Below are 72,089 nucleotides of genomic sequence, written 5' to 3'. Positions count from 1 at the left end.
ATTTTTTCGTCGGGGCATATAATTACCCACACCGTTCCAACCTCCCTCGAGATCGTAAAAATTTTTACTAGTAAATCAATAGTAATTTCTTTACTATGCAGGGTTTTTAATTTTTATTTTGTTATTTATTTTTATTTTTTTCTCTAAATTTTGACTAAATCTAACATCAATTGTAAAAAAATTTAACAGTGAAATTTAAATTTTTTTCTATGCAGAGTTTTGAGTGAGTCACCATACCTTTCAAATTATGATCTTTCTGCGGTTCCAAAATATTTTTCTGCTCCATAATACTCCTAGTATGTATCTCTTCCAAATGATATCTCTTTTAATTAAGCCCTAACAGAAATTGTAAGATTTTTTATTAGTAAAATCAACAATAAAATTTAAGTTATTTACTATGCAGGGTTTTGAGTGAATCACCACACCTTTCAGCGTCTGATATTTTGAATAGTTCTCTACTGCACATTGCTCCTAGTATGTCTCTTTTACAAATCACTCCCTTGAAATTTCGGGAAAAATAATCAAATAGTGAATAACAGTTTACTATTTAGAATATTTTATGAAATTAGATTTTGAAAAATCAATTGCTGTTCATTTCTCAATTTAAAAAAGAAAACAAAAATCTTTTTTTTCTCACTTAATCCTAACATCAGTGCGTTCGATAGTAAAGAGCATTGATGCATTTAAAAGTAAAACACACCGAAATTGCCGAGGCGCCAAAATTTATCAACACATTGACATGATAGCATTTATTATTATTATTATTATTATTATTTCTAGAATATTGAAATGGTGTAGTTAATATTTTAACGCAATAGTGAAGTTTATATTTAAATGCGTCAGTGTTGTAATTGTTTTTTTTTTCTCAGTAAAACTATGCTATTAAATTATATTATATACAAAGAAACATTACAGACAGAGAAACATGTTGCCCAAGGCCGACTGTGGCACTGTGGGCTTCCTTCCAGGGGCGACCTTTCCTTCCGATTTGCAGCCAATACATCAAAACACATGATAGTTTTCATTCCAGACCTTGAACACCCACGCAGGGGCTATGAAGCCAAAAATTACCCTCGCAGGGGTGACCAACTGACTGAAACAAAGCGTGCAGAAACCTGGACCCGGACCTAAAAAACTCAGACATAAACATGTGACTAATCCCATACTCAGACACAGATATCAGACGAGACAGAGGACTTAAACATAACCTGAACAAAAAGATGGTTGACGCAGCCTGCTGCTGAGTGCTACTCCTCAGGCTTCTCCTCAACGATTGGAACCCATCCATACTCCTCAGAGACGCCTTCCCCTTCTTCCTCTGCGGCTTTCCTGGAGGACGACGCTTCCGGCTTCTGAGATTGGGCGGGAGCCTGCTCTGGAGCTCCTCCCGGTCCCTCCTCATCAATTGCCTGATGCTCTGAGAGTGGCGGTGCCCCGCTGCCCTCCCCATCTTCATAGTCCTTGTTTTCCTTAACGAAGAGGACGGAGAGGTGAGCACTAATGCTTCCCAGAGTAAAGACAGCGGTGCCAAATGCTGGAAGGGAGGGTGGTTCTGAATTGGGGCTGCCCGCATCCATGAATTGGGAAGCCTGCATGTGGGGTGCCCCGGCTCTTCTATGACAGTAGCAGCAGCAGCAATGGTGGTGGGTGTCTGCTGCTGGATGGCGTGAGGAGCTCCCTCGACCCGAGCCTCGTCTACATGGCATCCTCTCCCTTGGCTTGACCATTTTGGTTGAAGAGCTGACGGCGAAAAACAGAGATTCTGTTGCTGGAAGCTCTTGCTTGAGTCTCCTCCCAACGCAACACAGTAATCCTTCCTCGTCTCTTGGCAATAATACCATACAACCCGCACCTCGGAGGACAGGCGCGAAGAATTCCTTGGCTGCCACAACGCCTGTAGCATCCACAGCGTCGTCCAGAAGAAAGAAATTGCCCAAACCAGCCTGCGCAGCGAGCCTCTCACTCTGAGAATGGTTCGCCCCCCTGCCCATCTCAGATATAACCCATTCGACATTCTCTTGAGCCTTGAGCGCCATAAATGCGCTCTGCAACCGCACCAGTTCACCTTAGGATTCATTGATAACGCGGAGCAGATGCCTCGGTATTTAATACCTCGGCGGTGTTCTGAATGTCCTTCCTGATATTCTCACAAGGTGGCACATGTTTGCCATGTGGCCTCCTTACCTCTGCCGCGTGAACACCCGCATCCGGGGAGTCTGCTTCTTTTTGGATGAGGCTTTTACAGTCCTGGGCTTGGGGATGATTTTGTATGATGTCCGCGGTTCCTGAAAGAAGGACCTGGTCATTTCCTACCCCAATATTGGCCAGTAGATCAGCTATCTTATTGCCCTCTCTTCTTATGTGATTAAAGGAGACGGCTCTGTTATTGCGCAGGTACTGTTCCATGATGTTTAGCCTTGCTTCTAATCTCCAACTTGTGGAAACTTTCCTGGCTTGGGAGCCCATCTGTATGTGGGTTTCCATATTAATGAGAAGCTGCGAGTCTCCTTCCACAATCAGGGGTTGAAGTCTGAGATTTTCCGCTAGTAGGAGACCTTGCCAGAGGCCTTCTAGTTCAGCGGAGTTGTTGGTATCCCACCCCATGTTTCCATAGTAGATCTGTATAGGAGTGCCAGCATGGTTCCTCAGAATTCCTCTGAATCCAGCAGCTCCCGGATTGCCTTTGGAGGCCCCATCAAAGTTGAGTTTGAAGGAGTTAAAAGGGGGGGCCTTCCAGCAGCTGTTGTCCTTGATGTTGCTTTTAGGAGGGCAAGGCTTGAAATCTTCTTGTGGCAGTTGCAGAAGCCAATTGTCAAGGATGTTTTTCTCATTGTCCACTGAAGGAAGATCCTCCTTCATCCAAGTGCGGAGCGACATGGTCTCTGTGAGATTCCCATGTATCCTGTTCCAGATTTCTTCAATGGGAGAGCTCTTGTTTTTGAAGATGCGTTTATTTCTTTCCTTCCAGATATTCCATAGGACTATACCCAGGATGATTTTCCACAGGTGGTTGAGGATCTCACAGTTGTAGGGGTTTTTTGGCCATTGCCTTATGGTATTGATGATGTCATCGTCCCCTCTGCATCGTTTTTGGCATCTGAAGCTCACCTTTTCCCATAGCTGATTGGTTAAGGGACAGGTATCTAAGAGGTGCTGAAGGGTTTCTTCGTTTTGAAAGCAGTTATAGCATACAGAGGGGCCTTGGAAGCTTCTTCTCCTTAGTTTATCCCATGTGAGGATTCGTTTATGTCCTACCAGCCAAAGGAAGTAGGAAATTTTTGGCCATGATCCGAGATCCCAAAGTCTGCTCCATAGAGGATCCGCAGGAGAGGGCAAGTTGCAAACCAACTTGTATGCCTCAGAAGTGGTAAAGGATCCTTTGGGTTGATAACCCCATCTGAGAATGTCGTGATCTTCATAATACCTTATGCTTCGTTTTCTTAGCTCCTTCTCTAATTCTTCTATCTCCTGTGCATTTGTGCTTCTAAGAATTTGATTACTCTGTCTCCATTTTCTGTACCCGTGCTCCGTCTCCTGCGTCCAAAAATGCTGGATTTTATCCTGTTGCTGCTCCTGTCTATCCGGAATCATGGATGGAGGAAGAACATTAGTAAGTCTAGGCATTTGGTTCCAGGCGTCTGTCCAAAATCTTGCCGTGCTACCATTCCTGATCTCCCAGAAGCTATGCTGTTGAATTAAATGATAGTGTTGTTTGGCTGCATTCCAGATTAACGACCCTTTTTCAGTGGGGATGAACCTTATGAGCTCTTCTTGAGGTCGGTTGTTAGCGTATTTGGCTGTCCAAATTTTTACCCATGGCTTTTCTGGGTTAGTGATCCAGTTCCACCAAATCTTAGCATTCATTATGGAGTTACTGAGCTCTGGGTCCCTTAGCCCAATGCCACCCTTGTCCTTGGGCATGCAAACAGAAGTCCATTTGACCAGAGCCCATTTGCGGTTTGTAGCCGAGCTGCCCCATAGAAAGTCCCGCTGTATACTTCTTATTCTTTTTAGGACCCACTTAGGGGCAGCTAGGATGGAGAAGAGGTAAAGAGGCATGGCTTGAAGAACAGATTTAATGAGCACCACCCAACTGGCGAGGTTTAGAGATCTGTAAGTCCAAAGGTTGAGGCGGGTTTCAAGCTTCTCTAAGAGAGAGCTCCAGGCAGGCTGTTTGATTGCGGACGCAGTGAGGGGAGCACCCAGATATTTGGAAGGGAGGGTAGCAAAAGGGAATCCAAGAATGCGGGTGACAGCAGCTTTAACCGACGGAGGAGTATGAAAGAAGAATATCTGAGACTTGGAGGTGTTGACATAGGTGCCGGAAGCCTCTGAGAATTCGTTGAGGAGAGATTTGAAACGAGAGGCTTCCTGGACTAAAGGATAGCCAAATAGCATGGTATCATCAACAAATTGCTGATGAGAGGTGGCAGGGGTATTGTGGACCGTAATGCCTTTGAGCTAATTAGAATGGAGGGCGTGTTTGATGTGTCTGCCAAGACCTTCAGCCATCAGGACAAAAAGGAAGGGGGATAGGGGGTCGCCTTGCCTGATACCCCGGGATGGCTTGAAAGGACGAGAGGGGATACCGTTCACCAGGACAGAGAAGTGAGTGGAAGTGATAAGGCTCATGATCCAGCGAATCTAAGTGGAGCCAAATCCAAAAGCTTTTAACATATGATGAATGTAAGTCCAACTGAGCTTGTCAAAAGCTTTAGAAAGATCCAGTTTGAGAATCATACCTGCTTGTTTAGCGTGCTTGAGGGAGTGGATTATCTCGTGCGTGAGGAGGATGCCATCCATTATCTGTCGACCTTCCACGTACCCCAACTGTTCCGAAGAGATGAGTAGGGGTAGTAGGGGTTTTAGCCTGTTTGCTATGACTTTTGATATGACTTTGTAAATGACGTTACAGAGAGCGATGGGCCTGAACTTGTCTGGGGTGATGGAATTCTCCTCTTTGAGAATGAGAGTGATAAAAGTGGAGTTGAGGGAGGGGAGGAGCCAGCGCATAGCTCTGGATTCCTCAACAATCTGCCAAACTTGCATCTTTATCATGTCCCAAAAGGCATGGAAGAACGTGGTGGTAAATCCATCTGGGCCTGGGGCCTTGCCATCTTTAAGCTGGGCCATTGCGTCGTCTACTTCCTGCAAAAGAATAGGTCGCATTAGAAGCTCATTGTGATCCGCCGTAATGATTTTAGGCACATTCCTGATGATTTTCTCAATAGCCTGTTGCCTGTCATCTATTGGTTCCCGATGGACATGTTGGAAGTGATTTAGGAGAGCCTCTTCGATTTCCTCATGCTTCTCGACTTTTTCCCCTGCCTGATTCTGGATGAAGGGGATAGTATTGTGCATTCTTCTCTGCACAGTGGTTCTGTGAAAAAATTTGTGTTGCGCTCCCCCTCCTTCAGCCACCTGACTCTTGATTTTTGCCTCCAATAGATTTCCTCCTGCTTTCTCCTTTCTTCCAGCTGACTGTGAATGAGCAGCTCCTGGTTCAGAGTAGTTTCCGTGAGCCCTTCTGTGATTATCTTCTATTGGAGGTTCGCCAGTTCTTGATTCAATTCTTGTTGCGCCTTGAAAATATTGCCAAAGGTCTCCCTGTTCCATATTTTTAGTTGATTTTTTAGAAATCTTAGCTTCTGTTGGAATTGATACATTTTTGCGCCTTCTGGGGGGACGAAAGATGCTCAAGTGGTCTTGACAAAATCCTTGAATGCAGGGTGCGAAAGCTAGAATCCCTCGAAGCAGAAGGGTCTTTTAGTCAAATCCCCTGGTCTCCTCCATTGTAAAGCAATCGGCCAGTGATCCGACCCGGTGCGTGCCAAGATTTTGTTATGAAACCAGCTCACAAAAAGATAGAAAAGAGAGATCCACGACTTAGAATTCAGCCTCTTCGAGGGGGCAACCTCCTTTACATTACATAAATGAACAATTCTTGGATGATACAAATGAAAATACCTCCTTTCTATATATAGGAGTCTAAGTGGTCCCAATACAATCAAAGCCTACATAACAATAATATTGTAGGGCACAACAATAACAATAGTGGGCTTCTATGTGGCACAATAGTAACAATATGGGCACTACATGGGTACATCAATATAAATAAGGGGTATAACTACAATAGTAATGGGGTAATCACTAGTATTATAGGGACCCAACATGCCCCTCTCCTTCAAAAAAGTGTTGTCCTCAACGCTTGAGTAGTTCAGGATACTTCTGCATAAAATTCTCGTCCTCCCATGTGGAATCTTCAGCGGATAAGTTCTTCCACTTGATAAGGTACTCTGAAATTGATCGATTTCGTAGCTGTCGAGTTCTTGTTTCTATAACTGCTTTCGGTTCCAATATAATTTTTCCTTCTTCGTCAAGTTCTGGCAATATTGTTTGAACTGGGAGCTTGTCGCCTATAACCTTCTTTAAGCATGAAACATGGAAAACTGGGTGCAATCGAGAAGCTGCAGGAAGCTCCAATTTGTATGCCATAGTACCAATCTTTTGCAACACCTTGTACGGACCATAATACTTTGGTGATAATTTATTATCCTTCTTAGCTTGCTTGAGGGACATTTGCTTATATGGTTGTAGCCGTAGGAATACCCAATCACCTACATCAAAACTTCTTTCACTGCGATGTTGATCTGCCTGTTGTTTCATTCTATTCTGTGCCAACACAAGGTTATCCTTTAAGAGTTGGAGGACTTGTTGTTGATGTTCGATGTGATGTTCCACTGCCTGAACCTTAGAATTTTCTCTTAAATATGATGTGATGGATGGTGGTTGATACCCATAAAGTGCCATAAATGGGGTCATTTTTGTTGCTGTATGAAAGGAAGTGTTATACCACCATTCAGCCAGAGGCAACCATTTGACCCATTGTGTCTGTTTATCAGATACAAAGCAACGAAGGTATCCTTCCAAACATTTGTTTACTATCTCAGTTTGCCCATCAGATTGAGGATGATAAGATGAGCTATGAGCTAACTGAGTACCAAGACAAGAAAATAATTCTGTCCAAAAATTTCCAGTGAAAATGGGATCTCTGTCACTTACAATAATCTTTGGGTTTCCATGTAGCTTTTGAATTGTTTCCATAAATGCAGTAGAAACTGTACTGGCTTTAAATGGATGTGATAATGCACAAAAGTGTGCATACTTGGTAAGTCTGTCAACTACCACCATGATGACACTCTTTCCCTCAGACTTGGGTAAACCTGTGATAAAATCCATTGATACCTCCTCCCAACGTTGGCTTGGAATGGATAAAGGTTGTAATAGACCCGGTGTCTTAATTGTTTCAACTTTATTTTGTTGGCAAACCAAACATTCTGCCACAAACTTTTGAATATCTGATTTAAGGCCATCCCAAAAAAATTCCTTCTTAACCCTGTGGTAAGTTTTTAAAAATCCTGAGTGCCCTCCTAAGGGAGAAGTGTGCAATTCCATAAGAATCTTTTGTTTTAGCTGGGAATTCTTACAGAGGTATAAGCGATCTTTGTACCATAACGAATCATTTTTCCAGCTAAATGTATCAGACGTACTGGAATCTTGTTGTAGCTTTCGAATAAGTGCCCATACTTCTTCGTCATTCTTCCATTCCTCCCTTGCTTCATTTATCCAATCTGGTTGGATAATAGAAATAGCGCACAACAATGCTTCCACATCCTCATCCTTCCTTGAGAGTGCATCTGCCACCACATTTTGCTTCCCCTTTTTGTAGATGATTTCAAAGTCATAACCCAACATCTTTGTGACCCACTTTTGTTGCTCTTCAGAGGATAATCTTTGTTCTAAAAAGTATTTAAGGCTATCATGATCTGTTTTTACCTTGAAGTGTCTTCCCATTAGGTAGGGTCGCCATTTCTTAAGTGCATGGAGTATTGCCAACATTTCCTTCTCATAAATAGCTTTTCTTAGAAACTTTCCCTTGATTGGACGACTTTCAAAAGCAATGGGTCTTTCATCTTGCATTAGAACAGCACCAATTCCATTTCCTGAAGCATCACATTCCACAATAAAGGTTTTTGTGAAGTCCGGTGTAGCTAAGACCGGTGCTTGGCACATTGCCTCTTTAAGATGTTCAAAGGCCTTTGTTGCTTCCGGAGTCCATGAAAATGCATCTTTCTTCAATAATGTTGTTAGAGGTGCTGCTATTCTCCCATAATTCTTAACAAACTTGCGATAATACCCTGTCAACCCAAGAAATCCGCGCAAATGCTTTATGGATGTGGGGATTTTCCATTCCTTAATGGCTTTAATTTTGGTAGGGTCTACCTTAACTCCTTCATGAGATACAATATGACCCAAATATTCCACCTCCTGGACTCCAAAGAAACATTTGGATCTTTTGGCATATAATTGTTTCTCTTCCAATAGTTGTAGCACCCTGTCAACATGTTCAACATGATCCTTCCAAGACTTGCTGTAGATAAGTATATCATCAAAAAATACTAACACAAATTTTCTAAGGAATGGTTTGAAAATTGAATTCATCAAACCTTGAAATGTTGAAGGTGCATTGGTAAGGCCAAAAGGCATGACCAAAAATTCATAATGACCCTCATGAGTTCTAAATGCCGTTTTCGGAATGTCTTCAATCTTCATTCTGATTTGATGATATCCTGAACGAAGATCCAACTTGGTGAAGTAAATTGATCCATGCAATTCATCCAGTAATTCATCAATGACAGGAATGGGGAACTTATCTTTAATAGTGAGCTTGTTGAGCTCCCTATAATCCGGACACATGCGCCATGATCCATCCTTCTTGTGCACCAATACTACTGGAGCAGAGAAAGAACTTTGACTCGGTTGAATTATACCAGCCTCTAGCATTTCTGCAACCATACGTTCAATTTCACTTTTTTGGACATAGGGATATCTGTACGGCCTGATGTTTGGAGGAACACTTCCTGGAATCAGATGAATAGCATGATCATGATCACGCATAGGTGGGAGACCTTTGGGAGTCTCAAATACCTTGGAATGATTGTCCAGGACTTTTTGGAGATCTGGAGAAATAGATGATTCTAATGTGGAAACATCTAGCGAACATAATTGTGCAATTACACCCCTTTGCTCCTTTTTTAGAAGCTTTGTCATACCATTAGAGCTGATTATCTTTCCTGGTTTCCCTGCAATACCCCTTAATTCAACTTCCTTTCCTTCCACAGAAAATTTCATGAAAAGTTCTTGAAAATTAAAAGCTATTGTACCCAAGGATTGTAGCCATTGGACTCCTAGTACAACATCAGCACCTCCCATTGGAATGGAAAGCATTGGGCTAGTCAATACATATTCTCCCATGGATAGCTTGATATTATGGCACTTTCCAGAGCAATTTATTGTTCCTCCATTTGCAATCATCACTTGACACTCTGGTGCTGGATATAGGAAGCAATTCAATTCTTTTGCTACCCTACAATGAATAAAATTGTGGGTGCTTCCTGAATCAATCAACACTATCACCTTTTTCTTCTTGATTTGTCCTTCTATCTTGATGGTTTGAGGAGTGGTAATTCCCGCCAATGCATTACAAGATATGGTCGGATTTATTTGTTCTTCATATAGGCTTTGTTCCTGGAATATATCCTCTTCTTTTGACCTTTCTTGCTCCTTTTCTTCTTCCTCTTCACAATCTATGTAGAATAATTTCTTCTCAGCACACTTATGACCTTTTGTGTATTTGCTATCACAATTGTAACAAAGCCCTTTTGCTCTTTTTTCTTCCAATTGTTGCGGTGTCAACCTTGTAGGTTGTGGAAGACTATGGGCAACAACACTTCCATCTTTATAGTTGTGAATGGTATGCTTCCTAGTTGCCATAATTTTGCTTTCCATTTTTCTTGCTAACCTGAATGCCTTCTCTAATGAATCAGGTTCCCAAAGGCGCACATCATGTTGGATATTATCCTTTAAAGACCCTATGAACACATCAATCCTATGCTCCTCTGGAATATCTTTTATCCTTATGTTCAATTTTTGGAACTCCTCAATGTGCTCCATTATTGAACCCTTTTGTTTGAGATTATCAATTGGCTAAAAAAAAGTGTTGCTTTTTGTATCCTCATAATGTGCTATCAATTCTTCCGTAAAAATTGCCCAAGTGATAAATTGTTTACGAGAACAAAGCCATTGATACCATACAAACTGATTTGGTTCCAAATATAAAGTTGCCATACGTACCTTTTGTGTGTTTTGCACATTATTGAGATCGAAGAATTGCTCCATCTGTAATATCCATGTGGCGGGATCCTTGCCATCAAACTTCCTCACATCGATTTTTGGAACATGGTGAGTCTTCGATCCAACATTAGAGTCTATGGAATCATGATTAACATTTCTTTTATTCTCATCATGAGTTTCTTTTACTACCTTTTCACCATTAGTGACCCTTTCTTGTAGCAACTTCTTCAATTCATCCATCTTATCATCCATGCCATCAAATTTAGCGTCAATCTTAGCTTCCATGCCATCCATCTTAGCTTCCATGCCCTTTATCTTAGATTCCACGCCATTTACCTTAGATTCCACGCCATTTATCTTAGATTCCACGCCACTTATCTTAGCTTTTGTGAGCGTGACATTTGTTGCACTTGTTCTTGTAATTTTGATATATCATGTAGCATTTCTTCCTCTTCTTCATGAGTCATGCTAGAGCTTTCAGGTTCCTTACTAGGTGTTTGCATTTTCTTTCCTCGGGGCATCAGTTACCGATAATAATGCTTTACTATGCCCTTTGAATTCCGTTAAACCAAGCTTACACAAAAATTTAAAAAAAAACTACACACCTTTTTTCACTTTATAGAAGCCTGATATTGAATCTGATGTATCTCTGTGATTTCGGATCATCCAGTTCTGAAATTGCTATTTGTAGTAGCCTTCTGCGTCCTCTTTCCAATGCCACAAGTCTGAGCCAAATTGGATTCTCCAAGGAAGAGTTATGTGAAATCTCCCACAGTGACTTGCTTTTAGACTGGTTCAGTAGAGCAAACTTGTACGACGTGCCACGAGTCACTATTTCAACCTTTGAATCTGAAACTCACCCACAAGAAACTACAGTCCGTCCTCTTTATGTACCTTTTTACGAAATTTCAATCCGATCCTCAGAGAGAGAGTTATGACGATTTTCCCCAGGTCACCTGTTTTGAATGTAATTCAGGAGTCTGCAAAAAGACCAACTTCCTCAGATCATATCTCCGAAAATAGCGCGAGAAAAGTTCTGAAATTTGGACCCAAGGTTCAGTGCAAATTCTTCTCAAATGGGTTTTTTTTGCGACTTCTGAAACGTCACAGAAAAAAAGTTATAGCGAAAATGCCACGATGACCTGTTTGGAGCAGCGAAACCCTAGAATCCAAAGCTCTGATACCAAATGTTATGAAACCAGCTCACAAAAAGATAGAAAAGAGAGATCCACGACTTAGAATTCAGCCTCTTCGAGAGGGCAACCTCCTTTACATTACATAAATGAACAATTCTTGGATGATACAAATGAAAATACCTCCTTTCTATATATAGGAGTCTAAGTGGTCCCAATACAATCAAAGCCTACATAACAATAATATTGTAGGGCACAACAATAACAATAGTGGGCTTCTATGTGGCACAATAGTAACAATATGGGCACTACATGGGTACATCAATATAAATAAGGGGTATAACTACAATAGTAATGGGGTAATCACTAGTATTATAGGGACCCAACAGATTTCTGCTGAGATATCTCCTCCTAGGTGCACCGAGTTGTCAGAGATGAGAAAGCGGTCTAATTTGGAGGCGATTTGGGATTTGCCAGCTCTGCGGTTGCTCCAGGTGAAGGTGCCATTGCAAAACGGCATATCGATTAAGGACGCATTTTGGATGATGTCCTTAAAGCGAGCAACTTCCGGCTCCATTCTGATCCTCCCGCCTATCTTTTCCTCGCTGTTGGTGATCATATTGAAGTCCCCTGCCACGATCCATAGTGGGTGTCTTCTATTAATGCTTAAAGCTTCTATAGTGTCAAGGAGCATGATCTTGCTGCCTGTATCTTGTGGAAAATATACATTTGATAAATTGCCATGAATATTGGTGCCTAGTATGTGGAAGGCTGCCTGTATGAGGTGGTGCGAGGCATGAAAATCTGTTAATGTTACTGCTTGAGTATTCCAAGCGATGGCTAGTCCTCCTGAGGCTCCCAAGGCGTCTACTGCAACCGATCGACAGCCTGGCCATGCTTTTGAGAGTATGTTTCCTAGGGTAGAACTATTGCATTTGGTTTTCTGGAGAAAGCACATCTGCGGCTTTTCCATTTTGATCATGTTTTTTAACATCCTTAGTTTTCCTGGGCTGTTAAGCCCTCTTAAGTTCCAGGATACAAGCTTCATGGATCAACTATTGTTGGAGGGCCTGTAGTACTTTGTTAACTTTGCATATCTGCCTGAATCTACCAGGATTTTCCCCACTTCGATAGTTCGCTGGAGGTCTGTTTTCCTTCCCCTCTTTTTGGAATCCTTTGGACGCAGGCTGCCATCCCAATGACTATCTGGTTGTATCCCAAGCTGGTGTTGATGGAAGGCTCTTGAGATGACCACTTCGAGCTTGTCAAGTTGAAGCTCAGAAATGGAGTCGTATGCTCGTTTTTTACATGCTTGTTCCAGTTCCAGAATGTCCAGACCATTTAGATCTATACTCTCTGGCTCTTCTTCCATTTGCTTCACATTGTTGCTATCTTCTATATTGTTCTCCGAGTCCTGGGGTTCTTCTTCCTTTCCGTCCACTTCCATGTTCTTGTGAGTCTCCACTGGTTCTTTCTGGCTTCTGCTTAGGATAGAAGGGGAGATGATGGGGGAGTGAGATTTGGGGGGGGGATCAGAGGGAGGAGGGTGGGAGGAGGAAGAAGGGCGCGAGGGGATGGGTTCAGAGGTCAGGGGTTGATCCTCAGGGGTGTGAGCAAGTACATCAAAGATGTTCTTGGAAGCTGGATCTTGGGGTCTGTTAGGCTGGGGTTTAGTACCATTCTGAGGCTTCTTATGCAAACGCTTCCGGCTTGTGACTTTGGTAAAGCCGTCTTGGGATGGGTTATCAGAAGGGGCAGGGGTATTGACTTTGGCATTTAGGGGACAGTCCCTGAAGAGATGCCCCAGTGCATGGCATTTTCTGCACCTGAAGGGGACGTGTTCGTAGTCAAGCGGCTGGATCCATTCTTCGTCTCTGTGGGCAAGAGTTATCGACTCTGGTAGAGCTTCATTCAGGCGTATGAAAACACAGATACGAGCATAGGAGACATACTTACGCGATTTAGTTTCTTCTGCCGCTCTGATGTATGTTCCAACTCCATTTCCAATGCCCTTGAGGATGTCTTCTTCCCAGTATTCATCTGGTAGAGAGTATAATCTGATCCATACCGGGGCCCAGGTTAGGTCTTCTTTATCTGGGTTGAATCTTGGAATCCATTCCCTCAGATATAGACCTGCTGCATTAAAAAAGTATGGCCCTCCTTCCAGGACCCTATATTTATCCTCTAGACAGAAAAAAATTGCGGTGAAGAAGCCTTTCGGCCCCAGCTGAAGAGTAACATCTCCTTTGGGTTTCCATTTCGCCGCAATCCAACCATATAAAGCTCTCTCAGTCGACCAAAACCCTATGAACTTCCCAATGAGGGCATGATCTGTCATGTACTATATTCTCCTTTCTATTATGTCACCGGGCAGCTCTATTCGTGGCTGTTCTTTGGCCACTGGTCGACATGTAGATGAGGAGACTTTCGGGCTTTGATCTGGAGTTTCTTGTCTTTCCTGCGAATTGTTGTCCTTGTTTTTCCGATGTCCTGTCTCCTTTTCATTATTTTGCTGTTGTTTCCCTTTGTTCAGGACTTCCGGATCTACTGATCCAAAAATGACCGTGTGCTCAGGCGTGTGCTGTGAAGGGGAGGGCTCTGACGCCCCCCCCTGCGGCTGGTCCATTGCCTCCTGCTAGTACCCTGCAGCCCTGTCACGCTGCAGTGAGGAAATTTGCAGAGATTGTGCGTCTTCTCTCAGAGCCGTCGGCGCCGATGGGGGTTTCGCGGAACCCTAGTTCCGCTCTCGCTCAGCTCCCGTTTTCGTTCCCTCGTCAGTGTTGTAATTGTTATAAGAACAGGTAGAATTCGTTTTTATTTTCAAAATCTTGGAAATAGGTGTAGATCGGTGCTTTTTTATTTAAATGCATCAGTGTTGTTTTTTTATAAGAGCACCAATATGATAAAATATTTTTTATTTTCAAAATATCGTAAATAGATGTGGGTATTATTTGAATGCCCCGATGTAGTTATGATTTAAACACATTAGTGTGATTCATCCTGATAAAAGCATTGGTAGGGTTTAAAAGCTATCTAAAATTTTATTTTCACATAAAATGACATATTCATCTCAAATTATCCTTTAGGACACATCCACATGAATTACAGTGGTTCATAATATACATTTTCCGCTTAAAGTCACCTTATTCTTGAAAAATGGTTTGAAAACTATATTGAAATTTAGATTGTGGTTATATGGTTTTAGAAATTATTTTTAGATGACACATTTTTTTTTAATATTTATAGAATATTGAAATGGTGCGATTAATATTTTAATGCAACACTGAATTTTATACTTAAATGCATTAGTGTTGTAATTGTTATAAGAACACCGACATGGTAGAATTCATTTTTATTTTCAAAATCCTGGAAATAGGTGCAGACTAGTGCTTTTTTTTATTTAAATGCATCACTATTGCTTTTTACAAGAGCACCAATATGATTAAACAAAACAAAAACAAAAAACAAAAATTAAAATGCCAGAAAGAGGTGCGGGTATTATTTGAATGCCCCGGTGTGGTTACGATTTAAACACAATAGTGTGGTTCATCCTGATAAGAGCATTGGTAGGGTTTAAAAACTATCTGAAATTTTATTTTCACATAAAATGACATATTCATATCACATGATCCTTTAGGACACATCCACATAAATTACAGTAGTTCATAATATACATTTTCCGCTTAAAGTCGCCTTATTCTTGAAAAATGGTTTGAAAACTATATTGAAATTCAGATTGTGGTTATATGGTTCTCGGAATTATTTTTAGATATGTAAACATTTTTTCCCCTAACTTTGCTCAAATGCAGGGAGAAAATCTCATAATAACAAATGGTTATTTCTTCAAATTCCAGCTTGTTCCATATTGCTAGTCAAAATCCTTCGTGGAGTTCTCCCTTTCCATCTCCAGTATGTTCATATTTTATTCATATTTTGATTATCTAATTGATTTTTCTTAATCCATATCAATTTGAATAAAAATGTATCCAAATTTGCAAGATCCTGATTCAGAAACAAGTTCAGATTTATAAAATATTCCTCCATTTCAAAAATGCCAGAAGCTCTTATCAGGAGCAACATATCACAAGCAATTGGTAGATCAAAATGGACATTCACTTCACCCTGCTAATTTGAACGTGGCATCTTCTAGCCGCAATCTTGGATCAATGATGGTAATAATTGTTTGGATAATGTAATTTCAACAAACCAATTGCATTGAAATGCTTACTAATATCATTGATATTGTATTAATGTTCAATATTTTTTGAAATTAGGATTTTAGTGATGATGAGCGGCCCACCTACCATCTTCTAGTGCATCGCACTACAATGTCAAATTGAGAGAAGGTTGCATTAAGAGCAAGAATTTGAGAGGAAACATAAAAAGAATGGTTGAATCAACCACCTATTCAATTCCCACTACGTCCAGATTCACCAATTAGGAATGACTATAACAATAGTAGTTCTTCATTACAAGTTGGAAATGGAGGCAATAAAATAGAGGTTGGTATGGATGATTACTTACGGGATATGACTTCCATGGAGGCAATGTTGGTTGATGCATTCTAAAATGATTAGCTAGGGAACGATTCTCATATCACTAATACCTTATTTGAAAGCCTGAAATATGCTTCCACCACCCCTCTCTGTGGATATGGCAACAAATCAAAGTATACTCAGTTGGGGACAATGATGTTGTTGTACAACTTGAAAGCAAATTTTGGCATGTTGAATGTATGTTTATCGGAAATATTGAGTTAATTCACCTGCATGATCGATCAACTAGTCCAATATATTTTGAGAAATATTGTCACACAAGCAACTTTAAAAATGGTTGATTTTACGAATGTTAAATAATGACATTATACAATTATATTTCCCACCAACTGCAACTTATTCAAAAATAAGGCTCTTCTGAGTGATAATGTCGTGTTGGGTAGTCGTGAAGAGGCAAAGTAGTTGAAAATGTTGGGTGTTGAGTACATATCATATCATGCATGTTTGAATGATTGTATTCTATAGAGGAAAATATGAAAACAAAGATATATGTATGAAATGTGGGCATGATAGGTATGGTAAATAAAAAAATGGGTAAATTACATTCTCCTCCTCATAAGATATTGAGGAACATGCCTATAATCCCAAGGATTCAAAGGCACTTTTGTTGCAAATAATTGCCTATGTTATAGGGATGGCATTCCTCACACAGAAGTGAGTCAGGAGTTATGTGAATCCCAATAGATTCAATAACCATGAAGCATATAGAGGATACATTTCCTGAAAAATTCAAGGATGAAGTACGAAGTCTACGACTCAACATAGCCATGGATGGTGTCAACCCATATTCCCTCCAAAACACCAACTGTTATGTTTGGCCTGTGGTAGTGATCAATAACAATATCCACCCATGGTTATCCGTGAAGAGTGAACATTTTATGATGAATCTCATACTCCTTGGCAGAAGACAAGTGAAGAATATGGATGTCTACTTACAACCATTGGTAGATGAATTGAATGAATTATGGGAAGGGATACATGTGTATGATGTATCAAGATCCATTGCAACAAAGAGGAGTTTTATGTTTTATGTCATATGTGCTTACACCATGCATGATTATCCAAGATTAGGAGTTTTCTCTTGTAAATTACATTTTTACTGATTTGTTTATATATGTAACAATATTGTTTCACATATTAATTTAATTCGCTGCAATTGTTCTGGTCTTCATGGTCGCTAACGGCGTGTTGACCAGTATACAATAATTTCACAGGTATTGTAACAAAAGGGTATCATGGATGTAAGTGTTGTTGATATTCTATTAAGGTACTGCTCCAAGGTATTCCTCTCATAAGAACATCCTTACATAAGAGAAACATCCGCTTTCAATAGTAAACCAAAGAGAACCCAAAGGCTTGCAATAATGACACTAGTTGAATGGCTTCAAGCATATGACAGAGAATGAGGAGGAGTTTGCAGAAGTGTTTGATTCAAATGAGGAGGCTATGTTCGATGATCCTAAATTCTTTGACACCTATGTTGAAAAAATTCCCATTGGGATGAAAATGAAATCTGTCTTCTATGAACTCCCATATTGGGAGCATCTTAATATTGCCCACTTACTAGATCCCATACATATATTTTAAAATGTTATGTCTTCTTTATGGAGGCACATATCATCGAAAGAAAATGATATATTGGCTATTATGAGAGATCTTATTTCTTCAAAAACTAAAAAGAAACATTGGCTAAGACAAGAAACTAGAGGAGAGGTTGGTCCCTTTTGGGCTTTCAAAGAAGATGATGTCCCACAGATTTTAAAGAAAGATGATCTTTGTTTGGAAAAGGAAGTTATAATGCGTGTTAGGGTGCCTTATTTATATGTGTCCTCACTATGACACTGCTTCACTTTGAAAGAACATTTTTCGGGGTTGAAATTGCATTACCATTTGAACCTTCTAAGAGTACATATGTCAAAAACATGATTTTATTATTTTATTTTTTAGTTTTATGCAATGGGATATTTTATAATTAATTTTTGTATAATGTGCTATTCACTGTGCAGTGTCATTATCCTCTACTTGTGCGTGGGTGTGTGAACCATGACTTCCCCCAAGACCTACAATGTTCCATATCTAACTTATCTACATTTGTACGTTGGATCACATCAAAGGAGATTCATATGACTATCATTCCACGATGGCGTCGAGAGATAGTTGATCTTGTTTGTATGTTTGAGAAGGAATTGCCAAAGAGTTTCATGGACTTGCAAGTTCATCTTGTAATTCACCTAGTAGATGAGGTTGAATTAGTTGGGGTAGTTTCTTGTCATTGGATGTTCTTCTTAGAGAGGTACATGAAGAAATTGAAAGGTTTTGTTTGAAAAGGGGAAAAACCCAAGGTGTCTATGGTAGAGAGGTATATATCATATGAGCCTTTCTATTACGCTAGTGAATACATCAAGTAGATTAACAACACACCAGGTGCGGTAATTTAGGATGATCAAAGGGATGAAGACAAAAGGGAAGGGGAGCTTCTCCAAACAAATGGAAAGAGGCACATGATAAAGAGTAAGTTGCTTATCATTTGTCAAATTTCTACGTAGTAACTATTCACACTGAACTTCATACTAATTCATATTTTGATCTTATATGTACTATATATGTTGGTTTGATTTCATTAATGAATTTAGAAATTGAAGCCATTAAAAAAATCATTCTTTACAATATGGAAGTGACACAACCATGGGTCACATTGTATGAGCAAAAGAGGAGGAAATGGGACAGTGACATGAAATAATTCAAACAATTAAATGGTAGAAGTGTGCCTTATCATGATCATATAAAACAAAACATGCCAATGGCATGCCCTAATAGTTGGGTTTTTTATCAAGTCATAGAGAAATGCAGGGCATCTGGTCATTACCCGCGCACTGAAGAGCATGCACTAAACATAAGGATTGGGAGCAACAACTCGGTAATAATCTCTTTCTATACACTACAAAAAATAAGCAATTTGTGCTATATTTAGCGTCATATTTTAGTGCATTTTTTCCAATTGGGATGACAAGCTTGGCGCTAAATCAGACTCTATTGTACAATTTTTAAAGCGTCATTTTTTGTGCCAGATTTTGCATCCTTTTTTTGCATCAGATTTTGCACCTAGTTTTGTGCCATGTTTTTGCGTCTAATTTTGCACTGCAAGGGTGGCGAAAAAATTGACGTAAAACCTGGTGCAAAACCCGGTGCACATTTGGCGTCAAGTTTTGCACCATCTTTGATAAATGGAAGCAAATAACACCATAAATGGGCTATAGACACAAAAAAGGAAGCAAAATGGGATGTTAATCACAGGGTTTTATTGTAGTGATACATTTTTAACTTCATACTACACCTTTGAATTGTAACATCTATATTCTATACTTTTAATTATGTTTGGGTTATTAGACACATGGCACTGTGATTTTTTCACTTTTTTTTAGGTGCATTTGTTCCCATCTATATGGGCATATGGACATCATTTTCACACAGAGGATGTCGATAACTTATGCATGACACAAGACTATGGAGTGGAAGTCGAGTTTGACCAATCTAGTCGTGCTAGCCATCGTGATCAAAACCTAATACATGGGACGTTAAGTTACATCAGAAAGATACAAGAGATCATTCAAGTGGAATTATCTTTGTTCCAATGTGTTATTTTTAGGTGCAAGTGGTGGGACACCTTTGATCAAAATAATGTAAGGGAAGATAACAATATTGGGCTGATATCTATCAACTCTAGAAAGATGTGGCATGAAGGTAGGAAGCCTTATGTTTTCCCAAAACACTATGACCTAGTTTTTTTTAGCCAAATGTGTTTGATAGGGATTGATGGTTCATATTAGGACACGAACCTAGAACAAAAAATATTTTTGAGAACAACAATGTTATCATGCCAAATGAGGAAGATAACAAAGAGTGATATGTACTTGTGTTATTTCATCATTTATAATTTTTTGTATGTTTTTGTTTTCTTTATTTCACTAATTATATTATTTTTTATTCATCTTGTTATTTTATATAATTGGTAAATTTCACAAATGTTTTTACATGTCTTTTTGCAGTGGAAACATTTTTACACTTGAAACTAAGTATTTCCAATTGTGTACAACATCTATGATAATAAGGATTCAAGGTCATAATCCTTCTCAGGAAAATGAGAAGAATATAACCAAAATTAGAAAGTAGTGGATTTAGAAATAACATTGAAGATTTATTCTATATTTATATATTTATTGGTTTATTAATCAGTTCACATGTTTTTTCTTCTTGTTTAGTTGTCATGTAGTGATAACTCTATGAGGACTTTAACAATGAAAAATTTGTGTATTAATATGTAACATTAAATTCTTAACATGACAGGTAAAGTCATGTTTACTATATTTAAATCCCAACTTTTGCAACATTATGTAAACTAAAAGGTCTTATGCATGTATAAAATAACACACAAAGTGATAAAAAATGGAGAAGGAAAATCATATTGTGGTATCTATGTGTACTAAAAGGCCTACTACAACGTCCATCATCAAAGTTTAACCTCCCTTATTTTCACTATGCAACATATCTCCATAAATATAAATGTCGTTTAAAACTTGCTGTACAATATCTATGATAATAAGGATTCAAGGTCACAATCCAAACTTGGTGTACAATATCTATGATAATAAGGATTCAAGGTCACAATCCTTCTCAAATAGAAAAATGAGAAGAATATAACAAAAATGAGAAAATAGTGAATTTAGAAACAATATTGAAGGTTTATTCTAGATATAGATAGTTATTGATTTATTAATCAATTCACATGTTTTTTCTTCTTGTTTATTTCAAAATCAATATAAATCATGTAGTGATAAATCTATGAAGGCTTTAATAATGAAAAAAACTGTGTATTAATATGTAGGATTAAATTCTTGACATGAGAGGTAAAGTCATGTTTACTATATTTAAATTCTAGTTCTTGCAACATTATGTAACCTAAAAAGAGATCTTATGCATACATAAAATTTTCATTACATCTTTTTATGTACCATATGAGAAACAAATGGGCTTACATGGATGCATGAGAAGTTTTATTTTTTCTTCATGGATAATAGAACAATTTTGACTTTTCTTTTCAATGGTAATTATAAATAAAAGTTGAATTAATAAATATTTTATGACTAATAATTAAATGATAAATAATGTGATGGTGATTAAGAGAAATGTGTTTGACTTTCTAATAGACTTGGTGATGCATTCTTCTTTCCTATTTAAATTATGTAAAATAAATATATATTTTTATGTATTTATAGTAAATTATTTAATGTAGACATGTTTTTATCATTGTGAACATGATGTAATATTAGCTATGAGAAATGTGAAAATATGAATTTTAATGACTATCTCGTGATAACTATGTGGAAAATATAATATTTCTTGAGTTGTTCATTAAGAAATAATCAAATATATTATTTGTCAAAAAGTTAAATCTAATATAGTATGCTTTTTATATTATTTAACTCATTTATTATTAAAAAATAAAAGATGAATTTAAACCACAATAGCAAAATATTTAATCTCTTTTACTGATTGATAAATCAGTGATTGAGATGAATCTAGTGGTTTTCTATATCTATATATAGATCGACCATAGTGTAAGTTTTCATTGTTTAAATTGTATTTTTGAATATTTTATTATTATTAATATTTTATATTAAAAATTGAATGAGTTACACATTTTCGTATTATTAATAACTTTACTTTTTCCCCAGGCAAAATTGTAATTTTCATTATTAAGTAGTGAAAATTACATGTTGTAGATGCAAAAAGCATATAAAAAATTGTGGCTGACTATTCACTCAACAAACATCTGAGTGATGCATCCATGTATAGTTTAAAAACAAAAATGTGTTCATCTAAGTCTAACAAAAGTACATAAATATCAACTGATATATATCACTGTCCATATACAAAAATAAAAAGGCATCCATTATAATAGATATTGTGTCTGCTGTGATGAATCCAAGTATGTCAAAATATATGATGATATGTCAATCTAATTCTGGATCTGATGGAAAATGATCTACAAATGGGCGATGATAGTACTAATAGTGTGCATCACCAATATATTTTGAACTCATCCATGTCTGATGAGTCTGTTGCGCGCCCTCCTTGGAAAGTTGGTCAGAAAGAGTCTTCCTTTCCCTGTATATCTGTTGACATATAATGAAGTCAAACTGTGCTTTAATCATCATAATATCATCCAATAAGGTCCTGAGTGTGTGCACGTGACATGTAGAATAAATATTGAACCAATCAATAACAACTCTAGAATCACTAAAGACTTGTAGTTGTCGACAACCCTTTTCATAAGCAAAAAGGAGAAGTAATTTTAAGTTGAATAATTCTGAAAAGTTGTTAGTGCCAGAGCGCAAACTAGACTTCAATTTAAAGTAATGATTATTGTTGAGATATAGTACTTCCCTCCCAGCACACCTGCCATTTTTTGCAGAACCATCAAAGTATGCCTATGGTTTTAATTGGTCAAAAGCTTCAAGGAGAATAGTGCTTGTTTTGTTTCTTTGTTCTTCTTCTGGGAGTAAGTTGAAGATAGCAAGGATTTGTGCACCAATAAGCTGACATTGGTAATCAACGTTCTGAAATATTTTGTGGTTCCTTCCTAGCCATATGCCCCGACATATCAGAAGAGGATTGCTTTTTAATTTATGGGGAGAGGCCTCGTTCCACCATCTGTTCCAAGAATCATTAAAGGAGACACCACCCCATCTTATCCTGATGTCTAATTCTTGATATATCAAGTTCCGGATCATACTAGGAAAAGGGCATGAAATGAACAAATTATCAATTGTTTCTTCTTCAATGCGACAAAGAGCACCAGGTTGGTCCATGAAAATATATCTTTTTATGATTGTCACCAGTGGGGATTTTATTTTCCAAGAGGCACTAGATAAAAAGTTTGGTTTTTCCTAGACTCTTCAACCTCCAGATATGCTTCCACAACCACTTTTGTTCATCGGGTTATTTTGCAACATATATGAATAAGTAGCCTTCCTTTGGAGTATAATAACCCAACTTCGAATGTGACTAGAGTAGTTTGCCCTCCCTGTCCTGGAGCCTACTGTGTGAAGATGATAGAGCTTTGATGTAGTTTCTCCAAGCTTGGTTCCATTAAGATGGGATGTTTAAGGCCTATGCTGACATCCATTGCTGTCCCTAGATTGATGTATTTTCCTAATCAATGACCTGGTTTAGTGTATGGTTACCATGTTCTGCCAAATATGCCACCAGATCAGGAGGAAGAATGTGTTGTCCATTGCTGCCGAACCAAGAATAAAAACCAATCTAGACCTAAGAAGTTGTACCAATTTTCCAGGCAAGTCCCGATCCAATAATGTGGAATGAGTCAATTAAGAACTAACTAAAATATTTTACCTTTAATTATTATTTCCTTGTGAGTACTAAAATATTTTAATAATTGGGTTAGAATGAATATGAATGAACTATCCAAGAGATAAAAAATATTTATGGTAATTTTACAATTATAATTTCAACTATTGAGAAATGGCAACAAGAAATTCCAGTTTAATTTGTCATTGAATTAAACTGAGAGTTAAAATCGAATTATATTCTCATAGCAACTTCTAAATAGTTAATTAAGTTTAATAAACTTAATTAACTTAAGAATTTCGAGTTGGAAGTCTTTCTGTAGTCTTTTTATGTTACCCCTAAGTTTTATGGGTCCATTATGAGTTTAAATTGAGATGGAAATTAGATCACTTAGTTTACTGAGTTAAGTTCAGTTAAATTAGTTCCAAACTGTTTGTGGAACTAATAGAGAGTTAACAGTCAGTTGGTGCACTAGTGCATCCACAAGTGTCACTCTAATTAACTGAAGATTCCCTCATAAAAAAACCATGCATGTCGGTTCTAAGAAAGACCTAGTTGATACTAGAGTGCAAGGACAATGTATGTTATATTATTTACTGGAGTGTAAATATCATGCATGCATCCGAGATTGATCCTATGTTTATATTGCGTAGTTTCGGAAGGATGAATTCCCTTTAAAAACGGGATATTCATCCTAGGAATTACGCAAGAGATTAGGGGCTTGGAGAGCTACAGAAATGGTTAAGTGTTGGCCAAGAGCTAGCTTGTGAGCTGAGAGAGTTGAGCATACTTGTGCGAAATTTTTCTAGTGAGAACAAGCTTTGCATCTTCACCCATATTTCTGATATATGCAACACAGATAGTGGGGTTTTGAGCAGTGTCTTTCCCTAGATACATCTTTTTTATGTGCCATTGATTTATCTTCTTGTTCATATTGATTTCAATCAATCTATTGGCTTCCGCTGATTGAAAGTAGTATATTCTTGTCCTGTGCTTTAGTACATTGCATGAGCTTGTGAATCTACATGATTTTCTACATCAACCATATTAAACTTTGTAATCTATAAAAAAAATCTTGGCCTTTTTTTTTTAAAGTAAGTCGTTTTTCATGTAATTTCAATAAGGAAATTTTGATATAAGTTCACCAATACATAATCTATAATAAACATTATTTCATAAAATTAAACATCATGATGATAATTATCTAACAAACATAAATATCTCCTACGATACACATTCAAATTCACTACCATCATCTAATTATATACATCTCTAGCACATATAAATTTCATTAGCTAACACACAAATCTAATAATCTAACAGAGCATCATCATCTTGATCACATCTAACAAAATACAAACATTGTAATCTAACATCATCACCACACACATCCACAAATTAATATACATCTCATGTCAAATAACTGATATCACATACACATCTATCCACAAGCACATTAAATGAACATATATTACATGACCTAACAATATACACACATCAACACCAACATATAAATTAAGTACATAAACATAAAAGAAAAAAAATGCACCATATATATATATATATAAACAAGTCAACAAGTGCATCAACTCAAATAAATGCTATCAAATATCTGATACAAAAAACACAGTTGTGGCAGCCTGGTCTATTGCCTGGTCAAGTAATTCATCAACAATCGAACTATTAAGTGGAGGAGAAGGTATTGGTTGGTCTTCTCTCTCAGGAGAAACATGAGGCACCATCGCCAGTATTGGGTGATCATCATGAGGCGAATGATAACGAGGTGGAGTACTACCAGAAAGATCACTGACACCCTGACCATTATCCGATGGGGTAGTACTACCAAAAGCATGATCACCACCCTCATCATCATGATCCCACGGGCTAGAACGGGGTGAAGACTCATGTGATGACTATGTTGGATGCCCTGCATCCCTCCTCACTACCAATAGCCTAGTAACTCTGATGATGTGACACATAAGATTCACCATATCACATGGATAGTCCCTGAAGAGCTCCAAGAGGCTAGGATCTACATTGATGTCTTAATCCCTTGCAGGGTGGACTTCCTCCTCCACCAAAAGTCTAGCTAGCTGGTCGAAGTAGTCCATCCTAAATTTGAGACCAACCCTACGAGCCTAGATACCCACGCCACCCCTCTGCATCTGAGGATCATGTGCCTCATCATCTTGGATCTCGCCCAGACCTCATCATCTTGGATCTCGCCCATCTCTGCACCTAATCCCTCATGTGGGGGAGGAGGCGTGTCCCCAACGAATGTGTTAATGTCTACAAAATATGAAGTACACAAAAATAATAAGTTAAATACTGTGCTAGAATAAATTTTATTCTAATTAATTAAGACAATAAAATGAAACTATATTAATTTAAAGAAAACACTAATATTACCTCTATCATCTACAAGCTCATCTAGTGTGAAGAGGATGTTGAGACACTGCTCCAATCCATCCTCGTGTATGGACACAACACCAAGATAAACATGTGGTCATCCTCACTGGCTAGTAGCACCAGTGCCTCGGCGGAAATCCTAATTGGATACTTCAGCAGGCCCCTCTGGGGCATCATCTGGTCCCACATACGCATCCGCACCTCATCCATAGGCCTAGGAGGGCGACAATAAAATGTAGGCCTCGTCTCTCGAAACCTCTCAAAAAATAAACAAAAAATCTCTGAAGAAAAATAGAAGTTCGTCCTCCCATGTATAATCACACAACATCTAACTAAAGCCCTACAAATCTGCCTCAAAAAATGGCAGACCATTTGATACATCGTGGCAATTGCATCAAATAATCGAAATAAGACAAAAGAGAGAAACTAATGCGCTACCCATCACTAGTATAGTGTGAAATTACTGTCACTAATAATGAGAGACACCTAACCTCCTGCGCAGCAAAAGAAGTAATTCGTAGCTATCCACCACACACGTGAAAATCTTTTGGACGAACTACATGACCCCCAACATATCTCTGAGAGTAGACAAGCTGACTCTTTGCTGCAACCCCATGGGGGACATTAGGGAACTCAGGAAAATCCTCACCTCTCCTGGATAGGCTAGTGATAAACTATATGTTCTCCTCATATTGTTTATACCATGTCTTGAGACCGACACAGAAAGACTGCTCCTGGACACTCCACCAAAGGATCAGGTGTGCCAATAAGATAATGTGTCTTCAGGGATGTAGCCTCCTCATAATACTTAAGGAGGCATACATTCCTCAATATTGCTCAAGTCACTGCGCTAATAGGGCGAGGGTATATATCCCTCTACCTCTCTCAGGCCACCCCTGGTCAAACCACATTGGATTGGACATCCATTTGCTGTTGCTCCCTCTACATCTCTACTACATGATTGACATATAAAATACATCAACCTCATATATAAAACCCTTTTTTTTATTAAATGAAATATGTATTTATGAATATAGAAACCTAACTTTCAATTAAAAAGAAAAAAAATTCCACGGTGCGCCCAAAAAACAATAATGCACCAGCTTCGGTGCACTATCAAACACACTGACACCGAAACAATGCGTACATACGTATGACACACCACTTTTGGTTCACATACATACATTTTCAATGCGATGCATCTAGAAAAACTTACACATCGATGCATACGTATAACCTTTTTTCACTAGTACGAAACATTCAGGTTATCGAACACACCGAACTATATTTATGTCTGTGTTGCGTTGGGTAAATATAAACGCACCGAGCGTAACCTAAAAATGTACGCACAAACATACAATTTATAAATTTTCCCGGTGCGTTGTAATTTACGAAACAAACCGCAAAAACTCCATTGTGTTAGGTTCACGCATTGAACTTTGATGCACCCTATAAATTTTCAGGGGGCACCATTATTGGTGTGAGCCAAAGCTATCGAACGCACCGCACAGGATATCTATATTTTTTCCAAAAATAATTGATTTTTTGACCTATTTTTCAATTCTAATCCACTAAAAAATTAAATTAGAGAGAAACATAGACATTACCTAGACATTTGGTTGTCGGGGATGCATAGTTGACACGTAATTGAGAAAAAATAATTTCACCACCATTTGAGAAAATTGGAAAGCCACACATTGTGCACGATACAAAAGGATGGTGAGCAAGAGAAGCATCGACGACAGGGCGCTTGCGTGAGGCTAGAGTGGCACCGCTGCTTCAGAGCTCTACAACACTATAGATGGTAAAAATGAAACTTTTTGCCGGTAGGTTTTTTTTAACCCTGTTCGGTGCGTTATTATTACCGCACCAATGCGTAACATCTCCAAGAGCACCACTTTTAAAAAACAAAGTTGAAAACCCTATAACAATGATATTGTTAAGATGCACCGGGGCGTTCTAATACATGAGTTGCACCAGTGCTTTGTGGGACTATAGCATTGCATTTTTTTTAAATTAGAAGCCACATAGCAGTGCTCTTTCTCAGACGTATTAGGGCATTTTCATACATGAAAAACAAGTGTGCCTCATAAGAAAATAGCACCACATTTAAAAAAAAATTAAAACCCTATAACGATGTTCTTGTTAAGACACATTGAGACGTTTTAAATAATGAACCACACAAGTGCTTCATGGGAATATATCACTGCATTTAAAAATAAATAAAAACCCTTAGCAGTGCTCTTTCTAAGATAGACCGAAGCGTTTTAATACTTGAACAACACTAGTGCTTCATTGGAATATAGCGCTGCATTTTTTTGAAAATTAAAAACCTATAGCAGTGCTCTTTCTAAGTATGCACCTTAGGCGCTTTAATACAAGAACAACACCGGTGCTTTAGGTGGATATAGCACCGACTTTTTTTTTTAAATTTGACCTTTATCCGATGCTATTGATTAGTGTAAGCACCATTGCGTTGTATACTGTGTACGCATTGAGGCATTAGAGTATTAGTTTAACATTGACGCATCATCACATTATAGCTTGGGACTGGGAAAAATGAATTTTAGGACCACAATTTTTGTAAATTTAACCCTTCTTCGGTGCTATTGAGTAGTATATGCACCAATGCTCTTTATTATTTAGCGCACCGTTTTTTTTTTTTTTTAATAAATCTGCCATGATGCACCATATTCTATTAGGCACCAGAGCTTATATGTATAGTAAAGCACCAATGCATTTACATATTATAGACGCACTATTAAAAAAACATCCGCTAAAACATCCGCCCGCCTGCCCACCTCCGCTACAAACATATTTTTGGGCTATTTTTAGAGGGGTTTCCACAAAAACCTTCACTAGAGGGTCTTTTCCTTGCAGTTATTTTCTCCTTCAACTATGAATCTAGTACCAAATAGATCTGGTCTTTATAATAGATGATGTCGTCCACGACTCGGTATCTATCATCCTATATCAAGCCCGCTAGAATCTCATAGGCGAATGTGTTTTTGGAATATTATACAAGTAGCAGCGACTTTTAGTCATTTGTTATCTCCAGGGATGAGAATGGATGGAATCCTCAAGAGGGCATCTGCTACTGCATTATTTTTCCCCTTGACATACTCGATTTCGAAGTCATAGGCCTGCAATTTGCTGATCCACTTTTGTTGTCTCACTCAGCGCCTTCTACTACATGAGGAATTTCGGGATGTTATGATTTGTTTTTACTTTGAACCTATTCCCCACAAGATATTGTTGGAACTTGGTCAATGCATGCATGATGGGCAACATTTCTTTGTTATAAATTGAGTAATGTCACTCATAATCTCTAAGTTTGCGGCTCTCAAACGCTATGGTGTGGTGATCTTGCATCAAAATTGCTCCTATTCCAGTACCCGAAGCATCACACTCCAACATGAATGTCTGGGTGAAATCTAGCAATGCAAGCACACGCAACAAACTCATCACCTGCTTCATCTTCTCAAACGTTTCATGTGCTTTATCGGTCCAGTTGAAAGCCTCCTTTTTGGCAAGGTCTGTAAGAGGCGCTATTAATTGTGAGAATCCCTTAACAAACTTCCTATAGTATGTGTAGAGACCAATGAAGCTTTTCAGTTTGGTCACATTTTTCGAGGAAAACCCTTTGACGATTGACTTGATATTCTCTTGATGGAAATGAACCCCATAATTTTCAATCACATGCCCTAAATAAAACATCTCTGTCATGTTGAACTCACACTTGGACTCCTTTGCATATAGTTCATGTTATTCTAGAATCCCCAATACCTTGTCCAAGTGCACTAGATGATCCTCCCAAGTCTTGTTGTAGACAAGTGTATCATCAAAGAAAACCAACAAGTACTTCCACAACTATTTGTTGAACACGTGGTTCATGCATGATTGAAAATTTGCCGGGGCATTGTGTTAGGCCCCTATACTACTAGTGTAACCCCTTATTGTTATTAGTATAACCCACTTATTATATTGATGTACCCATGTAGTGCCCATATTGTTACTATTGTGCCCCATAGAAGCCCACTATTGTTATTATTGTGCCCTTACATTATTATTGTTACGTCGGCTCTGATTATGTTATAACCCCTTAGACTCCTATATATAGAAAGGAGGTCTTTTGATTTGTATCATCCAAGAATTGTTCATTTATGTAATGTAAAGGAGGTTTCCCCCTCGAAGAGGCTGAATTCTAAGGCGTGGATCTCTCTTTTCTATCCTTTTGTGAGCTGGTTTCATAACATTTGGTATCAGAGCTTTGGATTCTAGGGTTTCGTTGCTCCAAACAGGTCATCGTGGAATTTTCGCTATAACTTTTTTTCTGTGACGTTTCAGAAGTCGCAAAAAAAAACCCATTTGAGAAGAAATCGTGCTGAACCTTGGGTCCAAATTTCAGAGCTTTTTGCGCGATATTTGCGGAGATATGATCTGAGGAAGTTGGTCTTTTTGCAGACTCCTGAATTACATTCAAAACAGGTGACCTGGGGAAAATCGTCATAACTTTCTCTCTGAGGATCGGATTGAAGTTTCGTAAGAAGGTACAGAAAGAGGACGGACTGTAGTTTCTTGTGGGTGTTTTTCAGGTCCAAAGGTTGAAACAGTGACTCGTGGCACGTCGAACAAGTTCGCTCTACTGAACTAGTCTATAATCAAGTCACTGTGGGAGATTGTGCATAACTCTTTCTTGGAGAATCCAATTTGGATCAGACTGGTGGCATTGGAAAGAGGACACAGAGGGCTACTACAGGTAGCAATTTTAGAACTTAAATATCCACAAGTACAGAGTTACAGTCGTTTCAAGTTTGAGGTCCTAAAATCAAGAAAAAGCAAGATGAGGAAGTTTGATGGCAAGGATCCGGTAAATTGGATACTTCAGATGGAGCAATATTTTGATCTACATGGTGTACAACTGTTACAAAAGGTATGTATTTCATCTTCATATTTAGAACCGGATCAATTTTTATGGTATAAAGGGCTTTGTTCTCGTAAAAAACTTGTTACGTGGTCAATTCTGACGGAGGAAATGATAGCACATTATGAGCATACAAAGAGCAACACCACAACAATTGGAAAGAGTAAAAGGGCTTTGTGACATATTTGAAAGTAAAATTATGGCAACAAGGAAGTCTACCCCTCACAACTATAAAGATGGACGTGTTGTTCGTCCTAGCCTTCCACAACATACAAGGGTTACACCACAACAATTGGAAGAAAAAAGGGAAAAAGGGCTTTGTTACAATTGTGATAGCAAATGCACTAAAGGTCATAAGTGTGCTGAGAAGAAATTATTTTACATAGGATATGAAGAGGAGGAAGAAAAGGATCAAGAAACATCAAAAGAAGAGGATATACGCCAGGACACCACCCCAGAGAAAGAAGAAATGAATCAGACCATATCTTGTAAAGCATTGGCAAGAATTACCACTCCTCAAACTCTCAAGATAGAAGGACATATCAAGAAGAAAAAGGTGCAAGAAGTGAAAGACCACATCGAGAAAGAAGAAATGAATCCAGCCATATATTGTAATTCAATGGACGAAATTACCACTCCTCAAACTATCAAGATAGAAGGACACATCAAGAAGAAAAATGTTCAAGAAGTGAAAGATCACATCGAACATCAAGAAATGAATCTGACCATATCTTGTAAAGGACTGGAAGAAATTACCACTCCTCAAAAGATAGAAGGACATATCAAGAAGAAAAAGGTTCAAGCAGAGAAAGATCACATCGAGCATCAACAGCAAGTTCTCCAACTTTTAAAGGATAATGCCACTTCGGTGCAAAATCAAACAAAACAACAGGTAGATCAACATCGTAGTGAAAAAAATTTTGATGTAGGTGATTGGGTATTTTTACTGCTACATCTCAAGCAAGCTATTTATGAGAAGGAAATGTTGGCAATACTACATGCACTTAAAAAATGGCGACCTTACCGAATGGGAAGACTCTTCAAGGATGAGGATGTGGAAGCATTGTTTTGTGCTATTTATATTATCCAACCAGATTGGATAAACGAAGCAAGGGATGAATGGAAGAAGGACGAAGAAGTATGGCCAATTATTCAAAAGTTGCAAAAGATCCCAATTCAAGCGATATTGCCAGAAATTGAAGAGGAAGGAAACATCATATTGGAACCTGGAGCAGTCACAGAAACAAGAACTCGACAGCTACGAAATCGATCAATTTCATAGTATCTCATCAAGTGGAAGAACTTACCCGCTGAATATTCCACATGGGAGGACAAGAACTTTATACAGAAGCATCAATAACTACTCAAGCGTTGAGGACAACGCTTTTTGAAGGAGAGGGGCATGTTAGGCCCCTATACTACTAGTGTAACCCCTTATTGTTATTAGTATAACCCACTTATTATATTGATGTACCCATGTAGTGCCCATATTGTTACTATTGTGCCCCATAGAAGCCCACTATTGTTATTATTGTGCCCTTACATTATTATTGTTACGTCGGCTCTGATTATGTTATAACCCCTTAGACTCCTATATATAGAAAGGAGGTCTTTTCATTTGTATCATCCAAGAATTGTTCATTTATGTAATGTAAAGGAGGTTTCCCCCTCGAAGAGGCTGAATTCTAAGGCGTGGATCTCTCTTTTCTATCTTTTTGTGAGCTGGTTTCATAACACATTGATTGACCCAAATAGCATAACTAGGAACTCGTAATACCCATAATGGCACATGAAAGTTGTCTTCTAGATGTATTGTTCCCGAACTCAAATATGTCGGTAGCCTGAAAGAAGATCTATCTTCGAAAAATATTTGGCTCCCTTCAAATCATACATCAAATCATCTATCATGGGGATAGGACACTGGTTCACGATTGTCTTCTTGTTAAGATCCCGATAGCTGATGCACATTTGTAAGGTCTTGTCCTTCTTCTTAGCCATCAGTATTGAAGAAGCAAAAGGACTAGAGCTAGGACAAATATGACCCAACCTCAACAACACCTTAATGGCCTTTTCAATCTCATCTTTTAGACCTTGGGATGTCGATAGGGACTGGTTTTGACTGCCTACACACCGTCCTCCAATTCTCTAACATGCTCAAAACCCATGTCTGGTGGTCTACCTGGACGAATGTCAGAAAAAACTTTCTAGTGTTTGCGGAGCAATACTTGAATGTGGTTTGGATGTTGTCGCGATTGATCTAACTATTTTCTCTCTTTAATGAAGCACTCAACTGCCCACTCAAATTCACCTCGTCACAACACTGCCTCCATGTTGTTAAATGATACTCTTTGGTGGGTATTGATGCATGGACCTTAAAACAACCTTCATGCCATCTGCGAGATCTTTAAACTCTATCTCCATGTTTTGTTGATCAATAGTATACTTCCCAATGTAATAGAGCCACTGAACTACTAGTACCACATTAGTGTCCAACACATCCACCACGAAGAAATCATATGTCACTATGTAATTCCCCATTACTAGATTTAGCTTGAGGATATATCTGGTGCAGTCCATCTGATGGCCACTTGGCATGACCACTACAAATCCTTTGAAATCCTTTGTCAAAATTCCCCTCCGATAAACCAAGGTTGCATCTATGAAATTGTGGGAAGCCCCACCATCGATCAAGACCATCACCTTGTGTCTCGCTAGAACTCCATTGACCTTGAAGGTATGATATTTGGGGAAACATGACATGGATGCGATAATAGGGGGTTTTCCCCGAACCTATGAAGTCTCACCACCAATTGTCCGTTGTCCCTATCCCTATACCTGCTCCGGTGTTGGCTCCTCATCATTCATCATTGTCACTCTCTGAATACACCTCAATATAATGGGCCTTGCCCATGTTGTCCTTTCCTACACACCCATTCCCTGGTGCCCAAGGCTCTTGACAGCTGAAACATAGCTTCTTCTTTCTCAAATCTTTTTGGGTTTCCTCGTATATCTTCGGTTTCTTAATCTAACTTCTTTGCTCTTTTGGGAAAAGGAAGGGTGAGGAGTGAATATGCTCTTAGGAACCACAACCTGCATGTCCCTAGCTCCATTAACTGCAACTTGTAGAGTGGCTCATTGATACCCCTTAACCCAAACTTGTAGAGGCTCAGGTAGCCCCTCAAAAAATAAAATCACCAACTAAGACTTTGATATGTTTGTGACCATAACTACTAATCTCAAAAACTCTAATATGTATGCCTTTTCACTACCTGTCTTTTTGAGTTGTGCCAACTCTCTAAATGAATGTCTGGATCGTTCTTATCAAAATGCTCTATGAGCCTTTAAGTGAATTCAATATATGAGGTTATGCTAGCATGACCCATGGTCACTAACCTGTTGTCGCTTTAAAGGCACCTGCAACACGAGTGCTTTAGGAGACATAGAAAGCTTCCCAGAGAAAACCTATGGGTTGATTGTAGACTAGTGCCTAGGACATCTTAAAGAGAGGAGTGCATTTGAGATTATCTGAGGGATTAGTTACACTCCAATTGTCACAAAGTTTTAAAAATAGAATAAAAGAGGGGTTTGGTTCAGTCAGCGTTCATGAAGGTAGACTCAAGCCAATACATGGATCCAAATGTTCAAGGGGTAAATCAAGCTAACCTCAAAGAGGAATGTTCAGTTTTGGTGGTCGACACACAACAATAGGCAACATAATATTGCAGTTGTAGTAAAGGTGAAGAGGAGGAGAGAAAGGAGGGAATTAGATGCATAGGGCTGCCAATAGAATCCTAAGCAACAATGTTCCAACAGAAATATGGAAGAGGGAGAAGATGAAAGAGTGGCAGGAGTGGAGCACTAGTTAGGTTTTCTAGCCATATACTCATGGGCACATTTGTATCCAAAAGCTCAAGCCAATATGTGCATATTACATGTACTTAAATTAAATATGTAGCAAACACAGGCACTGTTGCTACTTGGTAACAAATATACAATCATGAACAAGGGAGAAACCGACAACTTCATCACACTATTTTAGAGACAGAAAAACATATATGGAATGATATTATAGAGGGGAAAACATACTGCACATTGATATTCTTGGAATCACTAGAATAGTTTCATTAATACTTAGAGGATCCAAATAACCAGTCCATGACATTCAACAGTGTATAGCTCAAGTCCCTCATGAACAGACAAGTAGAACCAAAAGTGGAATCGCAGAATTCAAACCCTCAGGTGCAGAATTCTAGAACTCATATTAAGTATTTCTCCCCCTTATTTATACAAAGAAGGGGGGTTTTGAATCCACATTTACAAAATATCTCAGCTCAAGGCCAGCTGTCAAATTGACTAGCTGCCTAGGCCTGCCATAGCTCTATTGCCCCAAAATGATTTCCAAGGATTAGATTCCTTTCTTGAAAACAAATAGAAATTACAGAATAATGAAAAGAAAATGAAAACAAAAAGATGGAGGAAGTGTCCCTCTGTTGTTCCTGTGAAGATCTCTGATCAATCCACGTCTATGCCATGATGTGCCTTTCATGTTGCTCGGCTAGTTCCTGTCACTTTCATATTAATTGCCCGACTTCCCCAAGCTGATAGCGATCAACTATGTTTGCTTGTCATAGAGCAGAAGCAGAGTTTGTCGAGGCCATCCTTTATATTTACGACTGAGTGGAGATCCATGCTGAGCCATTAGTCTTCCTTAGTCCCCCCACACTGATTTGTCGATGCACCATGCCTTCATTTAATACTTCAGATGATGACCCATCTGCCTTCAAATCTTTGTACTACGCTTATCGCAGCCATATATGCCCTCTGAAGCAGTTAATACAAGTGTATCAGAGCTCAGAGATCAGGGGCTTTAAAACTGAACAGGCTTTATAAACTGCGAACGCCGATCTCCTTTGGCCCCCTACGGTTTAGCCCCTTTCAGTGTTTCTGTGTCATAGGACCACGAGCTGTGACCTGGGGCTCAACCAAATATGATAGGTTTCTTATCGGTGGCTTGCAATCAGGGACTTTAACTTGGATCTGCGACATTAAAACTTCATTGTTCGCCGATCACCAATACCCCTTTAGTGCTTAGACCTTGGTTCTTAGGCCCTTTATTTGACCGTGGACAACCCCCTTATCGGAGCCCCTTTATTGCATGATCGCAATCGAAGGTTTAACTTGGACGTAACAACATGCATCATCCTACGATTTGCGATTAGCAATGTGACATCATCCTCTGCCACGTGTCACCCTGATGTGCCCCATTTGGACACTTGAAAATGCCAGATCTGCATGCCACGTGTCCTCCATACCACCACATCATGATGATGTCAGCGACCACTTGGGTTTATCGGGACCAATAATATTCCACCACGTGGCCTGTTGGAGGAGAGAGAAAAGGCCCGCCCTTCTCTAGTTTTGCCACTGATTTCCTTTGTTGATTGCAATCGGCCCTCCTCAACGCATTAACACTAGAGGCCCGAATCTCGACGATTTTTAATGTTATTGACCTTCGGCGATTTCATGACGTCATATTGGTTGTACCCTCTAGCACTTGCAATCGTCAATATGTCAATTCACCCAGAACGTCTGATTGCCTACTCATCCGTCACTGTCAGGACCTCTGATTGTCGATCGCTGATATTGGCGATCGTTGATTGCAAATTTCACTGTCTTCCCCTACTGGTGCTTCCCAAAACTCCAATTACAAATTGCGATGAGCCTTACCCTTAGTCATTTTCTCTTTGTTTTCTGGCTTTCAAATGGTAGCTTCAATCTAATCTAACTTCTGATCCAAAAGTCAATTTATGTCTTTCCTTGTACCGTTGGAAATCTTATTCCGAGCCCTATCCAATGGAAAGGGTCTAATTTAGATTTGAGAGATTATGTGGCTTAGAATATGTCTGTAATCTTTTCTTCTCTTTTTCACCCTTTTCACAACTGAAAACACATTTAGCAGCGAGTGACAACATTGGCTCCAACTAGGGCCAATGCCTTGCTGGCAAGGTGCTAAGAACCTACAGACCAGTGGCCTTCAAAATTGGGCATGGAGTCAAAAATATAATGAATCTTATATAACCATAAATCTCCATGAAACTTTACTCGCAAAGAGTCCTTTCCTTGTCAAACTAAAATGCAGAAAAAAAAAATTCTACCAACTAAAAAGTAAATGCTTAGCGAGTGAGCTTATTTATATACAACTCCTATCTACGTATAGGGCTCAATTCACTTAAGTGAGTTCAAACCTCCAATGGAGCCAAACCAGCATTTGGGTGTTGGACCTAACACATCCATGCCACTGTAATTTGAAAATCAAAACAAGCAGTACCATGAAAAATCTTCAAACAAAAAATATGATACATGCTCTAGGAACAACCCTTGTTGCTGACTTAAGAATGTCATCATGTGGTCAATTACAGGGTCACAAAACTGACAAAAAATATTTACAACTGCCTTTCTTTCATGCAAAGTCTTCTGACCAAGATTTTCTTGATCAGCGTAGTTGCAAATATGGTTCGACTCCTCAACTTTATATTTTTCGATCAAAACTTATCGCTAGAAGCTTTCTCCCCACTTGTCGGTAAACAGATCCTTTTGACAATCCTCGACCATCTCACCCTCGTCTAAATAATATGAATCATAAATCGGAGGAGGTTCTTAATCTTGTTCTCCAGAATAAGGATGTGCATTGTAAACTACAACCTCTTTTCTGACCTCCTAGTGGGCCTCCTCTTATTTTGCAGCTTCCCATGACTAGGAGCATTGTGGCTCTGCATCACTTGACTCTCCATCAGAGTTGTATTCATCATAGGAAGGAGAAACATCAAATTCAGCTGAATAAGACCTCTGAGGGTTTATTTGCAGCTCAATAATGTTTCATTCTTCTCTTTCTTTCTCATTGGGTGATGCTTCTTGATGTGAGTAGATGTTTTCTTGGAGCGGAGCTCCAGAAACATCTTTAGCAGGATCATTAACCTCAGGCATATTTTCAACATTAAAATCTGCGCAACAATCTTCAAAAATAGCATTCAGTGGATATAATCTTTCGCAATAATGATTGAATGTTATGTGAAATTTCTTTAAGGAAGATATGCTACCATGAGGTATTGTCCTATACCAAACTCTAGCATCCTCTTCTAAAGAATACATGAACAATTTCATTTGTACATCTTCAAGAAAAATACCCTGTTATTCCATGCATTCATGAAAATATTTGAGGTGTTGGTCAAGCCTTCTATCTCTGTCTCCACTGTATCTAGGTAAATAGGTATTCCATTCATGCACTGAAGGGACATGACTGGATAACCATCAATAAAGGAAAAATCTAGTGGGGCAAATTTGTTGGCTAGGAATGATGGAATGGCCATTTTGAAAACCTCGTAGGTCAGTGATCTCAGTTTCAAAGGTAGGGAAAATATTCAGCTTCTTTAACATCAGAGTGAGTATGAGGGTTCTTGAAAGCCATGATGATCAAATAGAGATATGGACAATGGAGTCGCCAGGATGTTTACCATAAAATTAAAACAATGGAATCGCCAGTGTGAGAGATCTTCAACCCAAAATTCCCTTGCTCACCACACAAAGGGAATGAAAAAAACAAATCGTACCCAGGGAAAATATTCTAATCCGTTCCACGGAAACGATGCCAAAAAGATGTTATCGCTTTAAATGGCACCCACAACACAAGTGCTTCAGGAGACATAGAAAGCTTCCTAGAGACAACCTCTGGGTTGATTGTTGACCAGTGCCTAGGACATCTTAAAGAGATGAGTGCATTTGAGATTATATGAGAGATTGGTTACACTCCAATTGTCACGAAGTTTTAAAAAGAGAATAAAAGGGGGGTTTGGTTCAATCAGCGTTCATGAAGGTAGACTCAAGCCAATACATGGATCCAAATGTTCAGGGGGTAAATCAAGCCAACCTCAAAGAGGAATGTCTAGTTCTGGTGACCGACACACAACAACAGGGAACTTAATCTTGCAGTGGTAGTAAAGGTGAAGAGGAGGAGAGAAAGGAGGGAATTAGACACATAGGGTTGCTAACAAAATCCTAAGCAACAATGTTCCAGCAGAAATATGGAAGAGGGAGAAGATGAAAGAGCGGCATGAGTGGAGCGCTAGTCAAGTTTTGCGACCATATACTCATGGGCACATTTGTATCCAAAAGCTCAAGAAAATATGTGCACATTATAGGTACTTAAGTAAATATGTAGCTAACACAGGTACTGTTGCTACTTGGTAACAAATATACAATCATGAACAAGGGAGAAACCGACAGCTTCATCACACTATTTTAGAGACAGAAAAACATATATGGAATGAGATTACAAAGGGGAAAACACACTGTGCATTGATCTGCAAGGAATCATCAGAATAGTTTCATTAATACTTGGAGGATCCAAATAACCAATGCATAACATTCAACAGTGTATCGCTCAAGTCCCTCATGAACAACCAAGTAGAACCAAAAGTGGAATCACAGAATTCAAACCCTCAAGTGCAAAATTTCAGAACCTGTATTAATTCTTTCTCCCCCTTATTTATACAGAGAAGGGGGGTTTTGAATCCACATTTACAAAATATCTCAGCTCAGGGACAACTGTCAGATTGACTAGCTGCCTAGGCCTGCGATAGCTCTGCTGCCCCAAAATGATTTCCAAGGATTTGATTCCTTTCTTGAAAACAAACAGAAATTACAGAATAATGAAAAGAAAAGGAAAACAGAAAGATGATGGAGGAAGTGTCCCTCTGTTGTTCCTGTGAAGGCCTCTGATCAAGCCATGTCTCTGCCATGATGTTCCTTTCCTACTGCTCGGCTGGTTCCCGTCACTTTCATCTTAATTTCCAAACTTCCCCTCTGTCTGTAGCCGATAGCGATCAACTGTGTTTGTTTGTCACAGAGAAAAAGTAGAGTTTGTTGGGGCAATCCTTTATATTTATGATTGAGTGGAGATCCATGTCGAGCCATTAGTCTTCTTGAGCCCCCCCATACTGATTTTCTACTGCACTATGTCTTCATTTAATACTTCCGCTATCGACCCATCCACCTTCAAAGCTCTGTACTACACTTATCAGAGCCATATACTCCCTATGAAGCAGTTAATACAAGTGTATCGGAGCTCAGAGATTGGGGGATTTAAAAATGAATAGGCTTTAGAAACTCTGAACGCCGATCTCCTTTGGCCCCCTACATTTTAGCCCCTTTCAGTGTTTCTGCATCATAGGACCACGGGCTGTGACCTGGTGCTCAGCCAAATATCAAAGGTTTCTTATCGGCGGCTTGCAATCAAGGACTTTTAACTTGGAGCTGCAACATTTCAACTTCGTCGTTCGCCGATCGCCGATACCCCTTTAGTGCTTGGACCTTGGTTCTTCGGCCCTTTATGTGACCGCAAGCCAGCCCCCTTATCGGAGCCCCTTTATTGCATGATCGCAATTACAGTTTTAACATGGACGTAACAACATGCCTCATCTGCAATTTGTGATTTCTAATGTGACGTCATCCTTTGCCATGTGTCACCCTAATGTGCCCCCGTTGGAACCTTGAAAATGTGAGATCTGCATGCCATGTGTCCTCCATACTACCACGTCATGATGATGTTGGACACCACGTGGGTTTATCGAGACCAATAGTACTCTGTCACGTGCCCTGTTGGAAGAGAGAGAAAAGGCCTGCCCTTCTCTGGTTTTGCCACTGATTTCCTTTGTTGATCGCAATAAGACCTCCCCAACGCTTTAACACTAGAGGCCCGAATCTCGGCGATTTTTAATGTTATCAGCCTTCGACAGTGTCATGACGTCATATTTGGTTGCACCCTCCAGTACTTGCGATCGTTGATATGCTGATTCACCCTGAACCTCCGATTACCTACTCGTCTGTCGCTGTCAGGACCTCCGATCGCCGATAGACTATGGGCCATGGACCTCCGATCGCTGATATGTCGATTCACCCCGAACCTCCAATTGCCTACTCGTCCGTCGCTGGCAAGACCTCTGATCGCCGATAGACTATGGGCCATGGACTTCCAATCACTGATTGCCGATATCGGCAATCATTGATCACAAATTTCATTGTCTTCCCCTGCTGCCGCTTAAGAAAACTCTGATTGCAAATTGCGATGGGTCTTACCCTTAGTGATTTTCTCTTTGTTTTTTGGCTTTCAAAGGGTAGCTTCAATCTAATCTAACTTCTGATTCGAAAGTCCATTTTTTGTCTTCCTCATACCGTTGGAAAGCTTATTCCGAGACTTATCCAATGGAGAGGGTCTGATTTAGCTTTGAGAGCTTCTGTGACTTGAAATCTGTCTGAAAAACTTCATGCTCTTTTTCACCATTTTCACGGCTGAAAACACATTTAGCAGTGAGTGACAACATAACCCATAATACCACCACTCATGGGTGTCCCTGTCCAGATGTAATATCGCCAACTTAATGGCCTGAACCTTGGTCATCTGATGTAGCTAAAGGTAGGTGTCCAACTTTTGGACCCACAATTTAGCTGAACATTTCGATGACCCATCAAAACAAGGAATGGTCACCTTTCCCAATATTTTTTGTAGCTCTTGATTTTGCTTCAATACCCTTTGAGTTGCCTTAGGCTTGCTTTTTAATTGGAGGTGGGGGAAGCTAGTGAAACTTATAATATACTGGAACTCACATCCCAATGATCTATACTCCAAATAATCTACATAAGGAATCCCCTGACTCGTCTGCTTTGTCTAGTCTTATGTCGTCTTACGTATTAACTAAGGCATGTTGGGTCTAGGTTCTCTGTTGTATAAGCTTGAATGGCTCTGCATGGTAGTATGGGCATGGCTACCCTATGAACTATTAGACCCTTCTCCATTAACAAGTTCCTTCTCGGTGGAATTCCCTTTGCTTTCTATCCTGCTCATGAGATCCACTATCTCCTTTTGGCCCTTAGCCAAGTCATTCAGTGCACTAAGCAGGCTATTAAATGCTTGACTCTCCTTATCCCCCATGTTTGGTTCTTCTTTTCAGGTGTCTCTTCTACCCCTTTCCCCTTTAGTAGGGGATTTTTCTTCTACTTCTGAAATATGCTCTTCCTCCATAATGAGAGTGGGCTCTCTCGTTTTGTAGTGTCTTTTGTAAGTGACATAAGAGTGATCTTTTGAACTCATCCACTATGGTTACAAACTACCCCTTGAACCTCATAGTTGTCCAAGAACATGCTCTGATACCACTGTGAAATTCCTTTATTGGAAAATCTTGAAAAAACACAAAATTTCTAAGTTTATAGAGTCTGTTTCATTGTGATGTTTTTGCAAACAATTTGTTTACATAGTGTTGTAGTGGTCTTTTTGAAGTTATTTCTCAAATAAACATACAATTCCGATACAAAATTTATATAATAAAATCTGAAGCACAAACAATCATCTTCTAATTTAATACATAGAGAAGACAATGGATAAATAGAGTAAACGCAATTGAGATTATTTCAGTGAGCAACCTTTGATATATTAGTCCTTGAAGGTGAATGGCAGACCTCAAAATAAGAGTTTGACTCAAGAGATAACTTCAGAATAGAGTTGCTCAGCTTCAACTCCCACATCCACCATATCTGGGACCAAACTTGTGCATAAGAATATGTACAATCAGTGAACTCGACCCAACATGGGATAAGGAGGTTCGACTTCAAGCCTCATCTAGTTTCAACCCCTTTTAATGGTTGAACTCAAACTCTTTTACACAGTGCCCCTTGATTGTAACACGACCCCTTTATGTTGATATCGACCCCAGTAAACTCGAACCTTACCATTGCAACTCGTCCAACAAATGAGGATAACCAGACTTGAGGGAAAGGATGGAGCTCAGCTAACAAATGACCAGTAAAGTCGACCCTTCTTACCAAGAAACTCGACCCCTCTATAGTGATGAGTCACAACCTCCAATACACAATCCAAACTACAAAAATCTAAAGGTAAAATTGTCCACTTTAATGGGTGAATGCGGCCCTCTTCAAACTAATTCGAACCACTGATATTAGTTTAGCTTTGGCCTCAAATTAAACTAGGAGGTTGGTCATCATCTTGAGTGTTTCCATCTTGTAGAATACAATAAAAAACTTAATATTATAAGATAAAATCAATTGATAAAACCTTGTACCTCTATTATCTTTTAGAAATCTTCTGCTCCTTGGTAACATAATGGTGAACTCTGAGTGGTTCCACTTGCTTAACCAACTAGAGTGTATAGTTTAAACACCTAAGCTAGAAATGGCGGCCATGGTTTCTCAAACCCTAAGCTTCTTTTCAAAAATCTCTTTTATCAAAATGCGAGTCATAGAATGAGGAGAAACTTTTCACTTTTCCCTTTTTATAATTTAGTGGTCATTTTTGCTACCATTCTACCTATTTAGTTTCATAAAAACATTTTATGAGATTTTCATTTTATAAAATGAAAGTGACTTTTCATTACCCTATGATATGTCTCCCTTTTCTACCATTTAAGCATTTATAATGTTTTTTTAGGTGAATCATATTCCCTTATTAAAATTTTACCCGCCTTAGCCTACATGAACTTGGTTAGGCTAGTTGAACCCATCTTATGCCTCCTAAGCAGTTGGGGACATTACACCATTTTAGTGTTAATAAGATATTGCAACATCTACTATGTACTTTTACTGGCCACACATAAGGAATAATTTTGAAGACTTTGTTTGGGTATGCTCACTCTGTATTACTCCAAAGCCTACTTATAGGAAAGTCAAATTGTCATGTCCCCAAATAATAATTTTGCTAAGGGAATTCTCAATTTTGCAATTTTTGGCACTTAATAAATATTTGACATATAAACTTAGGAAGAGTGGATGAAAAATGAAAATGTATAAAAGTGCCATCCCCGAACATTAGAAAAGCCAAGAAATTTGAAGGGAAGTGGAGAATGGGGGCCACTCTAAGGGAATACACACCCCTTGGAGGAATTCAAATTAAGTGAGAGAGGGAATTTGATGGGTGGATCCCACAAGGAGCGTGATGGATGACTAGATATAAATTAGAGGTGAGGCTCCCATTTTAGGGGCTTTTGACAATTTGAGAAAAGAACCAAGTTCTCTTGAGTTGTTGAACCAAGACAACTAAGTGTTGTTTAACACTAAAGGATTCCAAGTGAAGATCTCCTCTCTACCTTCAGTGGACTTCGAATGCCACTCTAGAGGAGACATCTTCACACTTCATAGTTGTTCAGGGAGGAGTTTGTAGGCACAACCAATCATCATGTGGAACAGTTGGGACGCAGAACAAGAGTACACATTTCTTTGGAGAGCCGTCATGTGTTGGGATTGGTTCCAGGATTTTGTGGGTTGGTTTCCCTTGGTATTTGTTGAATATTTTAGGTAAATTTTGGGGTTGACTTGGGGCTATCTATTGTGCCAAGTTTTTCATATGTTGGGCATGCGCTGAGGAGCTTCTAGACTGCGCGGTTCATAGAAGGGAGTTAATTTTGGGGGAGACTTGACCGAGAGTTTGGAGTTGGGCTTGTTAGGCGGTACGAATAGTGTTGAGGGAATTTTCCCAACATTTTGGAGGGAATTCAATCGTTGAATTCCTATAGCATTAATTACCTAGTTAGTGGAGGACCTCACAAGAATTGGAAGTGAATTTGGAGGGTTGGAACTAGAGCAAACCCCTTCTAGGTTTTTATAGGTTTTTGGAGGAGAGGTCCAACTAAATTTGCCAAATTTTCCGAGCAGTATTCAGGCCAGAAATCCCCTTTTTGTTCAGCAATGTGTTTTATTATTCAGCTGTTAATTTGCACCATTTTGTGGGTTTTACGGGTGGTTAGTTTGAGGTAGATTCCTTTCTGGGTTTCGTTGAGTATTTTTGGGAGAAGCTATAGCTACATTTTCTTGTGATTTCAAGCACTACAAAGGGGCATTCTCAACATTTCCAGTGCAACAACAGTTGTCACTTTCTGAGTTTGTGCAGAAGAATAATGGGCCGAAGTTTCCTAGCTCATGGGAGTCATCTCTTCCACCTGGGTTTGCTCCAACTTTCTTATTCAAGCCCTGGTGCACTTGTTCCTTGCTATATGTACTCCTCATAGTTCATAATTTTAATAAAATGGCTCAACTTATTTGTTGAGTTTCTTGGTGTTTTTGATGGTGCATGCATACTTATGGTTTTATTTGCTATAGCCTAGTTCATGTCTCTGTAATTAGCTGTAAATTTCAATTTGGAATATTACAATGGTATTGAAGCATGATCTTGGCCAACTGTGGGGGAGATAGCAAGATCATGGAGGTTTTGGCTATGCATGCATAGTTACTAGTGAATTTATGGGCACTTAAATGACGCATAAAGGGAAAAGTACATAGGGGATCTTGGAGGAGTTAATGAGGCAAAAAAAAATGTTGAGGAGGCAAAACTAACAGGTCCTAGAGGGGATGCAACAAATGGTACAAAACCAACAAAGAAGCCAAGCACACATAGCCCAACAGTACAACACCCAAACATATGGCCAATTTGGTTGTCCTACAATGCCTCATTTTCTGGATGAGACGGAGAAAGAGAAGCATAGGTCAAGGACGAGATCATCCTATAGAGGAGGGCAGTTAGAGGGTGAGACCAAGGGACATTTCTATTGGTGGAGACTGATCTTTAGGTGTCAGGAGTTTGAGGAGGAGGTTGAGCATGAGGACGCACAGGATGGTGAGGGGAACATCGATATACTGAGTGTGGTGCAAGAATCACCATTGTTGGAGACATCTTTGATAGCACCGGTTGACCTTGGAGGAGAGAGTAGAGCCTACACCCATAGAACCATATGTTGATGAGGTGTCGTCCCTAGATGAGGTGCTAGGAGATACAAAGGTACCCAGAGCCATGATTGAGTTCCTTGACGAAGACCACCTATAGCAGCATGGAGAACACATAGAGGGACGTGAGTTAGTCGTGGAGGGGCAGGTTGTGACCCATGTAGAGCCCATGGTGGAGGAGGACGAGCAGTGATCTTTTGGGCCAACCACCGATTTAGACCAGATAGATGCACAAGCCATCAGCAGAGCTGCAATACTTTAAGACAAAATCTCTCTTTAGACCTATATAAATGGGGTTTGCAACATTGTTAGGCTACCTCTATACAGGGGAGAGAGAGGTGGAGTTACCTAGACATATTATATATGTTGACCAAACCAACGAGATGAGGCGACATGAGCTGCACAATGTGCAACATTCGCAAGTTGGAGGGCTATTTCAATGTACGGTGGTTTGTGCTTTCGATCGCTTCCTTGGGGTTGGATGACGAGACATTCTAAGTTAGTACTCGATAGAGTGGGCTAGTCATATGGAGTTGATTGTAGACCAGAGATAGAGTGGGCTAGTCGTATGGAGTCAATTCTAGGCTAGAGTGAGAGTCAATAGGCATGTTCAAGCATCAAGGATACTAGAGGCCCAGGTTGGCATTGGGATCTCAGTGAGACTTGTTAGCCCTGAGATGCAGCGCTAAATCTCTAGAGTTTGAAAGGAAGGCTCGGTCTGCTTTGTTGTGCTTAAAGAGGTCCCACATGGGCTATTATTCCCTTCTCCTCTTACCCCGCTCACTTTCTACCCTTCCTGTTCCTTCATTCACCTTCTAAACCCGACAAAACCCCCTTTTCTGGCCTTAGCCCCAAGCGCAAAGCTAAATTACCCATGTGCCATATGCACCTTCAGCACAGCTCCTGAGGGCATCTCGTCATTTCACCGCGTCTGCGTCATTGATCTTTTCCCACCGGTCCAACGGCCCACATTCCTCCCGATAAAGGCAACCAGCCCGATCGGCCTCCACCGTCAGATCAGCCCCGCTAGATCTGACGGCCATTGCTCTTATCGCACGGACAACTAGCGCGGGCGATACTCGCGCAATATGGGTGGTTTCTCTCTCTCCTCCATCGCTATGTGTCATTCATTTAATGGAATCGCGCGGCTTCTAACAATTACCACTTACTTCCCGATGTTCGCGCGATAAAAACCATTATCGCCCAGAGTAAACCACCCCACCCGTTACCATCGTGCAACTCCACTGCCTAGTAACCGTCCAATCTACCTGCTTAAAGATCTGACGACCCGGACATGTCCCGCTCCCACCATGACCACTAGCCTCTGCAAAGCGATCTCCGCCACACATCTCCATTGATCCGACTGCCACTATTCATGATCATCCCAACCATTCACCTGCCCATGCACTCCATGTCCCACGTCTTGTCTGTTACCCGAAGAAGAAGATGGTCGACTTCGTCACTTTGGCGACAATCCGACCATGAAACTAAATTAAAGAAAGAGCATGGCCGAAGGATAAAAGGACATAGCACAACTCAGCGACCGAATTAAACAGTCATGGGACTGCACTGCCATAATCAGTGTAACCACCTAAAGCACAGCACAACACCTGAACTGATCAGGTTCTCACCGTGAAGAAAGCAACTTCATTCAGAGACGCTATCAGACAATTAAATGCAGTTGGTGGTCAATTAAAGACCCCCCATCCCTAAAAGGCCAGGGGGGTCGTTGTAATGAAAAATTATAAATAGCCACCAGGAAGATGTAATCAGGGTTGGCATTTGATGTAAGGTTCAGCTTCTGGAGACTATAGACACTCTGTAACTTGCAACGTCTCATCTTCATTTTCAGTAATGCAAGCTTCTTTTGGTTACATGCTCACTGTCCATTTCTTCTCTATTCTAAGCTTGTGCCTGTAGCACTGTATTCATGATTGCTTCCATGTTTAATAATAGATAACTGTCATCTTATCTATGTATTGAAATATTGAATGTATCAATGAGTAGGCCACTCAGGTTTCTTCTGTGTCTGATGCAAAATAACTGTCATCTTGTCTTTGCATTGATAGATTAGATCTACAAGTTTCTTTATTGGTTGTAGCCGACCATCACATGGTTGTGTGTATCTGCTGGTGTGGTCAGTGTTCTCCATATTCACCTAATTCCCAAACTATTGAGCGTTGGTGGTCTAAAGCCTTGTAGTCTGACAGTGTTCATGCATGTCTGAAGTGAAAACAGGGTAGAAGTGGTTATCTAGCTTCAACCAAACCATCATCCCTTCCAATAAACCTCTGTAAAAATAGTTTAATTTATATGTTACCAGGCATCTCCGAGCTACAACCTAGGAGAGTTTCTTGGAGTCCTAACATAATTGGTGCCGCTTCCGAGGAGAGGAGATTGAAGCTCAGCATCCCTGGGAGAACGACATAGATCCAGCTTTGATGATAGATAATGTCTGGACACATTTTTGGTTGTAATCATCTATCTGGTGACTCTACTGGAGGCCAAACCTCTTGGCGACTCCACATCACAGTTCTGGCTCAGTTCATGAGGCACACTCGGAGAAATCCTCAGAAGTCACCAGCTGACCCAATACCTGACCCTGAGAAGATTATCAAGGAAAGAAAGACATCACAAAAGGGAGCATCAAGATCAGGTAAATCTAAACAATCTTATGCATCTCTGCAAGAAAGGCTTGTAACAGAGCACATACATACTAAGAATATAGCCTCTAGTACTAGCAGTGAAGAGAAATTTTCAAAGATTCATAAAGCTCCCTATTCTTTAGGTCCTCCTTTGGACTTCAGCCCAAAGGAAACCCCCCCTCCTGTCCATCATATTCCTTTGACCCTGTCAGTCATTTCTAAACTCCCTATCTTTCAAACTGCCAGCATTCTTTCATCTACCCCAGTCATGGCAGGCCCACAAGCACCCACCAAAATGGAAAGAATCATAGTTGCTAGGTATGGGCCCTTAGTCTTGCCTACTCCTTTGAATGCAATGTCTGCTGGAGAATATCAGAAATACATGCCTAAGTTCACTAGGACTGAAGGGGTTACAGCTGAAGAACATCTCGAGTCGTTCCATAGATATGCTGATAACCTATATATCAATGAAGATGATGTGTGGATGAGGATATTCGTCCAAAGCCTAGATGGAGAGGCTAGAAAATGGTTCAGAGAATTAACCCCTAGGTCTATAGTAGACATTGAGGCCTTAGATGATGTGTTCCTAAAGCATTGAGGGGATAAGAAAAATCTGCTCTATTATCATAGTCAGTTTGGCAACCTGAAAAGGGAAAATGGGGAGTCATTGTTTGATTTCAATAAAATGTTTAACCGCATGTATAGCAAGATACCAGCTGAATTGAAACCTACTCCCACCTCTATCAAGCTCACCTATGCCAATGCCTTTGATGTTGACTTCTGCCTGCTATTGAGAGAAAGAAGATGTGCTTCTCCGGCTGACATGTAGGATGCAGCCTTGGAGTTAGAATCCAATATCATGGCTACAGAGAAACTCAAAGGACATGCTGATCGAAGGAGACAGAGGGGTGAATCTTCTTCATCTTCAGACCCCAAGATAGACAAAATGACCAAGATGATAGAGTCATTGGCCTCTGAAATCTCCAAGCTGAAGGTTGAGCAGCATTCAGGGAAAGGACGGGCTCCTAATACATTTTCTCCTAGAAACCCAAATCCATATAGAAGAGCAAATGATCAGTCACAGATTTTGCAAAGAAACAAAGATGCAAATGAAGACCAAAGGGCGAAGACCCTTTTTCAGAATACAGTCATGGAAGAAGAGAAGTTTGAAGAAGATGATGAGATCCATGGTATGGAAGACAAGGGCAGTGCCCCTTTTTTAACCAAAGCTGCCTATGAGAAGTCATTATTCAATGGTCAGATCAGCCAAGAACGAGATGGTGAAGCTATTCTACAAACTGTCGATCAGCACCAATATGATCTGAGATCTATGATGAATAATGTCAAAGAAGCTCCTGCTCATAAAGTTGTTGTCCCTGCAGAACAACAAGCTAATAAGCAGAAGCAACCAGCAGTTGATCCCATCATCCTCAAAGTTCCAGCCATAGAGGTAAGAGGCCTTGAAAATTCCCCTTCTTCTTTCAGTTTTCAATCAGAAATTTAGAAGCCAAGAATACCCATGCCTCTGATTGAACCAGTGAAGAATGAGTCCCTCAAGAAATCTATCCTTGAAGATCTTGAGCCTAAAACCATCCAAGCTTCCACTGACTATGTGAATTTGCAAAATGACCAACCAGCTGTTATTCTCAGCCCAGTGATAAAAAAATGTGAAGTCAGCTCCCCATCATCTTATGTTCCTCTGTCTGTTCAAGATAAAATCCCTCATAATTTCCCCCTAGGCACTGGAGCCAGCCATAATTCAATGCCCAAGGCTGACATGGATAAGCTCAGTCTTGATATTACGAAGCCTGCCCAGTTGGCCTCCACACAGCCTGAAAAGGCAGTTTGCCAGATCACAGAGGAAGAAGGCCCACAGATTTGGGACACCTTCTTTGATGGGGCTTGTTCTAAGAAAGCTACAGGAGCAGGTGAAGTCTTTGTGTCCCCCACACAAGAATACATTGATTCACCATTTATATTAATTGTTCAGGCCACAAATGACACAACCGAGTACACAGCAGCCCTTATTATTCAGCAGGTGTACAAAAGCTTCCACGAAAAACATCCAAGGATGAGAGCATACAGAGAGGGGGTGAAATATAAACCATCTCAACACGCTTTTGCAAGTCTTTGATGAATTGGCTGACATGCACATTGACCAAGAGAAAGAAACCTTTCATAGAAAGGTAAAAAGGGTCAATTCTCAGTATGGTGACTGTTTTCTCCAATGGGATGCACTGAAGGAAAGGCAGGGAGATCCTGGTAAATTCGATGCTCTATGGACAGGATCATTTATCATCGCTCAGGTCCAGGGGAACAATACTTTCATGCTACAGAGTTTGGAAGGAGAAACAATTTTTATGGCCCAATCAATGGGCGGTTTTTGAAAGTTTATTTTGTTTAAGGCTTTCAGGCCTCAACATTGTAAATATGTTATTTTTACAGTTTTAGTGTAGGCTTAAATAGACTCCATGCCCAATGGAATACTAGGCAATATTTCTGATCTTGTTTTTATGTAGAAGGCAGTGGTCTACAGTTCTTGAAACCTCACAGGGAGGATTTCATCCCCAGAAGGAGCCAGTGTTAGCCCTGAGATGTAGCGCTGACTCTCTGAAGTTTGAAAGGAAGGCTCGGTCTGCTTTGTTGTGCTTAAAGAGGTCCCACATGGGCCATTATTCCCTTCTCCTCTTACCCCGCTCACTTTCTACCCTTCTTGTTCCTTCATTCACCTTCTAAACCCGAAAAAACCCCCTTTTCTAGCCTTAGCCCCAAGCACAAAGCTAAATTACCCATAAAACCTTACCCATGTGCCATACGCGCCTTCAGCACAGCTCCTGAGGGCATCTCGTCATTTCATCGCGTCTACATCGTTGATCTTTTCCTGCCAGTCCAACGGCCCACATTCCTCCCGATAAAGGCAACCCGCCAAATCTGACAATCATTGCTCTTATCGCACGGACAACTAGCGCAGGCGATACTCGCGCGATATGGGTGGTTTCTCTCTCTCCTCCGCTGCTACGTGTCATTCATTGAATGGAATCACGCGGATTCTGACAATTACCACTTACTGCCTGATGTTCGTGCGATAAAAACCATTACCGCCCAAAGTAAACCACCCCACCCGTTACTGTCAGCGCAACTCCACCAGCCAATGACCATCCGATCTACCTGCTTGAAGATCTAACGGCCCGGATATGTCCCGCTCCCACCACGACTGCTAGCCTTTGCAAAGCGACCTTCGCCACACATCTCCATTGATCCGACGACCACCATTCATGATCATCCCAGCCGTTCATCTGCCCATGCACTCCATGTCCCACGTCCTATCTGTTACCCGAAGGAGAATATGGCTGACTCCATCACTCTGGCGATAGTCTGACCATGAAACTAAATTAAAGAAAGAGCATGGTCGAAGGATAAAAGGGCACAACACGACTCAGCTACCGAATTAAACAGTCATGGGAGTCCACTGCCATAATCAGTGTAACCACCTAAAGGACAGCACAGCACTTGAACTAAACAGGTTCTCACCGTGAAGAAAGCAACTTCATTCAGAGACGCTATCAGACAATTAAATGCAGTTGGTGGTCAATTAAAGACCCGCTATCCCTAAAAGACCGGGGAGGCCGTTGCAATGAAAAATTATAAATAGCCACCAGGAAGATGTAATCAAGGTTGGCATTTGATATAAGGTTCAACTTCTGGAGACTATAGACACTCTGTAACTTGCAGCGTCTCATCTTCATTTTCAGTAATGCAAGCTTCTTTTGTTGTTACATGCTCACTGTCCATTTGTTCTATGTTCTAAGTTTGTGCCTGTAGCATTGTATTCATGATTGCTTCCATGTTTAATAATAGATAACTGTCATCTTATCTATGTATTGAAATATTGAATGTATCAGTGAGTAGGCCACTCAGGTTTCTTTTGTGTCTGATGCAAAACAACTATCGTCTTGTATTTGCATTGATAGATTAGATCTACAAGTTTCTTTACTGGTTGCAGCCGGCCATCACATAGTTGTGTGTATCTGCTGGTGTGGTCAGTAGTCTCCATATTCACCTAATTCCCAAACTGTTGAGTGTTGGTGGTCTAAAGCCTTGTAGTCTAAGGGTGTTCATGTATGTCTGGAGTGAAAATAGGGTAGAAGTGGTTATCTGGCTTGAACCAAACCAACATCCCTTCCAATAAACTTATGCAAAAATAGTTTAATTTATATATTACCAGGCATCTCCGAGCTACAACCTAGGAGAGTTTCTTGGAGCCCTAACAGGACTACCTACCATTGGCTAGATACACAGATTGACTATGGCATTGGTGGTATAATTGACCCAACGGTCAAGCGCACATTTGAGGGGAATCAGCACCAATGGCCAGTCAACTTGTGAGGGAACGCCATGGGTCATTAGGTTATGTTGGATATGCTTGGGATCACAAGATAATCATCATTATGGCAGGAGATTATCGGAGGAGGTGGCATTGGTAGGCCACCAGACATTGCCTTGTATGGGGTTGGGGATTCTCCACAGTTATGTGGGGCACAGAGGACACGGAGGATCATAGCAGTGGTGGCATCACTTCTGGTACCTAGGAATATTCACTTCTCAGGTCCCTCCAGGAGGATTTGGAGGGGAGATCCATTCGTCGGAGGGTATGATGAGGCAACGGTGGAGGTCATGATGCCAGTCGGGTGCGGGCTAATGCATATTCTCACAACTTTAGGCCATGACATTCAGGGATGTGTAGGAGCATACAATGACTAGCAGTGGCCTACAGAGGAGCACAAAGATGCATGGTTGTTCATTGTAGCATGTTGGTGTATGTTGTGGAGTAGGAGAAGCAACTCCCATCACATTGAGTACATGCGGGGAGTGCCAAGTACAATGACACAGGTAGGATACAAGACGATATAGGATGGTCCAACAGTAGCATGGGGTATCTTGTGGTGTATAGGGATAGGCCACAAGGTACAACATGTTGTGGTGTACAAGGATACTTGGTGGCATACGGTGCGACACAGTGGGCTCTTGGAGCATTTCCACCAAGGAGACTTATGGACAAGGACATTAGGTTTAACGTTGGGTGCAACTCACCTAGGATCGATGAGGACGCGATTTAGCTTATGGGAGTGCCATGTTCAATGGAGACATGTCTTCGATTGGGTTATCAACAGATCTGAGGTAGAAATGGGGACATCCATAGGATTACACGTCGGTATCCTTGCAGACTCTTGATCATACCCTTGAGGACCTACCCACCCATCGCTCTCCAGTGTTGTTTACAGTCGCAGATTGTTTGGTTGTTGCCCCTTGATTCTCTCTGTTCAGGCAATAGGACATGGGAGGCCCACCTTAGGCAGTTGGATGAGATACTATGTGTCATGGGCGGGGAGGAGACTCTCCAGTTGAGACATTTGGTGGAGGCACGAGCTGACAGATACAGGCTTAGGGATGGCGTGGTTTATTGCCGAGGTAGCATAGGTTCAACTCCTGGGCTCACACTTGGGGAGCTGATTGCAAGGGAGTTGCATGATGCACTTTTGGCGAGATAGTCTAAGGCGTTACAAGAGCCTGAGGGATAGTGGATGGTAGACTTTGTCTACAAGAGGGTACCCAGACTCCGAGCAGTGTCCAAGTGTATCATCAGGAGTTGGGATAGTGGATTTCACTGCATGGTCTGGCAGGAGCAGGGTAGATTTGCATGCTTGGGACAAATTCTTGATACTTGGGGTCCATCTATGGTATACATACAAGGGTCAGAGATGAGGATCAGATGGGATTTAGTAGGTAGTAGTGCTATGAAGCGGCAACCCACGAGGTGTGGGAGTTGGTGGACCTCTAGTATGGTTATGGGAACCAGGGATCCATTTGATGTGGGGACACTCCATTACTTAACGAGTACGATTGCAATAGTCGTGATCCAGTTCATTATCAGGTTGACACGTGGCAGATCATTGAGGTCTTCATCATATGGCAAGGCAGGTGGTTGTTTCAGATTGAGGCCAACCATTGAGTGATAGGCGCGAGCATTGCTAAGTTCCCTTGGCAAGATGGACATAACCTCGATCATCACAGATATTATGGCCGAGAGTTACATGAGATGAGGCTCTGATATGAGCATGTTATACAGTTAGTCGTGACTAGAGTGTCGCAAGGTCTATAGGATAGTTTCTTCATGCGATGGGCTTGGGACCCTGGCATCACAATACTTGACAATTTAGCTACCTTTGGGGGTGAGTTGGGTTTGACGGGGGAGATCATTCCGACTTTCCATTTGATTTTAGCGATTCTTTATTGGCACGAGGGACTTCACCAACATGGAGGGATGACCAATAGGGGGAGTTCAAGGGAAGCTCGTGCAGGCAAGGATTTATTTCCATAGGAGTTGGATTGTATCTTCGATTGCCCACCCTTCGAGTACATGAGATAGATGACTCAATAGAGCAGTTGCACGAGGAGACAAACAAGACTTTATATGATTGTGATGCTCTCTTTATTAATGGTATGCAAAGGGATTTGAGTGCCTATACCAAGTTGGACATTGAGAGGAGCAACGAGTGCTTCACATTGACCAGGACGACTTGGTTTCCTAGTATTGAGGGACTCGTTAATGACAATATAGTGTTGGGGATAGGGATGACTTAGTGGCATGTTTGGGACCCTTGTATCGTTTGTAGTAATCATTTAGGTAAGCTGATAGAGGAGGCACTTGTTCAGGCATTGCTTGAGGACAAGTAATTTTTGGTGGGGAGGACTGTCATGTCCCCAATTAATAATTTTGCTAACGGCATTCTTAATTTTGAAATTTTTGGTAGTTAATAAATATTTGACATATAAACTTGGGAAAAATGGGTGAAAAAGGAAAATTTATAAAGGTGCCACCCCCAAACATTAGAAAATCCAAGAAATTCGATGGGAAGTGGAGAGTGAGGGCCACTCCAAGGGAATACCCACCCCTTGGAGGAATTAAAATTGGGTGAGAGAGGGAATTTGATGGGTGGAGCCCACAAGGAGCATGAGGGATGGCTAGCTATAAATTGGAGGTGAGGCTCTCATTTTAGGGGCTTTTGACAATTTGACAATAAAACCAAGTTCTCTTGAGTTGTTGAGCCAAAACAACTAAGTGATGTTTAGCACTAGGGGATTCCAAGCAGAGATCTCCACTCTACCTTCAGTGGAGTTCGAGTGCCACTCTAAGGGAGACATCTTCACACTTTAGAGTTGTTCAGGGAGGAGTTTGCAGGTACAGCGAGTCATGACGTGGAGCAGTTGGGACACAGAACAAGAGTATGCATTTCTTGGGAGAGCCATATTGTGCTGGAATTGGTTCCGAGATTTTGTGGGTTGGTTTCCCTTGGTATTTGTTGAAGATTTCAAGTAAATTTTGGGCTGACTTGGGGCTGTTTATTGTGCCAAATTTTTCCTATGTTGGGCCTGCGCAAAGGAGATTATGGACTACACAATTCATAGAAGGGAGTTAATTGTGGGGGAGACTTGACTGGGAGTTTGGAGTTGGGCTTGCTAGGAGGTACAAGGAGTGTTGAGGGATTTTTCCCAGCATTGGAGGGAATTTAGTGGTCCAAACCCCTTTTGGGTTTTTATGGGTATATGGAGGAGAGGTAAATTTGCAGAATTTTCTAGGCAGTATTCAGGCCAAAAATCCCATTTTTGTTTAGCAGTGTGTTTTATTATTCATCTGGTAATTTGCACAATTTTGTGGGTTTTCTGGGTGGTTAGTATGAGGCAAATTCCTTTCTGGGTTTGGTTGAGTATCTTTGGGAGAAGCTATAAATGAATTTTTAGGTGATTCCGGGCACTACAAAGGGGCATTCTCAACGTTTTCATTGCAACAACAATTGTAAGTTTTTGGGTTTGCACAGAAGAATATTGGGCCAAAGTTTCCTAGCTCGTGGGAGTCATGTCTTCCACCTCGGTTTGCTCCAGCTTGCTTATGCAAGCCTAGATGCACTTGTTCCTTGCTATATGTACTCCTTATAGTTCAATTTAATAAAATGGCTCAGCTTATTTGCCCAGTTTCTTGGTGTTTTTGATGGTGCATGCATACTTGTGACTTTATTCGCTATAGCCTAGTCTATGTGTCTGTTATTAGCTGTAAATTTCAATTTGGGATGTTACACAAATTATACCAACCACTATTAGTTCCCTTGCCTCTTGGTTATGGGAACTAATTTATGGTCTTCATTAGTAGTTTTCCCACCACAACTTACAAAGTAGTTTGCCCATTTTATTAAATGGACATTTTCACTCCATACAACTAGACAAACAATGCAACTACTATGAGAGAGTTGTTCTTTAGGAAAAACTGGGCACAATTTGGTCTCCCATTTATTGTTGTTTGAGATAGTGAGCCTTTATTTCTTAGCATTTTTGGTACCCTTGTGGAGTATTGCTTGATAGGAAACTTCAAAATTCTACTTCATTCCATGCACAAACTAATATTCAAGACGATGTGATCAACAAGACATCGGCATGTGAATTTCAAATATATCAACAGTCTAATAAGTAGTGGGACAAGTATGTACATGTGCTACACATAGTTATAATAAAGCAACTCATACTTCAATTAGTCACTTGAGGTGTGTTTTTTTCATTCTTTTGCACTATATGAGGTTTTGATTACTCTCTATACTCCATTTATATTTCATCAACAAGAAGAGTAGGATAACTTCTTCTTTTGTTGAGAAAATAGTAAATAGCCAAAGTCAAAGATATTTCATTACAAGCATGGACCAAATGTGAAAAATAGTTACTAAACATTGTGTTCGACATCACTCCCAGGTTGGTGATAATATGTGATTACATTTGGACATGGAGAAATTAAAGAACTAATAGCATCACAAGATGAAGTCCATTTACTATAGTCCTTACACCATCTTTCAAGTTGTTGGATACAATATTTTTTTTCTTGTATCTTTCATCTCACCTTGGCATACATTATGCGTAGAATATCAATCAACTGAAGTTATATTATTACCATTACTAGAAAATAATATACAATTTATCCATTATCGAGATACCATAGAGGCCTAACTTCCACTTGAGGAAGATTCATTGCTCAACCTCAACTCTAGGACTACTGGAACAAAGTGGACTATTACCTATTTTGTAGGTCATAAAGGCACCCTATATTTACAACCCAAGTGGTTCCCCAACCCACTTTTCAGCATAAGTTTTGTCATTTACACTAGAAATTGGGGAGAATATCCTCTAAATGCAGAGGTGATAACATAACATAACCATTACATATTTTGAGCACATTGGGCCATTGTAGTTTTAAACAACCTTGTGTTTTTTTTGAAATGCAATCTATATCACACCAAGGAGCAAATAAGTACATAGTAGATCAGAGTTACATCACATGAACAATAAGGGTACCAAGAAAATTCCTCCTACATAGGCCAAAACAAAAAGCATATGCTCTTGTGCACCAAGAGAAAAGGACTAAACACCACAGCGAATGACATCGAGTTTAACAATCCCCCCTCCAAAAAAAAGCCAACTCTTATTTAAAACAACTCAAATCCCCTAAGCTAAAAGGGAAGGGATCTTCTTGAAAAATAGCTTTACATCAATGTTTCCAAAGATATCAAATAGCAAGTAATTGTACTAGGATTTGCAATTGTCCCTAATCATCAAAGGGACTTTTCCATGAAATTAAGGAAACGAAGAAGAAAAGATATTCAACTTGAAACCATGCCCAAAACATCTTGGTAGCTTAGCATCTCCAAAAGACATGCTCCGTTGTTTCATCCTTGCTGCGCAAAACACAAGTAACATTTGTCACACTAATTTTATGAAACTTATGCTTGATAGAAAACCCTTTTCGACGCAAAATCCATCCCCAAACCTTTTGTTTCAAAGAGGAATGTGATTTCGAAATGGACTGGCACCTCTACAACCAACACACCACAAGGTCCTTAATTATTTTCATCCTCTGGATAATGGTATCCTTAGTGATTAATCTCGGCACCACTTTAAACTGTGTACTTTTGTGTAATATCAAAGTGTGCACAGTTGATAATCTATGAACTCTTGCCCTCTAGCATCTCTATGTTGCCTTTGTATTTCGTTGTATAATATCAAACAATTAAAAGATTTCATCAAAGTTCCAGAATTTACAGTGAAATATAAAACAGAAAGCAGTTGAAAAATAATTGAGAACATGTTGTTCAAGGTAAATCCACTACTTTCCAAGGGTTCTACCTATCTAAATCGTCTTTTCCCCTGTCTAGGAGATTGCAATTGGGCTAAATGACCCAAAAGTATTTTGCAGGAACTTTCAATGATTTTTTACCAAATTTTGATCAAACAAAGGAGCGCTAGCATAACAGTTGCACTAGAAAAATGCAATGCCCATTTCCTCCATAAATTACTAGATCTAATTTAGTTTTTGCTTGTGTAAAGCAGGAAATTTTTAGATAACCCATGTTATGATATGAGAACAAGCCATAGGTTAAGAAAACGAAGGCTAAGACTTGCCTGAGAAGATTGTCATTTTCTTGAGTTCAGGAACACTATTTACGCGCAAACTTTAGAGGTAGTACAGAGTACTAAACGGCCAAATTTAGCTTAACGCTCCAATATTTATTGTAAAACATACCTTCAAAATTAAGCATAGGAATCATAATGAAGACGTGCCTTCCTAGTCACTTTGGAATTTGGGTTTGTCACTGGCAGATTGCTTTTGGAGAGAGGTATATGGAGTGTCCAGACTACTCATAAGCCAATAATCCAATTCTAGTCAACGAGATCATGGTGGCTGCAGGTTAGAATGATGTGCATATAAATTGCATAAGGCCATAACTTTGGGATGTAAAGCCCACAAATGATTCACAAGCAGGTTCAGTTGTACCTCCTTTAAATAACCTGTTCTCAGGATGAGGTGCACCATCTTTAGATTATTGGCCGGTAGGTACTCTGCCTTAGATAGAACATAGGGATAAAGATTATTACTAGGAACGAACTCTTCTGCTTCAAACGTTAAACTAAATGGCTGTAGGCCTCTTTCTTGTCATCAACAACCCTATAGGAATTGTTCTTTTGGTTGTATGTAATTTTTCATGAATGTCTTGTAAGCACAGAATACTGTTGTTACTGAAAATGAAGGGCTTGGATTCTGCTCCGGATTGAAGAATTTATCTAACTCTTAACTAGAGATCGTGGAAGAGTGGATTCTTGGAATTGCACAATTAGATGCTGTCCTGGATTGAAGTTTTCATTCCACCCTTTATTTTACTACAATTGTATAACAAGCATGTCATTCTCAATCATCCGAAACTAAGAGAACAAAATTATGAAAACTTTCTGGAAATAAGCAAATGCAAATTAGTGTTTCAAGCAGTGGGAAAAAGTAACCAAAAAAGAATATAGATGTTAAAAAGGGACAAGCACATTCGTAATGTAGTCAAATAAAGAAGCTGAAACAACCCAACTATATACACAATGGTTTTGGCCTTCTTTCGGAAAGGCTTAATTTTGTTACATAGGTCAGCCTGTGGTTGAAAGCAACTAAATCATGATGGAAGACTGGATTCCTGGAATTGCAGAATTTGGATGCTGTCCTGGATTGAAGTATCCATTCCACCCTTCATTTTACGGAAATCATATAACAAGAATGTCATTCTAAATTGTCCGAAACTAAGAGAAAACAAAATTATCAAAACTTTCTGGAAATAAGCAAATGTAAATTAAGGTTTCAAGAAAGCGGGAAAAAAGTAATCAAAAGAGAGTATCGATGTAAAAAAAGGGAAAAACACACTCCTAATGTAGTCAAATAAAAATAAAGAGAAGCTCAAACCACCCAACCATTTACAAAATGGCTTTGACCTACTTTCGGGAAGTCTTAATTCTGTGACATGGGTCCTATGGTTGAAAGCATCTAAATCAATGATGGTCTAAGGATTAGAAATTAAAGGGCAAGAAAAACCCACCTAGACATCTAAAGAAATAGGCATCATGATTTGAAATTAAAGCGCCAGAAAAGCGCACCTGGACATCTAAGGAAACAGGAATAATGGGAGGACTCCACACCGGGTGATGCAGGTGAAATAAGATAGAGAAGTTTCGGGTAATAATATGCACTCTGCATTAAAGTAATTAATGTCATATAGGTTAGGATACATACATACTGTTGGATCTGAAATTTTTAGATCAAACGGTATATACTCAACCTATACCCTGTTAATTGTATTGCTGCAGGGTGTATATTAATAACTCAAGATCGTGTATGTTGATAACCCAAGGTCTGAGTGACTCTGAAGGATAATTACTACTGTTGTGGTATCATAGCATGGTAAGATTCGATTTTTTTTTTTTTTTTCGTTTGAAATGGACTATTGGCAGTTCTTAAATTGTCACTTCGAAAACAGAAGAGAAGAGAAGAGAAGGAACCATCTCCTAACTCGACCCATGGGCCAATAGATTTACCATGACAACTGCAGGACTAATTGGTTGCATTTCAGAAAACAACACAAGGAAATAACTTAAATCCAAATCCTTCAGAGGCAGGAAATCTTAGTTGAAGCGATGTTACTGGTGTGGCACAGTGGATCTTGACAGAGTTGAACTGGAAATCGCCACTTATGGAGGTTCAATAAATTAGGGTATAGAGTCCACACAAACCCAAAACCCAGTCTACCTGGTAGCAGATTCCAAGGGCACTGTTACCTGAGAGACCTTGGCCTCAAAGCTAAAATCATTGAATCTCAACATCAATTTCAAAATATAGCTAAAACAAATATAGCATCCTACAACCTGCGACGTAAATCGAAACTAAAAAATTTGCTTTTCCTTCATGAAATCACATAGAAAATAGTGCCAATGGTCCACCCTTCCATATCGGTTTAGGCATAAGGAGCGACATACATAGTTGTAATGAAAACTAAACAATACACCATTGAATTCAAATGCCCATACCCATTAAGCTCCTCTAAGGGATCAATCCTGCTATTCGGCAGCAAACATCGTGGTGGTAACGCAATCCAGCCCACATCCACAAGTCGGGGAAACATCAAAATTGTTGAGAGGAAAGGCAGCAGAGAATGGTCCCACGTAAAATTCTAATTTCCCATCATCATCGCCCTCGCCCCCTCTGAGTTCCACTTTAGATATGTCCAGCCATACAAACAGAATCTTGACGCTTATCCCTTTCAATTTCTTGAGAGAGCCGGGGCTGATCTTTCCTGAGATTCTTCTCTGATACTTCAGCTGGTACCCTGCTTCGATCCCAAAGCTGCATACCCCATCTCCATCCACCTCCAGAAACACCTCAAAACTCCCGTCTGCATCATTGAGAAAATAGTCCGTGGCATTTGTGGGCAGAATTCCCTTGGGAAACTTAAACGATTCCATTACATCATACACTGACTCCCCAGTACCATTTCTATTTGTCCCCGCAGATATAAAAAGAAATGGAAAAACCAGAACCAGGGCCGCTCCGACCAGGAACCTAATGTGCCTGTCACCCATTATCCTCAAATTCCACAATGATTCCTCGATTCTATGTCAAAATATCCTTGTAAAGAGAAATAGCGCGCATAGGTTGGACAGAAGTAAAGCATGTAAATGATACCCATCAATGTTTTCTCTCCTCCACCATTACATATTTATAACTGAAGTCCAAGTGAAAAGTGAAGATTTATGGACATTGACCTATTCTCGACACAATTTTTTTATCTTTATCGAGGTGGTAATATTATCCATTCCATCCCATCCAGGGATGATTAAAACAGTGTCAATTCCGATTTATCGAGGTGGTAATATTATCCATTCCATTCCCATCCAGGGATGATTAAAACAGTGTCAATTCCGATTGCTATCATGTAAATTTTGTCAGGGTTCATTCTAACCATTATAAATCCTAAATAAACCAGTGCTCCCAAGAAAACCACATTCCTCCCCCCGACACAATGCTACTAGTAATCAACAAAAACAAAAAATTGAACGTGAAATTTTGTATTTACATTTATCTCACATTTTCATAAACTTATCAATAAACTCACTGGAAAGCTAATATATTTCCGTATATTTAATATAACTATTTATTCTTTTAAATATATTTCATATTAAAAAAATAAATAATTATATTATAAAATTGTTGATCTTTAACAAATTTATATATTTGTATAAAAACTTTAAAAATATATATATTAAAATATTATAATATTAAAAAAAAATCATAATATTTATTACAATAATGATGATATATTAAAATAAAAATATATAAAATTAATTATATTAAAATCAAAACATTACTTAAAAATAATGATTGCCTTTTTTTATATTTTAATAAACAAAGTTAATGAAATGAAAGTTCTCATACAACAGTCTTTGTCTTTATCTTTATTTTATTTTATATAATATATATATTATTTTTTAATTTTAAAAATACAATTACATTTTCACGATTCAGCATCTGACCCTGATTCAGCATCGCAACCGCCATCTAGACGGGGTTAATAAAGATCAGATGTGGGCTTTAAATCACTGGGTTAGCGCGGTGAGTTCAATTTGTAGCTCTTCACCGTTAGCTTCTGTCCCTAGAGAGCACGCTGCAGCTTTGAAAAACCGGGCCAGCTCGCACAGCGCTTTCTCCAGCTCGTCTCCGTCCTCAGCACCGTCTTCTACCCTCGCGCAGATCGTTTCTCCCTTCTCTCCTTCTGCGGGCGTTTCCACTCGAAGCTCTCTCAGCGGCATCATCTCATCTGGAATAGAGTATTGGAACCTCCAACCCTGGCATTTCCGCATCTTCCCCGGATCCGTCTTTCCTTCGTCCTGCTGGCGTGACCCAACTCCTTCATCGCCCTCGTTGACTGTGCCCCATTCGCCTTCATCCCCCTGGTTGACTGTGCCCCATTCGACGCTGTCCTCCTCCAAGCCTATGACATGACCGTGCTCCATTCTTCGCTGTCCTCTTCCAAGCGTTTTTCTGCCTCTTGGTCGCCTTCCATTCCCTCAACCTGGATGCTCTCTCCGCTTCCAATAAACAATCTGGCTCCATTGGTCCAAACAACGTTTTTAATAATATTAAAAAAGAGAACATTATCGAAGACTATTATAATACTAACGTGAATAATCATAAGGGGATTATCGAAGACTATTATAATACCAACGTGAATAATCATAAGGGGATTATCGAAGACTATTATAATCATTAGGGTTTATCGTTTATGGTTTAGGGTTTATAAAAAATTAGCAAATACTTGTAATAAACACTTAAAACAAATTACAAAATGCTTGTCAAAATGTTATAAAATGCTTAGGTTTTCAGGTTTATAACACTTTACTAAATGATTTTAATAAGCACTCAAAAAAAAGTTAGAGAAGGCTTGTTGGAATGTTATAAAACTCAAACAATTTAGGGTTTATAGTGTTATAAAATTCTTACAGTTTAGGGTTTAACATGTTATAAAATCCACAGGGAGTCATAAGGGGATTTATTTTGGTAATAACTTATCTATTCCCAATCCTAGGAATAATATTAAATATTACAACAATTTTATAAATAATACTAACATTTACAACAAACTTTCATTTAATTTTGCTTATAAGCTTAATAATAATAATAACAACGATTATGATAATAATAAAAACTTTAATAATAATAACAACAACAATAATCACAATAATGATAATAGTAATAATAACAATAATAATAATAATAAATTTTTGTTAGGTTTTAAGAACATGATTAATCTTTCTAGCCAGAACTTTGACCCCTCTGTTTTTAGTCTCCTTAATAAAGGTCTTAATTTTGCCCTTGCCCCCAATAGGATCCCTACCGATGAACCAATGACATTATCTATAACATCGAGTTTGGGATTAGGGACCTTCCAGACAATGTCAAGGAGACTATTAGGCAGGACTGTGCTATTATTCTTAGGAAGGCTAAGCCTCCTAAGAAAAACTTTAGCAAGGCCGAGTTTCTTGCCCTCAAGTCCCTTAGGGACAACCCTGACATTGTCGTCCTTAAGGCGAACAAAGGTGGAGCTGTTGTCATTCTTGATAAGTCGGATTATGTCCACAAAATGGTTGACCATCTTTCTAGTAGTGGAAGTTACATCAAGCTTAAGAAGAATCCCCTTAAGTCTGTTTCTAAAGAGGTAGCATCCACTATTAAAGCAAATTCTTCCCTTCTTCCTCTTTCCCGAAAGCTTATCGAAAGCAATCCCCTCACCCCTAGAATCTATGGCCTTCCCAAGATTCATAAACCTGGGGCCCCCTTAAGGCCTATTGTTAACACAATAGGCGGTTCTGCCTATCTTCTTGCTAAATTCCTTGCCCAAAAGCTCAAACCTCTTATTGGCCGAACAAAGTCTTTTGTTAAAGACTCTGCCTTCTTCGTTCAAGAATAGAGAGATATCAAGTTGGAACCTGGAGATTTGCTGGTTAGTTTTGACGTTGTGTCCTTATACACCAAAATCCCCATCCAAGAGGCCATTGATATCATATATCACATCACTGATAAAGACATTGCCAAGTTAGTTGGTCTCTGCCTCACCTCAACTTTCTTCAGTTTTCAAGGTGAGTTCTATGAGCAAACTTACGGTGTCATGATGGGTTCCCCTCTTTCCCCTATCGTAGCTAACCTATTTATGGAGGATTTTGAGACCAAGGCCTTAGCCTCTACTCAATTTCGCCCCAAAAAATGGAGCAGGTTTGTTGATGACACATGTGTCATTTGGTCTCATGGTCGTGAGAAACTAGATATGTTTCTTAACCACGTTAATTCTCAATCAGAATCCATCAAGTTCATAATAGAGATTGAGGAGAATGGTCGCCTTCCCTTTCTCGACATTCTCCTTTCTAGGAAGGAGGATGGTTCCATCTATCCCCAAGTCTTTCGGAAAAAGACTCACATGGAACAGTATCTCCATGCTAGTTCTCATCACTTCCCAACTCAGAAATTCGGGGTTCTCAACGCTCTTGCTACTCGTTCCCTAAGAATCCTTGATGATAGCCACCTTGATCAGGAAAAATCTCATCTTCTTGAAGTTTTTAAAAATAATGGGTATAGCAGGCCCCAGAGCCTCAAGGCCTTTCACAAAGCCAACAAAGCGCCTAAAGATAAACCCGCTCGAGCTGATCCTGGAACCACATATAGGATTGCCCATATTCTTAAGAAGATGAATGTCTCTTCCTCTTTCAAACCTCTCTGAACCATTAAAATTTCCTTTAGATCCATTAAGGACCCTATTGACCCTAAAGACATGAAAGGGGTCTACCATGTTCCTTGCTCCTGTGGTATCCCCTACATTGGGGAAACGGGGAGATCTATTAAGCAAAGAATCATCGAATGTGTTGTTGACATTAGACACAATCGATCCCGCACATCAGCCCTTACCGAACATGCAGAGAAAACAAAACATCATGTCTGCATTGAAGAATCCAAATTCATTGCTCGGGTTGGTCATTTCCACCACAGGAAACTCAGGGAAGCGGTTGAACTTGAGAGGCATACCAAAAACCTTAATAGGGAGGCATGCCAGAAACCTTAATAGGGATGATGGCTGGAAATTAAGTAAAAGTTGGACTCTAACTCTCTCTCTTTCTGTTTCTCTCTTTTAGTCTTCTGGTCCCCCCCTTGTTTCGATTTATTCCTTTAACCTTATTTTCTTAGCTTGTGATTTAATTTCTAATCTCTTGGTTGACCTAGCCTCTCCAAAAATGTTTTATTTTTCTTAGCCATCCTCCCTTATGATCTAGGTTAGTTCTTTCCGGCAATTTGTGGTCTTATTAATAACGGTCTTATTAATCGAAATAAAAAATTATCCTTGGATTAGTCAAACCCTAACAAATCACATTATATAAATTAACTATTCTAATCAGATTATATAAATTAATTCTAAAAATTAATATTATTAAATTAATTAATTTATAATATCGAAATAAAATAATTATTCGTAAATAACTAAATATTAAAGAATTTAACATATAGCATTCTTATTGTAATAATTAATAATATTTTACTTTGAAATATTATTAAATTTACCTTAAATAAGTAAAACCCCAACAAATTTATTTATTTTAATATTCTACTTATATAAATTATTTAGTCATACCCTAACAGATCACATTATATAAATTAATATTATTAAATTAATTAATTTATAATATGGAAATAAAATAATTATTCATAACTAATTAAATTAATTAATTTATAATATGGAAATAAAATAATTATTCATAACTAACTAAATATTAAACAATTTAACGCATAATACTCTTATTGTAATAATTAATAATATTTTACTTTGAAATATTATCAAATTTACCTTAAATAAGTCAAACCCCAATAAATTATTATTTATTTATTTTTAATATTCTATTTATAACATCAAAATAAAATATTTATTTATCACATAACAACTAGTTTTTAACTCAGTGACAGATTAACCAACGGTAACTCTTGGCAACGATCATTGGGAATATTTGATTTATAACCTAAGTTGATTTTTTTTAAATTTCACATACCAACTCCACATTAAAAATTGAATCAATTAAATATGTATTCATAATAGAATGTAAAAATAATAATAATCAACATAGATCAAGTGTCGAGATGGATCAAATCTCTCAAGATGCAAACTTCTTTTTGAGTGCAAAACTTAGGAAACATTTACACCTAGAGAGATTTGATTCATTTCATTGCTTGGTAAATCTTTAGTTAAGATGGATCTATGCAAGTTATTAATAATTTTATTTATATTATACAAAATTCTCATCTTTATATATAAAATTATTCACCTTGACTTAATCTTTATGGAATATCCACGAAATATTTTTAATAGTGAGAATAGAGGGTTTAATAAATATAAATAAATCAAAATATAATATATATATATATATATATATATATATATATATATATATATAATTAAAATAAAATAAAATATGTATAAAATAATTTGATCGTGAAATGAGTTATAGTTTTTGGGTATGCGGTATTGATAAGCCATGGTATTGTAACAAAGCCGAGAGGCTCTCTACAACCCATGGGTAGATGTGTAGATGTAATGTAAGTATATAAACAATTTTAAATTATATTATAAAATATTCCCATAGAAATTAAATCAAGGTTTTAATAAAATTAAAATGAAAATACTTTTATAGATAAAGATTTGATATTTATATTATATAAGTAATACTATTAAGAACCAACGTAGATCAATCTTAACTAAGGATCCAAGCCATGATAGCAAGAAAAGTTACTAACAATAATAGAGGAAAGATAGTGCATGATTCTTTTAAGTTTTTCATTATTATATTTTCTTTGATATGATTGATCCAAAATATGAGTTAAATATTTTACAACCAATTGATTTTGTTTAACTTAGACACTTTCTTAAAAAATGATACAATAGGATCAAATTTAAGAGGGTGGAGAGAGAGGGAGGGAGATAGTGACAGAGCTATAGGTTGGAGAGAGAGAGAGAGAAAGAGAGTGTGTGATGAGAGGAGAGAGTGGGGGAGAGAGAGAGAAGAAGAGAGGGAGGGAGATAGTGATAGTGTTGGAGGGAATATAGAAAGAGAGAGAGATTGTGGGGGGGAGACAAAGGAAGATTGGCTGAGGGAGACGAAGGGAGGTGGGAGAGAAAGGAAGAGAGAGAGGAATCAAGAGAGAGAAAGAGACAAAAAGAGAGAGATATGGAGTTGGATGGGGAGAGAGATGGAAGGAAGAAAAAAGACATATAACGAGAAAGGTGGAGAGAGAGAGGGAGTGACAAGGGAGATATGGAGAGAGAGAGAGGGAGTGACAAGGGAGATATCGAGAGAGAGTGAGGGAGGGAAGAGAGAGATAAGGATAGAGAGAGTGGGAGAAGGGGAAGAGAGAGAGAGGGACAGGAAGAGGTAGGGAGAGAGAGATAAAAATATATGGAGAGAGAGTGTTTATTTTTGGGGGTGAGATACATAGGGGGAATAAGAAAGAGACACATAGATACAAATATAGATATTATATAGTATTATATAACCAGCCTAGATCCATATTAACCCCAAACCTATCAAGCACTGAGAGGGATCAAATCTCTTGAGGTGAAAACCTTTCCTCAAGTTTTGCACTCAAAAAAAGGTTTGCACCTCAAGGGATTTGATCCCTCTCGGCGCTTGATAGATCCGGGGTTAAAATGGATGTAGGCTGGTGTATTCTACAACACACTATGAGAGATGTGTAAGAATGCCCAACCGTCTGTTGGAAATAATACTAAGAAGGGGGGGGGGGGGTGAATCAGTATTAGCAATTTAACAATTTTTCATTTCTATAAACAAATTGATATACGCTACTTCTGTTAATTAAACCTGCATATATACGCATCTGTGTTTAGAGAAAACCGTGTCTATCTTGCAGACTTCTAATTTAGTTAGCTGATCTTAATCTGTGTATCAGAACCATAAAACAATAATCAAGTGTAGTAAACAGTACAGGCAATCACACACATGAACACAAGATATAAGGTGGAAACCCAATGTGGGTGAAAACCACCTGCTGCAATTCGTCTCTATCTTCTTTTAATAAGAAACTGTTGGAAATAATACTGAGAGGGGGGGGGTGAATCAGTATTATCAAGTTCTTTTAATAAATCTTCCTTATTTATACTTTGAATTATTTTTGCATGTCAGTACCATAAAATAATGAGCATGAACAAGAAAAACAGATAGTCACACCAAAGAACACCAGATATAAGGTGGAAACCCAATGTGGGTGAAAACCACCTGCTGCAATATGTCTCTATCTTCTTTCAAATTAGAAACTCCTTTTACAATGGTTTTGTACTGGTGCAGTCCTTTACCAGTACGCAGGCTGCAACCTGCAGAGAGCTACAACTCTCTCTCGTTTTCCAGTCTCTCCTGGAAGGGAGCTACAACCCCCTACTTCTTTTCTTTCAAAGACCACTTTTCAATTTTCAAACTGGATCCAAGAATATCAAATAATCATCAAGTACATGCAAATTACCCAAACTCCTTATACAATAAACCAAGAGTCACCCAACTTCTCAGAATGCTGTAAACAGAAAGACAGTACCAGAAATATAAACCCAGAACTCTGCAGCAATAGATAAAAGATAATCAACAAATGTTTTTAAGACAGATCCGCAGTTTTTCTTTATCTGGCCTGCGTGGCTCCGCACTTCACCTTCTGCTCCCCTGCGTATACCCGCAGAAAGCCTTATGCTGCACCGCGTACCCACGCATTGTTTCTTCAATCACGCTGCGTACTGCTACTGTAGCCACGCACCCACAGATGCTATCGCGCCGCGTACTGCTACTGTAGCCACGCACCCACAGATGCTATCGCGCTGCGTACCTACGCACCTGTGGCTTCTGAAGCGCCGCGTACTTTCACTGTGCCTCCGCACCTGAACCTCTGTCGCGTTGCGTACCCACGCACTGCGCCTTCTTCTGCTCTGCGTACCCACGCACTGCGCCTTCTTCTGCTGTGCGTACCCACGCACTTGCACTGTTAATCACCTGCGTACCTCTGATTAGGGCCGAATTGGCAGTCCCCCAGTGTGCCACAGATAGTCAGATGCCCAGATCTGATCATGCGCCCGAGAGATCACACTTCATAGATTCACTTTCAACTTCACTTTTATATAGATCAAGCTTTTAAACCGATAACCCAATATTTCAGATCTTAAGATATTCAATTTGCAAAAGATACCTTAGCCAAGTGATCTCCTTCCCTATTTATAGTCAAGCCCTTATTCACACCATGGGACAAAACCATCAATAACCAATACAAGGGATCCAAACCGGGGCTAAAATAGATCCTATACCACGGGCCAAAACCATAGAATCAAGAACGGCGGGCTAAATACCACGAGTCAAACATAAGAAACCCCACGTGAGCGCGCTTCTCTGCCTTGAAGTAAGTGAACTGGGGGTCCGCACCTTCTGAACGGGTGACCTGCGAGTATGGCCGCAGCTCCTGCACGGCGTACCTGCGGGTACGCACACTTTTCACTGAGCACATGCGGACCTCTTAATTTTTATCATTTTGAGAGCCTGATCAGAGTTTTGCCACCTGTATGAGTTGCCATCAAGTACAACACATGAATCATAAAGCCATACCAGAATCATAATGCCAACAGAAACTTCTTTTTACAATATTTCTGTACTAGTGCAGTCTTATATCAGTACGCAGGCTACTACCTATAGAAGGCTACAACCTTCTCTCGTTCTCCAGCTTCTACAGGAAGGGAGCTACAACCCCCTTAGCTCTTGTACTAGCTGATGTTCTAGTACGTAGGTGCTGACCCACAGAAGGCTACAACCTTCTCTTTTCTTCCAGGGACCATGTTTCATAAATTTTCAGACTGGATCCATCAATAGCATCAATCAAACATCAAATATATCTGCATCAACCAAACTCCTTTGCACCAACCAAAAACTGAATCACACAATCACTTCTCTGAATGTTGTAACCAGAATACAATAACAGTACCAAAACCCAACCAGAACCCAGAACATTGCAACAGTAGACAGAAGTAGCTAAAACATATTTTATGAAATGTACGTTACTTCAATATGTAGAACTTGCGTGCATACGCTGCTATATTAAGGAAAACCTGTGTATATGCTATTTTGAATTACCGAACTAGCGTGTATACGCGCCTTTGCTATGTTGAACTTGCGTACAAATCTATAAAAGATAATTTACCCTTTTCAAATTTTCGGACATCAGTCATACCCAGATTATCAGATTTACAGATCAAGTCATGCACCAAATATAACATATCAAAATCACACAAAGATACTTCTCTTCAAGCCTTAAGATCTTGACCCATCAATAGAACTTATCCTTCTTCTAGCGCTTAGGTTCCTCCTTGATTCAGATCCAGCTATGCACCATACCCCAATGACCAGTGTTCTAGATCTTGCTCTTCATAAGATATTCAATGCTTGAGTACCTTTGCCTAATGATCTCCTTCCCCTTTTATAGTCTTAGGCCTTACTCAATACCATGGTCCAAAACCACTTAGAACCAATACCTGGGTTCAACACTTCGGACGAGATACCATGGTCCAAAACCATAGGTCCAAATACCAAGGGCTAAAATCCAAGTTTTCCAAATTTTACGTGCTTTTTTGTGCATGAAAGTGAGTGTATACGCATACGCGCCTTTTGGTCTGTAAATTCGCGTGTATATGCGGCTTGGTCAACGAAAACCTGCGTATATCTCCTTTTCTGAGAACCTGTAAGCCTGAATTGTCAGCTGAGTGATTTACTGATTGAGTTGCCATCAAGGACAATACCTGTGCCATAGTGTCAAACCTATGTCATAATCATTAGCATGTTCATCTTCATCACTATTTGAAAGTCCATCGCTGTCTTCATGTGTATAATAGCTCTTCCTACTTACATTTTGTTTTCTATTCCATTTAACCGGTCCCTTACCTTTATCAAGCTTATCTTTACGAGAGAATTTGGTTGCATAGTGACCAACCCTCCCACAAGCAAAGCATTTGAAAGGTAGCTTACCTTTGAATTTTCCAGAGCCCCGTTGAAGGTTCTTGACAAAGTTTGATTCTTCCTCTCCTTCTGACGTATGTCCTGACTCATTATATTCTCCTTTTGAAGTTTTGAATGCGGCTTCGCTAATGTCTGATGGACCCCCTTTTCTCATTTCGAAAGTAGTTAGGAATCCATGCAGCTGTGACATGGTAATACTCTGAAGATTCTACTTTTCTTCTATGGCAGAAACTTTTGATTCAAACTTAGAAGACAAAGATCTTAAAACCTTTTCAACTAAAGTAACTTCTTTTATCTCTTCACCCAAGTTTTTCATGTGATTAACAATCTCATCTATAAGTAAGAAATAATTAGCCACACTTTCATCATTGTGCATTTTGAGAGTTTCATATTGAATTCTGAGAGATTTTAGTTTTGCACGTTTTTCATGATTGTCTCCTTCATAGCTTAGAATGTTCTTGTCCCATATTTCTTTGGCAATTTGAGCTGCATAACCTTGATGAATTCTGATTGAGATAGACTCCCCAATAGAGTGTTGACAGCCTTTGCATTTGTTTCATACTGCTTTTTACCAGCTGTACCTGTAGGAGTTGCT

The 72,089-nt window shown here is 39.4% G+C and overlaps 1 protein-coding gene across 3 annotated transcripts; it reads right to left on the bottom strand.

The window, feature by feature from the left end:
• Nucleotides 1–21,811: 21,811 nt before the first annotated feature.
• Nucleotides 21,812–61,635, bottom strand: LOC149205420 (uncharacterized). Of its 3 annotated transcripts, none has more exons than XM_089395063.1 (2): nt 60,941–61,635; nt 21,812–22,056 (listed from the first exon to the last, which is right to left on the bottom strand). In XM_089395063.1, exon 1 carries the CDS (start codon nt 61,490–61,492, stop codon nt 60,971–60,973), a length of 522 nt encoding a protein of 173 aa, XP_089251189.1. In that variant the 5' UTR covers nt 61,493–61,635; the 3' UTR covers nt 21,812–22,056; nt 60,941–60,970. The 3 variants fall into 3 exon arrangements, with proteins under 3 accessions (XP_089251189.1, XP_089251190.1, XP_089251188.1); XM_089395064.1 differs by having other exon boundaries at nt 21,812–22,048; XM_089395062.1 differs by lacking the exon at nt 21,812–22,056 and adding an exon at nt 57,337–57,780 and having other exon boundaries at nt 60,941–61,634.
• Between the last annotated feature and the right edge of the window lie 10,454 nt (nt 61,636–72,089).

This window comes from Pinus tabuliformis, chromosome 1_2 (genome assembly GCF_031772625.1).
Source record: "Pinus tabuliformis cultivar Carrire ecotype Pingquan chromosome 1_2, CPIR1, whole genome shotgun sequence".
Taxonomy (NCBI): Eukaryota; Viridiplantae; Streptophyta; class Pinopsida; order Pinales; family Pinaceae; genus Pinus; species Pinus tabuliformis.
Note: the sequence above shows the minus strand (reverse complement) of the source record. Positions and strands in the feature narration are given on the sequence as shown.

What these genes read in the sequence shown, in the direction of transcription:
- LOC149205420 (XM_089395063.1), bottom strand. Translation starts at nt 61,492, where the DNA reads ATGGGTGACAGGCACATTAGGTTCCTGGTCGGAGCGGCCCTGGTTCTG.